Source organism: Caretta caretta, chromosome 2 (genome assembly GCF_965140235.1).
Source record: "Caretta caretta isolate rCarCar2 chromosome 2, rCarCar1.hap1, whole genome shotgun sequence".
Classification (NCBI taxonomy): domain Eukaryota; kingdom Metazoa; phylum Chordata; order Testudines; family Cheloniidae; genus Caretta; species Caretta caretta.
This window is the reverse complement of record NC_134207.1, coordinates 141,474,004-141,533,494: the sequence shown is the minus strand read 5'-3', so window position 1 is coordinate 141,533,494 and position 59,491 is coordinate 141,474,004. Positions and strand designations below refer to the sequence as shown.

The 59,491-nt window shown below is 45.9% G+C and overlaps 2 protein-coding genes and 2 long non-coding RNA genes across 10 annotated transcripts in view; 1 reads left to right on the top strand and 3 right to left on the bottom strand.

Moving 5' to 3' along the window:
- Positions 1-14,596: 14,596 nt before the first annotated feature.
- On the bottom strand, positions 14,597-19,535 carry LOC142071114 (uncharacterized). Of its 3 annotated transcripts, none has more exons than XR_012667094.1 (3): positions 19,321-19,535; positions 17,364-17,572; positions 14,597-16,600 (listed from the first exon to the last, which is right to left on the bottom strand). It is a non-coding gene; the product is annotated as an uncharacterized LOC142071114 (long non-coding RNA). The 3 variants fall into 3 exon arrangements; XR_012667093.1 differs by lacking the exon at positions 19,321-19,535 and adding an exon at positions 19,090-19,314; XR_012667092.1 differs by lacking the exon at positions 19,321-19,535 and having other exon boundaries at positions 17,364-19,083.
- On the top strand, positions 16,536-40,322 carry ROPN1L (rhophilin associated tail protein 1 like). 5 transcript variants are annotated; one of them, XM_075125458.1, is made up of 6 exons: positions 16,536-16,615; positions 23,093-23,251; positions 24,519-24,642; positions 24,911-25,072; positions 28,338-28,513; positions 33,007-33,166. In XM_075125458.1, exons 2-6 carry the CDS (start codon positions 23,121-23,123, stop codon positions 33,065-33,067), a joined length of 654 nt encoding a protein of 217 aa, XP_074981559.1. In that variant the 5' UTR covers positions 16,536-16,615; positions 23,093-23,120; the 3' UTR covers positions 33,068-33,166. The 5 variants fall into 5 exon arrangements, with proteins under 5 accessions (XP_074981559.1, XP_074981558.1, XP_048695547.1 ...); XM_075125457.1 differs by lacking the exon at positions 16,536-16,615 and adding an exon at positions 19,657-19,804; XM_048839590.2 differs by lacking the exons at positions 16,536-16,615; positions 33,007-33,166 and adding exons at positions 22,895-22,980; positions 33,368-35,062.
- Positions 40,323-49,651: 9,329 nt separating this feature from the next.
- Positions 49,652-58,962, bottom strand: LOC142070772 (maestro heat-like repeat-containing protein family member 7). Its single transcript, XM_075124741.1, has 5 exons — positions 58,837-58,962; positions 57,983-58,087; positions 57,277-57,411; positions 56,463-56,557; positions 49,652-53,860 (listed from the first exon to the last, which is right to left on the bottom strand). The coding sequence occupies exons 1-4, from the start codon at positions 58,960-58,962 to the stop codon at positions 56,552-56,554; spliced, it is 372 nt and encodes a 123-aa protein (XP_074980842.1). The 3' UTR covers positions 49,652-53,860; positions 56,463-56,551.
- A 481-nt stretch (positions 58,963-59,443) lies between these two features.
- Positions 59,444-59,491, bottom strand: part of LOC142070832 (uncharacterized) — a 1,736-nt gene continuing 1,688 nt past the window's right edge. The window contains exon 3 of the long non-coding RNA XR_012666755.1: positions 59,444-59,491. This exon is cut by the window's right edge and continues 52 nt beyond it. This is a non-coding gene — a long non-coding RNA (uncharacterized LOC142070832).

Here is a 59,491-nt window from a genome sequence, read left to right as displayed (position 1 = left end):
GGTCCCTGATGCCAACTGGAATGTTTGAGGGGGGCGGCAGGGGAGGGGTGAGGAGCTGCTAAAATGAAATACTCCAGTGCCTGCAAAGGGAGGCAAGCCCATGAATGTTGGCCCTGTAGGCAGGGAGGATGCCATGAGGTAGCATATGCCCCACAGAAACATTTCCACTACCCCACCTGACTGGAGTGGTAGAATAGCGGCAGAGGTGGTTTGTTCCCTGACTATGATGTGTGAGCTGTGACTGTGGAAGTGATTAGTGAAATACATGCAGGTAGTTCCTTACCTCAGAGAGCCGGGAGATTGCTGCTGAAATGCACAGCCTACAGGACACATACCAGCAGAAGTGAGTGTCAAACAGATGACCATCCTGTGTCCCTGCTTGTTTTGGGAATATTGCTTTGGATTGCAATTCAGACAGACAGATGCATGCACACTCATTGTCTCCCTCTCCCCCCTCACTCTCTTTCTCCCTCTTCCCTTCCCCCACAAGCAGGAGCCAGAGAAAGTACCTTGGAGTGAGGCTGCTCCCAGGCAAGCCAGAACCCCTAGCTGCCTGGCCAGGGACAGGGTCAAGCGAGTCCATGTGCCAGGGGAAGCGGTGCATGAATCCTTTTCTTTTCCAGGCGATCTCTCCCTGAAGGCTTGGTCTGTGGGCTGGAACTTCCCCTTCCTCGTCTCAACTCTTTCCTACTGCATGGACTAAGCCAGGAAGAGGAGGCTAACCTGGGAGGTCTGGCCAATGCAAAACAGTAGGGTGCCAACTGTGAGGCCCCCGTTCCTGAATACAAGTAGCTTAAAATAAAATTAATGCAAAAGATCTTTGACAATTTCAGAACTTTTCAGCAAACAAAATACCTCAAAGGAAAGCAAGTACTCATATATTCAACAAGACTAACCTCATCTTCATAAAAAGACATAATTTTGGAAAAATCAATAGGAGACTTGTCTACCAGTATGACCTATTCTGTACCTTAGATCAGTGTTTCCCAAACTTACAACAGTTGTGTACCCCTTTTGAGACATTTGTCTTACCGGCGTACCCCTTCTCCGGTGAAGATAATTTGGGGGTGGGGCGGTGGTAGCCACATTTTTATAACACACTCCTAATTCGTTTCATTCTGGATTAAATGTTTATCAGAAATAAATGCAAAATTATATTACATACAGTTGAAACAAAAATTGTAATAGAAATAATAGTTACATATAGAAATAGTACTAGAAATAATTAAAATAATAGAAGTGAATCAACAGTCTGGCAGAACAGCATGTGTGTATATATATATATAATATATAATATGGTGAATTGGTATCATTCTGAAATTAAAATACGCTGGTTTGGTTAGGTTGGTGAAGAAAGCACTAGTTTTAATACTTACTATTTTGGTATTGAAAAATTTTCAGTACAAACCAAACTACTCAGTGTGAGGGATGGAACTACTTTTGACCAGACACTATCGCGGGGAAATCTGGCTCTATGTTTGTGATCTTAGGACAAAGATGGGGCTCCACGTCAATAAGACTATTTCGTCTTTTTGTTTTGATGCCAACCAGCACAGAGAATCCGATCTTACACAAATACAAGGTGGGAAAAGGCAGAAGATACTTGACAGCTTTGTCCGATAGAGCTGGATATTCAGAGCTAGCCCCCAACCAAAATGACGTCAGTGTATTTTGCTCAAATTTTGTTTTCAGGAAGCTATCTGAAGCCAGCTCCAAGAGCTGTTGTTCTTCTGAAGCAGAGAGGTTATTTGGCAATGTTTGAACATTGATGATAAAAGGGTTCCTTATCCATTCAAAGGTGCCGTCCGGGTCAGGGAAATACTTAGGAAGATCTTTCTGCAAGCTTTTCAAATGCTGCTTCATGGTTTGCACACATCACTATCAAGTTCGTTAGTCAAGTTTATTACTAAGTCATGAAGAGCTGGAAAGGAATCCAGTTCACGACATCTAAGACATTTATGCCATAGTTTCAATTTTGCGACCATGGCTCTCACTTTTTCTTGAACATGGAATATGGATATGAGTTTCCCTTGCAAGGATAGATTGAGGTTGTTTAAATGAGCAAAGACAGCTGCAATATATGCTAGTTTGCATAGCCATTTCCAGTTGTGTATACGGTCTCTCAAGTTAAAGGTTTCATCTAAAAAAACTTGCAGTTCTTCTCACAGCTCAAACAGGCGATTCAGAACTTTTCAATGTGAAAGCCAACACATTTCAGTGTGAAATAGGAGTTGTGTGTAATCACTGCCCATCTCATCACAAAGCTGAGAAAACAGCTGGGCATTCAGAGGGCGGCCTTTCACAAAATTGTTTATTTTCACAGCTTCATCCAGTACTTGCTTTAGATCTGCCTGCATGTTCTGGGTGGCGAGTGCTTCCTTGTGAATGCAACAATGAGTCGATTTTGCTTCTGGCGCAACAGCTTGAATATGTGCAACAACCCCCTTCTTCGAAGCAATCATGGCTCTGGCGCCATCCATGCTTATTCCAACACAACGACTCCAATCCAAGTGATTGTTTTTGATAAAGTCATCAATAACTTTAAAAATAGCTTCTCCAGTTGTATGTGTTGGCATAGGTTGGCAGAACAAAATATCATCGTGGACTTCATTATTCAGCTCGTCTCTGACAAACAACAAAAGATTAGCTAAATTCACAATATCAGTGGATTCATCCGCTTGCAGTGCATAAAGAAAAGGAGTACTGGTGGCACCTTAGAGACTAACCAATTTATTTGAGCATGAGCTTTCGTGAGCTACAGCTCACTTCATCGGATGCATCCGATGAAGTGAGCTGTAGCTCACGAAAGCTCATGCTCAAATAAATTGGTTAGTCTCTAAGGTGCCACCAGTACTCCTTTTCTTTTTGCGAATACAGACTAACACGGCTGTTACTCTGAAACCTTGCAGTGCATAGTAGCAACTCTTTTGTACTCTTGACAATAATTGCTGCTTTACGTTTTCGGCCATATCTGTGATTCTATGATGAACAGTGTTATTTGAGATGGGGACATAATCTATAGCTTTGCTAGCCTTGTCTCCAATCATCATTTGGCTGCAGGTTTTACTAATTTCTCGCCAATCACCTCAGCAGCTCCAGACTTTGCAATTAAGTACGCCACACTATATGAAGCTTCCAAACTTTCATATTTTCACCTCCTGTCACATTACAAATTGTTTTCTGGGACTTTTGGAGATCTTTGCGCCTATTTTCGAAGAATTCTACAGGTTTTCCCTTGTATTCTTTGTTTGCTATCGAAATGGCGTTTTAGGTTGGATGGTTTCATACTTTCATTTGTGAGAGTCTCATAACAAATCACACATAGTGGAACAGGCTCCACCTCATCGCCAGTCCACGAAAATCCCAGTTTAAGATATTCTTCAACATATTTGCGGGCTTCTTTCATTTTCTTTGCAGCTGAGATGGTTCACATGGTTCACTAATTTTGTCATCACAATTGTCTGATGTAGCCATATCACTGCATTTTTTGGCATAATTATCACATTACTAACTAACTAATATCACTAACATTCATATTTCTTTCATAATTTTCTTTTGTATGTTTCAAACTTCCCGTTTTTAACCAGCGATCCATTGTAAATGGGTTTAACAAAAACAGAGAGAAATTTTGTATATTAATACACACCAAGTATGTACTTGCTAAGATCTTTAGATTACTAAGAGTAGTTATTCACTTTTATCTTTTATCCGTCAATATGACGTCTGCACATGCCACAAAGGCAAGTGTATTGCCCGAGCTGCAGTAACATGCACGCGTGGTTTGCGTCAGCTCTGCTGTGCTATTAGATGTTACTGAACGCATTATCATTAGTTACAATGTAAACCTGTGTGTATTTCTACTGTACAAGTGTACACCATTCTTATATATTAAATTTTAGTGAATTGTTTTCTGCTGTTAAAAAATAAAAACTATGATAAAGTAAAATAAAAAAATTCTGCCGCGTACCCCTTGAAACCCTTTCACATACCACCAGGGGTACGCGTACCACACTTTGGGAAACACTGCCTTAGATAATGACAGAAGAAGATTGTATCATAGAAGAATCAAAGTGGAACATTCAGCATCACATTCTTCACCAGAAGCGGAAGAAGGAAATGACTGGGTGATACAGTACTGTGAATGGAAACTGGAAAACCCACCTTCCAATAAGGTAAGTTCAGGGAATAGGGTTCCACCTGGACAGAGGCACCCACTTTCTCATTTCCCTGGGGGTGCTCGATTGCTGCTCTGCCCCAGGCCCCACTCCACCCCTTCCCCCAAGGCCCCACCCCCACCCACCTCTTCCGGCCCCACCCTACCCCACCCCATTTTACCCCTCCCCTGAGCTTGCCCTGACCTTGCTCCACCTCTCCTGGCCCCGCTCCTCCCCCTCCCCCCAGCACCTCCTGCACGCCACTGAACAGCTGATCACTGGTGGGTGGAAGGTGCTGGGAGGGGCAGGGAGGAGCTGATCATTGGGGCCGCCAGTGGATGCTGAGCACCTGCTATTCTTTTTCCGCGGGTGCTCCAGCCCCAGAGCACCCACGGAGTCAGTGTCTGTGCACGAGGATCAAGTGATATTGAGCAAACTGTATCTGATGACCTACATTAAGGACAGCTCAGATCTTATCTTCAAACAAAATACAAGAACAAGTTGGGATGTTTCAAAAGAGACTGGGAGCGAAGTTCAGTTTATATCTATGGGTTGAATATAGAGAAATAATGAAATCAGCTTCCTGCTTCCCATGCAGATTTTTTTCCAATACCCACTGCTGGCGAAATCTCGGTGTTTATGGGTAACGGCTTCAGAGACGAGAAAAAAGCTATGGCAAAGGATGCAGGGTTCCAACAGCACGAAAATAGTCTGAATCATAAGAGCCATCAAGTGCTATAGGCTTCATTCAAAGATGTTCAGTCAAAAGAAGATGGTCTTTCAGTTCAGATGCAAATTACTGATGCAGATTTTGCTCTAGAACATAAGAACGGCCATACTGGGTCAGAACAATGGTAAATCTAGCCCCATATCCTGTCTCCTGGCAGTGCCCAATGCCAGATGCTATAAAGAGAATGAACAGAACAAGGCAATTATCAAGTGATCCATCCCATGTAATCCAGTTGCACATCCAACAGTCATCAGAGTAACAGCCGTGTTAGTCTGTATTCGCAAAAAGAAAAGGAGTACTTGTGGCACCTTAGAGACTAACCAATTTATTTGAGCATGAGCTTTTGTGAGCTACAGCTCACGGCTTAAGGACTCCCAGAGCATAGGATTGCATCCCTGACCGTCTTGGTTAATAGCCATTGTCCTCCATTAACTTATCTAATTGTTTTTTGAACCCACTTATACTTTTGGCCTTCACTGCATCCCGTGACAACAGGTTCCACAGGTTGACTGTGCACAGTGTGAAGAACTACTTCCTTTTGCTTGTTTTAAACCTGCTGCCTATTAATTTCCTTGGCTGACCCCTGGTTCTTGTGTTATGTGAAGGGGTAAATAACACTTCCTTCCTCACTTTTTCTACACCATTCATGATTTTATAGATCTCTATCATATCCCCCCTTAGTCATCTCTTTTCCATCTGAACAGTCAGTCTTTTTAATTTGTCCTTAGACGGAAGCTCTTCCATGACCTTATTCATTTTTGTTGCCCTTCTGTCATAAATATAAAGGGAAGGGTAAACCCCTTTGAAATCCCTCCTGGCCAGGGGAAAGCTCCTCTCACCTGTAAAGGGTTAAGAAGCTAAAGGTAACCTCGCTGGCACCTGACCAAAATGACCAATGAGGAGACAAGATACTTTCAAAAGCTGGGAGGAGGGAGAGAAACAAAGGGTCTGTGTGTCTGTCTATATGCGGGGTTTCTGCCGGGGATAGACCAGGAATGGAGTCTTAGAACTTTTAGTAAGTAATCTAGCTAGGTATGTGTTAGATTATGATTTCTTTAAATGGCTGAGAAAAGAATTGTGCTGAATAGAATAACTATTTCTGTCTGTGTATCTTTTTTGTAACTTAAGGTTTTGCCTAGAGGGGTTCTCTATGTTTTTGAATCTAATTACCCTGTAAGATATCTACCATCCTGATTTTACAGGGGGGATTTCTTTATTTCTATTTACTTCTATTTTTATTAAAAGTCTTCTTGTAAGAAAACTGAACGCTTTTTCATTGTTCTCAGATCCAAGGGTTTGGGTCTGTGGTCACCTATGCAAATTGGTGAGGCTTTTTATCCAACATTTCCCAGGAAAGGGGGGGTGCAAGTGTTGGGAGGATTGTTCATTGTTCTTAAGATCCAAGGGTCTGGGTCTGTAGTCACCTAGGCAAATTGGTGAGGCTTTTTACCAAACCTTGTCCAGGAAGTGGGGTGCAAGGTTTTGGGAAATATTTTGGGGGGAAAGACGCATCCAAACAGCTCTTCCCCAGTAACCAATATTAGTTTGGTGGTGGTAGCGGCCAATCCAAGGACAACGGGTGGAATATTTTGTACCTTGGGGAAGTTTTGACCTAAGCTGGTAAAGATAAGCTTAGGAGGTTTTTCATGCAGGTCCCCACATCTGTACCCGAGAGTTCAGAGTGGGGGAGGAACCTTGACAAGGTGGCATAGTGGTGGGATTAACCTGAAATCATTTTGAGATCCAGTTGAGATTTTTTGAACTAGAAATACAGATTTTAAAAAGGAAATTTTTTTTCCTTTGGAAAGGAAGTCCAGAAAGCAGTTGAAACTGAAAGCAGCTTGTTTTTTCTCTGCTTTGTGGCCAAGCAGAGACAAAAGGGGATGATCTTTGTGAATTGCAGGTTTTCTTTGCCTGGAGGCAGGGTACTTAACTCCTGCAGGGAAATTCACAGTGTTCCAACCCAGAGTTTTTTTTTTCCTAAAAGTAAATAGGGGGTGTGTGTTCTACCCATTTGCTTTTTCTTTGGGCTGGGTAAGCAGGTTTCCAAGTAGTTGGAGGTTTTTTGCTTTAATTTGGGCCCAGAGCAGAGACAAGGGAATTGTCTTTTTCTGTAGGCTGACAATCACTATCAGAGAATAGGCATTCTATTCCAGCACAGCAAAATTTTACAGCCAAGTTTTGTTTGTTTATTTCTAAACCTCGGGTGTAAAGTTAGTTAAAAACAGAGAGGTTAGAATGACAAAATCCGCAGCTCGACTACAGCTGGAATTAGCCAAATTTCAGGCTGAGAAAAAACAAAGGGAACATGAAAGACAGATAGAATTCATGCGGCTGGAGAAGGAGGTACAGGAGGCTGCCCACAAGAGGGAAATGGAGGCAAGGAAGCATGTGGAGGAGGAGAAGGAAAAAGAGAGGAAGCATGTGGAGGAGGTGGAGAGGATAAAGGCCCAGCAGAATATACCAACAAACCTTAGCAATCCTTCTCCAGGTACCACTTCCCATCCCAGAAAGTTCCCCACCTACAAGGCAGGTGATGATACTGAGGCCTTCTTAGAAAACTTCAAAAGGGCCTGCCTTGGGTACAACATCTCTACTGACCAATACATGGTAGAGCTGAGGCCACAGCTCAGTGGACCCTTAGCTGAGGTGGAAGCTGAAATGCCTAAAGAACACATGAACAAGTATGAACTGTTTAAATCTAAGGCGAGAGTCAGAATGGGGATAACACCTGAGCAGTCTCATCGGAGGTTCAGAGCCCTAAGGTGGAAACCAGACGTGTCATTTACCCGACATGCCTACCACATTGTGAAACATTGGGATGCCTGGATATCAGGAGCAAGTGTTGAATCTCCAGTAAATTTGCCCTTCCTAATGCAAATGGAACAATTCTTAGAGGGTGTTCCTGAGGAAATAGAAAGATACATCCTAGACGGGAAGCCCAAAACTGTAATCGAGGCAGGAGAGATTGGAGCCAGATGGGTGGAGGTGGCAGAGAAGAAGAAAACTGGTCTCAGTTGGAGCAGAGACCAGAAGGGACAACCCCAGACCCCACCCTATTACCGGGAGCCGCCCAAAGCCCCACCTACCTCTCAAAGAACCCTCCAGACCCCTTATCGTCCCACCACCCCGTTCTCCAGCAACCCTCCTTGCCCCAGTGACCCGTCAGCTGGACGATGTTTTAAATGTAACGAGCTGGGGCATGTAAAGGCCAACTGCCCCAAGAACCCCAACAGATTACAGTTCATTGCACCGGAATCCCACCAGAGGTCCACAGGCCCAGATACATCCCAGATACCCTTGGAGCGGAGGGAAACTGTGAGTGTGGGCGGGAAGAAGGTCACCGCGTGGAGGGACACCGGAGCACAAGTGTCAGCTATCCATGCTTCCTTAGTGGACCCCAATTTAATCAACCCAGAGATCCAAGTGACGATTCAACCCTTCAAGTCCAACTCTTTCAATTTGCCTACAGCCAAGTTGCCTGTCCAGTACAAGGGCTGGTCAGGAATGTGGACTTTTGCAGTCTATGATGATTATCCCATCCCCATGCTGTTGGGGGAAGACTTGGCCAATCATGTGAAGCAGGCCAAGAGGGTGGGAACGGTCACCCGCACCAGGCTAAACAAGCCGTGAGGCCTAGCTCTGTTCCGGAAACTTCTATCAGGACCCGGTCAGAGGTGATGGACCCGGACCCCAGGCCAATGTCTGCAACAGCAGTAGTGGATCCAGTCCCAGAGACCCAGACGGAACCAGTCCCAGAACCGGAACCAGCCAAACAACCAACACCAGACCCAGTGTCAGCACTGAATCCAGTACTTGCAACCTCAACACCAGAGGGCCCCACCGACCCTGAACTGGCAGCAGCCGATAACCTGACACAAGAGGCTCAGCCGGAGCCTGAATCCCAACATAGTGCACCAGCGGAGAGCGGTTCACAGTCAACAGAAACAGCTCCATCCCCTATATCGCTTCCAGAGGGACCAAGCCTAGGTCCACAATCCAATGAGGGACTGATGTCTCCAGCATCAAGGGAACAGTTCCAGACCAAACAGGAAGCAGATGAAAGCCTCCAGAGAGCTTGGACGGCGGCACGGAGCAACCCACCACCTCTCAGCTCTTCTAATCGATCCAGGTTTGTTGTAGAAAGAGGACTTTTATACAAGGAAACTCTTTCTGGTGGACACCAGGAAGACTGGCATCCTCAGAGACAGTTGGTAGTTCCAACTAAATACCGGGCCAAGCTCTTGAGCTTAGCCCACGATCACCCTAGTGGCCATGCTGGGGTGAACAGGACCAAAGACCGTTTGGGGAGGTCATTCCACTGGGAGGGAATGGGCAAGGATGTTTCTACCTATGTCCAGTCTTGTGAGGTGTGCCAAAGAGTGGGAAAACCCCAAGACCAGGTCAAAGCCCCTCTCCAGCCACTCCCCATCATTGAAGTTCCATTTCAGCGAGTAGCTGTGGATATTCTGGGTCCTTTTCCGAAAAAGACAGCCAGAGGAAAGCAGTACATACTGACTTTCATGGATTTTGCCACCCGATGGCCGGAAGCAGTAGCTCTAAGCAACACCAGGGCTAAAAGTGTGTGCCAGGCACTAGCAGACATTTTTGCCAGGGTAGGTTGGCCCTCCGACATCCTCACAGATGCAGGGACTAATTTCCTGGCAGGAACTATGAAAAACCTTTGGGAAGCTCATGGGGTAAATCACTTGGTTGCCACTCCTTACCACCATCAAACAAATGGCATGGTGGAGAAGTTTAATGGAACTTTGGGGGCCATGATATGTAAATTCGTAAATGAGCACTCCAATGATTGGGACCTAGTGTTGCAGCAGTTGCTCTTTGCCTACAGAGCTGTACCACATCCCAGTTTAGGGTTTTCCCCATTTGAACTTGTATATGGCCGTGAGGTTAAGGGGCCATTGCAGTTGGTGAAGCAGCAATGGGAGGGATTTACACCTTCTCCAGGAACTAACATTCTGGACTTTGTAGCCAACCTACAAAACACCCTCCGAACCTCTTTAGCCCTTGCTAGAGAAAACTTACAGGATGCTCAAAAAGAGCAAAAATCCTGGTATGATAAACATGCCAGAGAGCGTTCCTTCAAAGTAGGAGACCAGGTCATGGTCTTAAAGGCGCTCCAGGCCCATAAAATGGAAGCATCGTGGGAAGGGCCATTCACGTCCAGTAGCGCCTGGGAGCTGTTAATTATCTCATAGCATTCCCCACCTCCAACCGAAAGCCTAAGGTGTACCATATTAATTCTCTAAAGCCCTTTTATTCCAGAGAATTAAAGGTTTGTCAGTTTACAGCCCACGGAGGAGACGACGCTGAGTGGCCCGAAGGTGTCTACTACGAAGGGAAATGTGGTGGTGGTGTGGAAGAGGTGAACCTCTCCATGACCCTTGGGCGTATGCAGCGACAGCAGATCCAGGAGCTGTGCACTAGCTACGCGCCAACGTTCTCAGCCACCCCAGGACTGACTGAACGGGCATACCACTCCATTGACACAGGTAATGCTCACCCAATTAGGGTCCAACCTTACCGGGTGTCTCCTCAAGCTAAAACTGCTATAGAACGGGAGATCCAGGATATGTTACAGATGGGTGTAATCCACCCCTCTGAAAGTGCATGGGCATCTCCAGTGGTTCTAGTTCCCAAACCAGATGGGGAAATACGTTTTTGCGTGGACTACCGTAAGCTAAATGCTGTAACTCGCCCAGACAACTATCCAATGCCACGCACAGATGAACTATTAGAGAAACTGGGACGGGCCCAGTTCATCTCTACCTTGGACTTAACCAAGGGGTACTGGCAGGTACCGCTAGATGAATCTGCCAAGGAAAGTTCAGCCTTCATCACACATCTCGGGCTGTATGAATTTAATGTACTCCCTTTCGGGCTGCGAAATGCACCCGCCACTTTCCAAAGACTTGTAGATGGTCTCCTAGCGGGATTAGGAGAATATGCAGTCACCTACCTTGACGATGTGGCCATATTTTCGGATTCCTGGGCAGACCACCTGGAACATCTACAAAAAGTCCTTGAGCGCATAAGGGAGGCAGGACTAACTGTTAAGGCTAAGAAGTGTCAAATAGGCCTAAACAGAGTGACTTACCTTGGACACCAGGTGGGTCAAGGAACTATCAGCCCCCTACAGGCCAAAGTGGATGCCATCCAAAAGTGGCCTGTCCCAAAGTCAAAGAAACAGGTTCAATCCTTCTTAGGCTTGGCCAATTATTACAGACGATTTGTACCGCACTACAGCCAAATCGCTGCCCCACTGACAGACCTAACCAAAAAGAAACAGCCAAATGCTGTTCAGTGGACCGAAAAGTGTCAGAAGGCCTTTAACAAGCTTAAAGCGACACTCATGTCTGACCCTGTACTAAGGGTACAAACCGTTGACAAACCGTTCCTAGTAACCACAGATGCGTCCGAGCGTGGTGTGGGAGCAGTTTTAATGCAGAAAGGACCTGATCAAGAATTCCACCCTGTAGTGTTTCTCAGCAAAAAACTGTCTGAGAGGGAAAGCAACTGGTCAGTCACTGAAAAAGAATGTTACGCCATTGTCTACGCTCTGGAAAAGCTACACCCATATGTTTGGGGACCGCGTTTCCACCTGCAAACCGACCATGCTGCACTGAAGTGGCTTCACACCGTCAAGGAAACTAACAAAAAACTTCTTTGGTGGAGTTTAGGTCTCCAAGATTTTGATTTCGACATCCAACACATCTCAGGAGCTTCTAACAAAGTGGCTGATGCACTCTCCCGTGAAAGTTTCCCAGAATCAACTGGTTAAAATCGTCCTTGAGATGCGGAAAATATTGTTAGTCTTTATGTACTTGGTAGTATATTTAGAGATGCATGTGTCTTATTAACTCTGGTTTTCCTAGAGCTCCAGGAAGAAATCCCAGCCAGTGTTTCACCCTAGCTGAGATTTGGGGTGTGTGTCATAAATATAAAGGGAAGGGTAAACCCCTTTGAAATCCCTCCTGGCCAGGGGAAAGCTCCTCTCACCTGTAAAGGGTTAAGAAGCTAAAGGTAACCTCGCTGGCACCTGACCAAAATGACCAATGAGGAGACAAGATACTTTCAAAAGCTGGGAGGAGGGAGAGAAACAAAGGGTCTGTGTGTCTGTCTATATGCGGGGTTTCTGCCGGGGATAGACCAGGAATGGAGTCTTAGAACTTTTAGTAAGTAATCTAGCTAGGTATGTGTTAGATTATGATTTCTTTAAATGGCTGAGAAAAGAATTGTGCTGAATAGAATAACTATTTCTGTCTGTGTATCTTTTTTGTAACTTAAGGTTTTGCCTAGAGGGGTTCTCTATGTTTTTGAATCTAATTACCCTGTAAGATATCTACCATCCTGATTTTACAGGGGGGATTTCTTTATTTCTATTTACTTCTATTTTTATTAAAAGTCTTCTTGTAAGAAAACTGAACGCTTTTTCATTGTTCTCAGATCCAAGGGTTTGGGTCTGTGGTCACCTATGCAAATTGGTGAGGCTTTTTATCCAACATTTCCCAGGAAAGGGGGGGTGCAAGTGTTGGGAGGATTGTTCATTGTTCTTAAGATCCAAGGGTCTGGGTCTGTAGTCACCTAGGCAAATTGGTGAGGCTTTTTACCAAACCTTGTCCAGGAAGTGGGGTGCAAGGTTTTGGGAAATATTTTGGGGGGAAAGACGCATCCAAACAGCTCTTCCCCAGTAACCAATATTAGTTTGGTGGTGGTAGCGGCCAATCCAAGGACAACGGGTGGAATATTTTGTACCTTGGGGAAGTTTTGACCTAAGCTGGTAAAGATAAGCTTAGGAGGTTTTTCATGCAGGTCCCCACATCTGTACCCGAGAGTTCAGAGTGGGGGAGGAACCTTGACACCTTCTCTGTACCTTTTCCATTTCTAATATATCTTTTTTGAGACAGGATAGCCAGAACTGCACGCACTATTCAAGGTCTGGGCATACCATGGATTTGTATAGTCGCATTATGATATTTACTCTTATCATCATAGAATATCAGGGTTGGAAGGGACCTCAGGAGGTCATCTAGTCCAACCCCCTGCTCAAAGCAGGATCAATCCCCAATTTTTGCCCCAGATTCCTAAATGGCCCCCTCAAGGATTGAACTCACTACCCTGGGCTTAGCAGGCTAATGCTCAAACCACTGAGCTGTCCCTCCCCCTAATGATTATCTATCCCTTTCCTAATGGTTCCTAACACTGTTAGCTTTTTTGACTGCTGCTGCACATTGAGTAGATGTTTTCCTAGAACTATCCACAATGACTCCAAGATCTCTGTTCTTGAACGGTCATAGCAAATGTAGACCCCATCATTTTGTGTATGTATAGTTGAGACTGTTTTCCAATATGGATTAGTTCACATTTATCAACACTGAATTTCATCTGCCACTCTATTGCCCAGTCATCCAATTTTGTGAGATCCCTTTGTAATGCTTTGCAATCAGCTTTGGACTTAACTATCTTGAATAATTTCATATCATCTGAAAACTTTCCCACCTCATTGTTACCCCTTTTTCCAGATAATTTATGAATATGCTGAACAGCACTGGTCCCAGTACAGATCCCTGGGGGTCACTGCTATTTCCCTCTCTCCATTCTGAAAATATACCATTTATTTCTTGTCTTTTAACCAGTTCCTGATCCGTGAGAGGACCTTCCCCCTCCTATCCCATGGCTGCTTAGTTTGCTTAAGAGCCTTTGATGCAAGAGTCCCGCATATACATCAGATGGCAGATGTCCTGAAACTCACTGAAGTCCTGGGCAGGGGCCAGGAGTTGTATGGGCCCATGGTGCCCAGGCTCCAGCAATATTTAGGGCCCTGGGGCCCAGCTCCACCAATGTTTGGGGCCGAGTCTCTCCCCCGGGCCCCACCTGCTCCCCCCAGCTCTCTGCCTCTCCCCTGCAGTTCCACGCTGCCTCTGCTCCCGGCATCAACTACCACCACAGGGTCCTAGTGCCCCCCCCCCATGCACTAGTGGCAGGGCAGGCTGACCTTCCCCTGCCCTTCCCCCTCAGACCCTTTCATTTTCTGGCAGGACCCTCCACCAGCACAGGGGGCCCTCCCACCCACAGTCACCGCTCCTGCCCCCGCCCTCACCCCCAGTGAGGGGCAGCAACAGGGGAGGAGGTACACATGTGATGGCACCCCTCCAGCACCCACCACAGCGGAGGTGAGGGGGTTTCCTGGACCTAAGAGGGGCCCTAGGAGCATATGCAGTGACAGTGGTGCGGGGTGAGTGTGCTTCCAGGGGGTAGGGGGGCCCCTTCCCCAGAGCTCACTGCTGCCAGCGGGGAGAGGGCCAGCAGGGAGCCCTCCTCTCTAGCCCCAACCCCAGGTCAGCCTGCCTGCACCCAAACTCATCCCCACCCTGCCCTACCCAAGAGCTCGCACCCCAACCCTCTGTCCTAGCCCTGAGCCCCTCCCACAGCCCTCATCCCTTCACCTCCTCCCAACCCCAACTCCCTCCCAGGGCCTGCACCCCTCTTGCACCCCAATCCCCTGCCCCAGCCCAGGGCCTACACCCCAGACCTCCTCCCCCCACCCAAACTCCTTCCCAGAGGCTTAGGCAGGTGGGGGGGCAGAGTTGGGGGGGGGCAGGTTCTGGGCACCACCAAAATTTCTACAAACCTGCCACCTCTGGTCCTGGGGATTGCTCAGAAGAGGAAAAGACGACAATGAAAACAGCAGTGATCAGGAAAATTTCCTGGCATTCGTGACTCTAATAGCCAAATACAACAATGTGGTAAGGAAAAAAAATTGAAAGGACCACGCATTGCATCATAAACCCATTCATCAATACAAACTGAAATCATTCACATGTCAGACATAGTACTTGAAAGCAAAAGCCAAGAAGGGAAAGAGCTGAACGTTTTCTCCATAATGGTCGACGAAACTAAAGACATTTGCAAAGTAGAACAAGTACTATTTGCATGGCACTGTATATAAAAGATTTCTTGGCTTCTATCCTGCCTAGTCAATTGATGCAAAGTCTCACTTTCAGTACATGAACACATTGCCATGGTGTTGAATTCATATACAGAACTGTAGTGCCCAGACTTATTATGGTGCCAATTTTTTATGAGTGGAAATCCTAATTGTGTGCAAGTGCTCTTACGGGAAGAAGTACCTCAGGCAGCATGCATTCACTATATCAACCACAGGCTCAAATTAGTTATTGTTTATATATGTAAAGGAAACATGTGCTGAATTGTTTCACTATCCTGGAGAAATTGTACACTTTTCTCTCTGGATCAGCTATACATGCTAAATTCATAGCCATTCCAAAGAAAATACAACCCAAACATCAAGTCTTTGAATTGAAGAAGCTCTGTGACACTTGATGGGCGTGCCAAGTTTCTGTCAAATGCTGTCAAAAAGACAATTTCATCCATTCTTGTGAACCTTACTGTACTATCTTGAGATACGTCAAGAGGGGCCAGGGCAATGAGTGCTTGAGGTCTTAATTCAGTATCAGACTGAGTTTACTGTCCTCCTTTGCAGGTTCACAAAAATATTTCAACTGCTTAAAGTTATCTCTGACTATTTGCAAGCAGGACTATGACTTGTCTCAGGCATGCTTTTCTGTGGACACCCTAATCAGTAAATTTCTGAACATGAGAGATTTGGAAGAGGCATTTGATGAAATATGGAGTGAAGCTGTTAACATAGTATCAGAAAATGCTCTGAAGCTGCCTGAAGTTTGGGGACTACACAGTCATATACGAAAGTTGCCTAAAAGCCATCAGGACTACATGTGGACTGAAGAAGTGTGACGTAGAGAACATTTTTAGATAGAGACTTCAGGAAACATGCCTTTTTGCCATTGCTTGAAAAAGAACTGCAAAGCTTTTCTGAAAATAAATCTGTTCTTGTTGGTATCAATTACCTTAATCCAAAGTCCGATAACTTTCTTGACTGTCCTAAAATTAAAACCACTTGCAGAATACTATGGATGCAATATAGACCAAACTAAAACTCTTGTCAAAAGTAATTGAATTCTATGAAGAAATCAAAGATTGACGGTTTGTTGCAGCTGCTAATTGTTTTGATAAAAACAAACTTGTCTTTCACGGACTGAGTAAATTATTTGTGACTCATGTGAGTATTCCTCCATCAAGTGCTACACGTGAAAGAACATTCTCATGCCTTTCACGGGTGAAAGATTACCCAAGGAACCGAATGATAAGTGACTGATTAAGGAACTTGGCTGGCATTGGTACTGAAAAAAGTTGTCTCGATCTGAAGACAGTTGTCGACATTTGTTGCTGCTCACAAGCGTATTGAGTTTCAATAAGGTAAACAAATTGTTACCAATATTATTTATCCCTATTCTATGAAGTATGTGTAGCAAAATTCTTGCTCCCCCAATAATTGTATTCACCACCGCTTCACTTCCCCAAACTAGTTATTCTAGTATTGCCTATGCCTGTAGGTCAACAAGAGTCTGCAGCATTTGTGTTTACAGCTTAAAAATCTGCATTGTGTCCCGGTGCATCTCTGTCTCTTTTTCCTGCTGGGTGTTTTCCTGAGTCTTTCACCCTCCTGGCTCTCTTTTCACAGACCGATGCATCACTGGCTTGCAGGATTTTGCTGACAACACGTCCTCCTTAGTCCACTTCTTTCTCTTCCCTCATCAAGGTCAGGCATTTCACAGGTGTGGAGGAGGACCTCTCAAGGCCTCAACAGCAGCAGCTACAGAGAAAACAGGTATGGTTGTCAGTATAGTCACAATGGAAAGCAAAAATTAAGTTTCAGAAATCCCTTCCCCTGTGCTTCTAAATTTTTAAATAAAGACATGCTTACTGACACGTCAGCCTTGCAGTGCCTGTGCATAGCACCCCCTCCTGCCCCAGCCATGGGGAGAATTGCCCAGTAGGGACCCAGGGGGTGGGAGATTGTTTGATTCCTAAAAAGCAATATAATGTTGGCCCCTATTTCCATGAGTACGAATACAGGGCAATGGCACTGCGTGCTGGCACTATTTTCCACCAGTGGTGGTGAGTTTAATTGATATCTCACTGAGTGTCACAAAGGCACAGAGAGCACAGGTGCTGCTGGTGTCCCAAAGCAGCCCAGGTTCCTATGCCGTTAGCCTGCTGACTGCAATGGTGCCTGTAAAAGTCATCACAGAATGGTGTGGGACAGTGTCATAACATGAAGAAAGAAGTAAGGCTGCTATCCCTAGAAACCTCCAGGAGAGGATTACAGAGTACCTCCATGAAAGTTTCATTAAGATCTCTCAAGATTCAAGGGACACCCCTATGTACGTAAACAAACTGTTCTGCTTTCTCCCTGCCCCTGCAGCCTACCCCTATATGGGAAAGAAAAGCAGACCCAAATCTACCCGTTTGTTGTACTACTACCTCTTCTCACCTGTGTCCTGCTAACCTGGGGTTGGGCCAGGCACCAACTTCACATTTAAACATTGTGAGGAAAAAGATACGCACACACTTACCTGACATTCCTTTTCCCTTCTGTAGGCTCATCCATGCTTGGCTGGTGGACGGGCTAGACTGCAGTGGAGTTTTGAAAAGCTCCTGACTTGAGGCATAGCTAGTCCTCCCCCACGTTTCCCTCTCCTTGTCTTCGCTGTTAACAGTAGAGAGCTGCGTCTCAGGCTCCCGAGAGGTATCCATAATGCTGAGGGTGGGGGGGGTCGTATCTCTGCCAAGTATGGCATGCAGCTCATTGTAAAAGCAGCTGGGGGCATACAGCCCCTGCTGCAAGCCACGAGCGCATGATCCCAGTTCCAGCCCCGGCCACACTGCTGGCTCAGCCCAGCTGACAGTTACCTCAGTTCTTAGCAGGGCAGATCATAGAATATCAGGGTTGGAAGAGACCTCAGGAAGTCATCTAGTCTAACCCCCTGCTCAAAGCAGGACCAATCCCCAACGAAATCATCTCAGCCAGAGTTTTGTCAAGCCGGCCCTTAAATCCTCTAAGGATGGAGATTCCACCACCTCTCTAGGTAACCCATTCCAGTGCTTCACCACTCTCCTAGTGAAATAGTTTTTCCTAATATCCAACCTAGATCTCCCGCACTGCAACTTGAGACCATTGCTCCTTTTCTGTCATCTGCCGCCACTGAGAACAGCCAAGCTCCATCCTCTTTGGAACCCCCGATTCAGGTAGTTGAAGGCTGCTATCAAATCCCCCCTCACTCTTCTCTTCTGCAGACTAAACAAGCCCAGTTCCCTCAGCCTCTCCTCATAAGTCATATGCCCCAGTCCCCTAATCATTTTTGTTGCTCTCCGTTGGACTCTCTCCAATTAGAGGGGAATAATCACTTCCCTCAATCTTCTGGCAATGCTCCTACTAACGCAGCCCAATATGCTGTTAGCGATGTGCCCTTTTGCCAAGAAGGCTGGCTCCTATCCAGCCTCTCACCCACTGTAATCCCCAGGTCCTTTTCTGCAGAACTACCGTTTAGCCAGTCAGTCCCCAGCCTGTAGCAGTGCATGGGATTCGTCCTTCCTAAAAGTGCAGAACTCTGCACTTGTCCTTGTTGTACCTCATCAGATTTCTTTTGGCCCAATCCTCCAATTTGTCTAGATCACTATGGACCCTATCCTTCAGCATACCTACCTCTCCCCCCCCGCTTAGTGTCATCCACAAATTTGCAGATGAATGTGGCCAGGGAAGGGGGCGAGGCGTGCGGTAGTGAGTGTCTGATAAGTCTGGGCACGGGGGTGCTGGTGTGGAGGGCGCTGGTCAATGGGGGAGCTTTGTTTGTTTTGGAGAGCTGGGTAGTGGGGGTCTGTGTGGGGCACTGTGTAGTTGTGGTGCAGGGGCTGTGGGGAGGGCCTCTGGGTAGTGGGGGAGGGGGATAGCTGTGTGTTGGGGAACTAGGGATTGGGGGGTTCTGTGTGGGGTGCTGGGCAGTTGTGGTGGGGCTGTGGGCAGAGGGGCATTGGATATAGGTGCTGGTGTGCAGGACACTGTGCGGTTGTGGTGGGGCACTGGGCATAGCAGGTCTGGGGGAGGTTAGGTGGGGCAGCTGTGTAGTGCAAAATGGGCCCACCCCCAACAGAAAGGGGCTCGCTGGCAGCACAGTACCAGGCAGACAATGAGTGTCTGGCCATGCCGTGCCTGCCCCATTGCCCCTGGCCAGCTCCGCGGCTCACCTCCTCACCTAAGAATTGGGGCTGGGGGAGGAGGTGCAGGGGCTGGGCAGCACTTACCTGGGGTGGCTCCCAGGAAGCAGCCAGCAGGTCCCTCTAGCTCCCAGGGCTGGGGCAGCCGGGAGCGGGGGGGAATCTCACGTGCTGTGCCGGCCACAAGCACCAGCTCCACAGCTCCCATTAGCAGGGCACCACAACCAACCAGGGCCGTGCTGAGCCCCCTGGCCGCCCCTGACCCTAGGAGCCAGAGGGACCTGCTGGGTGTAGGGGCAAGGTCCAAGCAGCATTCACCTGGGGCGGCTCCCGGGAAGTGGCCAGTAGGACCCCTCCGCCTCCTAGGGTCAGGGGCGGCCAGGCGGCTCGCGCGCTGCTTGCACCTGCAGGCCCCGCCCCCACAGCTGAGCTTGGTCACGGGGGAGGGGGGGCGGCTAGGTCCTGTTCTCCGACCCCCGGCAGGGCGCGGGGCGCCGCAGCGCACCCCACTGTCCTTGCTCTTGCTCCTGCTCCTGCGCGTGCGCTGTGCGCGAGCAGCAGCTCACTGACATGCTGCGGCCCGCAAGCGGTCTTGAATAGCCCGGCACCTAAAAGCGCATGCGCCAAGGATAGTCGGTCCGCACCCTTTGAACAAGTCCCGCCTTCGCCCAGCGCATGCGCCGCCCGTGCGGTAGCTCGAGCCGGTTGCATGGCGACGGTGAAACACAAACGTTGCCCCGGGAGCTGGAGGGAGGCGAGCGGCGGTTACGCGCTGTCCGGCAGAGCGAGCCGCCGCGCGGAGGTGAGAGACCTGCCCTCCGGGCCAGCTCCCCCGCGCGCGAGGCCGGGCCGCCTGCTGGGGCCAAAGCGCCGGCCCGGGCGGGGCACCAAGGGCCGCGCCTCGCTTTCCCGCGCTCTCGGGGACCCGTGCCGTGCGGATCGCCCCGCGGTGGCCCGCTCTGACTGGGGCGTTCCCGGAGATTTCGTGCCAGGGCCTCCCCTGGAACTGCTGGAGACTCCAGGCCAATCCGGCGCAGGGTTGCCTTGCCGGCCCTTGCGGTTTGGCCTGGAGTTCCCCGGAGTCGGCATCGATCTCCTGGTGACTCCTGAACGCAACCCAGGAGGCTTTCGGTCCTGCGGCCGGTTTTGTTCAATATCTTCATAAATGATCTGGAGGATGGTGTGGATTGCACTCTCAGCAAATTTGCCCATGATACTAAACTGGGAGGAGTGGTAGATACGCTGGAGGGCAGGGATAGGATACAGAGGGACCTAGACAAATTGGAGGATTGGGCCAAAAGAAATCTGATGAGGTTCAATAAGGATAAGTGCAGGGTCCTGCACTTAGGACGGAAGAACCCAATGCACAGCTACAGACTAGGGACCGAATGGCTAGGCAGCAGTTCTGCGGAAAAGGACCTAGGGGTGACAGTGGACGAGAAGCTGGATATGAGTCAGCAGTGTGCCCTTGTTGCCAAGAAGGCCAATGGCATTTTGGGATGTATAAATAGGGGCATAGCGAGCGGATCGAGGGACGTGATCGTCCCCCTCTATTCGACATTGGTGAGGCCTCATCTGGAGTACTGTGTCCAGTTTTGGGCCCCACACTACAAGAAGGATGTGGATAAATTGGAAAGAGTCCAGTGAAGGGCAACAAAAATGATTAGGGGTCTGGAACACATGACTTATGAGGAGAGGCTGAGGGAACTGGGATTGTTTAGTCTGCAGAAGAGAAGAATGAGGGGGGATTTGATAGCTGCTTTCAACTACCTGAGAGGTGGTTCCAGAGAGGATGGTTCTAGACTATTCTCAGTGGTGGAAGAGGACAAGACAAGGAGTAATGGTCTCAAGTTGCAGTGGGGGAGGTTTAGGTTGGATATTAGGAAAAACTTTTTCACTAGGAGGGTGGTGAAACACTGGAATGCGTTGCCTAGGGAGGTCGTGGAATCTCCTTCCTTAGAAGTTTTTAAGGTCAGGCTTGACAAAGCCCTGGCTGGGATGATTTATTTGGGGATTGGTCCTGCTTTTGAGCAGGGGGTTGGACTAGATGACCTCCTGAGGTCCCTTCCAACCCTGATCTTCTATGATTCTGTGATTCTATATTTTAAGAAAATCTCCTCGCATAGCTTCAGTCAGAGTTGGCAACCCTAATACAGAGTGGGACGGGGCAGTAACAGTCCGTGGTCTGGGGAACAGCTAGGTGAGGCTCAGCGAGGGGCCGGCCCATGACTCATCCTCCTGGCTGAGTAGACTGACTAGTAGCAAAGGCAGGTGATGGGCTGGGGCGTGGCTGGTACCCTCCAGGCCTGGGCAAAGGGCGGGAGCAGGGAGCCCCTGGGCAAGCTGTCTGTATAGGCGTGCTCGTGCTGTGGCGATACATGGGGTATCATAGGATCTTCATTTGGCCTGCTTGTTATTTAAGCATAAACAAAATACAGGGAAAGAAACTTCCTGCCAAGCAGCTTTCCCTCTATAATAGACAACCAATCTTTTACAGACATGAGAAAAATTTGATCAGAAAGTGGAGTTTTTTGAAAGTGATATGAAAGAAAAACTTTTAAAAACTAAATATTTCTCTATCCTTTTGCTTTTCACTGTAGGCCTCTTTTGTAAAGGATTGGTGCATAATGGTGTGAGAGAATCACTTTTTAGCACAATCGATTTTTACCTGCACTATCTATTCTTGTGCTGATGTTGGGTAATGCTATAAGAGTTCCAATTTTCTGAATTAGCCTGTTTGGACAAACACATGTTTCTTAACTGCTAGTTCACATTGTCCTATTCCAATTATAAAACAATCCATCCTCCTGTTGGCTGTGAAGCCAAGGAACTTAAGAGCTCTGTGATTTTAAGACGCCTTTAGAGTGTTTTTAAAGTAAATCTCTATGGATTTTTAACTACTCATATATGTTATAGCAAGCCTTACATGTAAAATTGCTTTCTGGTGGTATTGTACAGAGCTAAGAGCAGAGATTAATAAATATTTGCTCTGCTTAAGCATATACACAGATACAGTAGAAACTTTATAATCTTCACACTTAATTGTCTGCACAAAAATGGCAGACTCTCCTCACAGCACAGATTTACAACATAGTTGTTGTGCACTGAAAGTGGAAAGTTTTCCACTAGTTGCAGGACAGTATTAGAGCTAGTAGTCTGGTGATGATGCACTCAACTCATTCTGTGGTTCTGCCTGGCAAGATATACCATTTTTCTTATATTATGAATTCCTTTACTTTCCTCATGGAGTGCTATTCCACCTTTAAGCACCAGTTGAAGAGCTCCCAAAGCCTCCTTGTCACTGTTAGAACCTGGAATGGACCTCTCAGTTCTGAATGGTCTGTGATAGCTCACTGTCGTGAGTCTGTTCCAGTTCAGAAGTGCTTTAGTCTCACTTTTTGCTTTTTCATTAAAGTTACTGATTGAAATTTGGAGTCTGTTTTCCTTCTAATAGGAAATAAAGAAAAACAGTGGGGTATAATCCAACTGTTTCCATCATCTGGTGCATATTACCCCACTGCCTGAGCTAGCCCGTTACAGAACTAGGAGAATCTAAATTAGTTTCAGATTTACCTTTTTATTTTGTATATCATCGTGCACAAAATCTGTATCATAAAATTGTAACAGAGTTAAGTAATACAGTTACAAAGCTAAAATAAAGAGAAGATTAAGAAAGAAATTAAAAAGCATAGGCAAGGGAGCAGCAGAGGGATGTTTTCAGTTAAGAGAAAGGCAATGAGGCAGAAAGATAAAGATGAAATAGGCTGTTCCTGATCACAGGAGTTGCAGACAAAGAGAGTTTTGCACACTTTTGTGGATTTGCCTCATTTATTTTTGCCTAGGCTAAAACTGATGCTGTGACTAAAAATGTGTATTTGCTTCCTTTTATCTTTTAATTTAATTAAATAACATTAAAATAAACTAGTTGCAACGCATGGACATCCGCTTTCTGTTCTGGAACAGGACCTCACAGTTAAAGTAAGTTTGGGGGTTTTGTACAGGTGAGATGAATAATAAAATTAAGAGAACTTGTATAGAACCATACTAATCTCATATGTTTAGAATTCATTTATATTTTTGGTGCTTTCAGGATCCTGTTATTGGACGTTACAAGAATTATGCCTCTTCCAGACACCATGTTTTGTGCTCAGCAAATTAACATACCCCCTGAACTCCCAGATATTTTGAAACAGTTTACCAAAGCTGCCATCAGGACTCAGCCTCCTGATGTACTGCAGTGGTCAGCTGGGTAAGTAGTACTTTATATATAGGCTCACAACAAAATATTGCTGCATCATATATTGACCTAATTAAGTTGTCTGGATATTAAGTAGTGTGTGGCGCATATGCTGATATATTTTTATGTGTTCTGTTAATTTGTTAAAGATAATGTGGTCTTTATTGAATTTATATTTAGTGGTGCAATTTTAGACCTGGAATCTTGACAGAGTGACAGGGACTGCCACCCTGCGAACTGGCTCACATTTTTGGTGCTGTTAATTTTTGATCTGTACTGAATGTCTTAATTAGTTTTTCCCAATAGATTTCATAAATTCTCCTGGTTGAAAAGCAGGTGCAGGGTGTTGCCATCTTTAGATTCTTATATTTGGTAGGATTTTCTGGGGTAATCACTTTTACACATCAGTGAAACACGTGATATTTCATAGGAAGGAACAGAATCTGAAAGTTCTGTGTGTTAGTGAACTCTAGCTTTACCATAAGTACTCTACCATGTTTGTATTGTTGAAATGTGTTACTCTTTTTGAAAATGGCTGTGTGGATAGTTTTTAGGAAAAGTTGTTAAAGTTGAGTGTTTCTTCCTATCTTGTGAGCAAGGCACTGTATATGGTAGTGAATGAAGTGGAATAAATCTCTTGTATATTCGTTTTTGGCCAGTTGTGATGGTGACATTGGCTGTAAGAGGTAAATATCTGTATCAGCATCCTTAAAATTACTAATAGCTGCATCAAACTCAATTTCTGCCGTGTTTAAGTTATGGTCAGCTATAAAATAAATTAGTATAATGACTATTGTAAGTCTTTATATAAATTCTCCAGAATTGTGTTTCGATTTGCCGGTTGGGCTGTCTTGACAATGGCCTATCACCAGATTAGACTAGTAGAGGATTATAGAAATCTGGTTTAAAGTGCATTGTTAGAGATGTGTGTGGAAAACTTAGACATTGCTATTTGCCAGAACACACTAATAATATTTATAAATCATTCTCCACTGCCACCAAGGAACACAGAACATCGAATGCACAATTAAAACACAATAATAATTATTATAGTATCAAATAAACATTGTTAAAACTAAACTCTGTGGCTTCAATTAAAAAGGAAGATGGAAACTGGATACAGAGATGGGAGGAAGTCTCTGTATCAGGAGCTAACTGAAGCCAATTTCCCACTTTCATGAGCACTTAGATTCACTAGCAGATTTGTATAAAGCTTGGTTTTGCTTAACTTTTATTTGCTTATAAGCATTCAAATGTGTTGATATTCCTATTAATCTAGGTATTTCTCAGCTCTGTCGAAAGGAGAGCCCCTTCCTGTAAAGGACAGGATTGAAATGCCAGTAGCAACACAGAAAACAGATACTGGGCTCACACCAGGCCTCCTTAAAGTTTTGCACAAGCAGGTACAAGCCAACCCATATTGAAACACACAGTATTGTTGAGTGATGTCAATGGAAATTTTCATAGACGTGGCTCATGGATGAGATGAGATGTCAGTAGAACTCTTCATAGACAGTTTGGTCCTACAGACTATCTGTCAGAGAAAGGGTACGCCACAATTTCTTTGTCGGGGGGAAAAACATGGTCCTAAAGTTTTGTACTCTTAGTTGTGTGATAATCCCCATGGTGTTGTCCAGTTTTACTTGTGGTGTTGTGTTTTGTCTTTTAAAGCTTTCTCCAAAAGGCCGTGTGAGCGTGATAGAACTAGAGAAAAAATGGAAACATCTATGTTTGCCAGTGGAGCAGCTGAGAGCCCTTCTACAATTGGACAACTTCGGTGAAGAGGTGGAATGGTTGAAAGTTCTTGCACTTGGGTGTAGTATACTTGGTGGGGTATGTAGGCATGTTAAAATCTTTCATAATCAAATGACTGTACCAAGCAGACCATAGAGGAACTGCAGTAAATAGATTGTAGATCTAGATACTATTGTGTCACTTTAAAACACCAATTTTTTGTGCAGCAAAGGCAGGTCACGTATTTGTGTTTGTTTATGTTCATTTGGTGTCACCCTTTGTTCTGAGGGGGTGTGTGATTCAGACAAGCAGAAGAAGGGGGGATAAGAGTGCTACCACTGCTGGTTGTAATGTCGGTACAATAACGAGCGTGTGCACCAGGAGGAGATGTGAAAAGTAAGGTGACACCGGAGTGCCAGTCATTGTCATAGAAGTAGTAGCAAATGAATGAAGAGAGGGAGAGAAGACTGAATATATTCACCGTTAGCCTATTTTGGCAGCTTTTTTTTTTTTTTTGAACTTCAAAAATAAAATGACAGTGACTGTTCCTAGTTCTGTGGTATTTTAATCCCATCAGTAATTTGGCCACGAACGTGCTTTAAAACAGCTGTGTTCTGAATACCGTTCCACATGCAGCTAAATAATGCTTATATGAGATGTTTAATACCTTTTTTAGTTTAGACGACAGGAATAAAATATAGTATTGGTAACATAAAAATATATACAAATATTTAAAAAGCAGCTTTGAGGATATTTTTTTTTTTACAAATAACACCCTAAATGTGGGACATGCCTACCTGAGAAACATCATCTCTCCATGAGGAATTGGTGCTTAGTTGCAGTCAGTGGATGTGCTCCACTTCAGCTGCCCACTTCAGTGTTCCTAACAAGAAACATTGACATCTCATATCTGATTTGTCATTTGCAGTCCAAAAAACAGTGTCACATGACCATCATATCCCTATGAGCTGGACAGTAAAATATATCTCATCTGCCCTTGAAAGTATCTAACAGCTCTAATACTCTCTTATTTGTCTCCTGATTTGACTCTAACTCTGTGTGATAAGAGATTTATATCCATATTTACTTATACCTGACAGTACATAGAGCATAATAGATGAGTTAGCACATTCATCCATCTCCATTAGTCATAACACTGAGTAAATGCTATGCATAGATGATCATGGATCAGGGTCAGAGTTAAGGTAGCTTGCAGTTCCTTACCTTTGAATTTTTTTATATTTTAAGTGCAGCCTTAACTTAGAATTTCCTGGCTTTCTAACTTTTAGAAACAACAATGATTTAATACATTTGTTTTATAAAATATTGCTATGTCTTTGCAGTCTAACCTCTGGTTTAATAATTCTTGGTGTGGAAATTTCCTTATTTTTGAAACAATTTGTATAACCTTGATATGTGAAAACTTGAGGTGAATAAACTTGCTACAACATAAAAGAGAGAGAGAGAGTTGTGGCTAGGCCAAAATGTGAGAGCCAGAAGGCCCTGCAGAGTTTATAAAATTGTGTAGGAGGCCTTTAGAAATTCTGCAGAAGGTCTTCCCAGCTTCCCCAAGGTTGGCAGATTTAGCAAAGCTCTTGTATGAGAGGGCTGACAGGTGTACCAGTTATAAAGTGGCACTATATATCAGTTTGGGTCTCCAGTTTTAGCTACCTTAAATTTGTGAATAATAGGGTTTGGAATATACTCTAGATTTTGAATAGACATTTTTTTAAAAGAATTCACCATTCCATCTCTAAGTAATACTTATCTTTAGAAAATCCATTGTTTACCTGTTACTAAAGCTGTAATTTTTGTCACTGCCGTTACTTTTAGAGTCTTTAGTCATGGTCTTTGTTACCCCAACTAGCCTATTACTGAGCAAAACTCCTCACTGAATTTTTATAAATATTAGTATTTATGGCGTTGATCTAGCACTAGTATCCACTAGTTCAGATTGCAGCATCTGTGAAGAGTCCCACTGAAGTTACAGGGATTTTTTTTTTAAAGTATATCCTTAACTAACACTTGGGGATGCGTTTGTTTTTTAAAATGTAATCTTAACTCTGAATTTTCTGGGTTTTTGGTGTGTTTTTTAACTGCAACATTCTTGTTAAGGTTTTTCTCCCTTACTTAAATTATTGACATCCTTAACTTCAGTTTAAGTTTACTCCATTTAGGATATATTTAGATAGCCTGTGACAGTGAGCCTCCCAGCTTGAGATGACAGCCCTGGGCATGCGGGGCTCACACTAACACACTAAAAATAGTTGTGTGGACAGCTCTTTGAAATTTTGGTTCGGGCTCTGAAGTCCATCCCCACCCCTAAGCTTCAGAGCCCGAGCTCCAGCCTGAACTGCAGCTTCGAAGTGCTGTCTACGCAGTTACTATTAGAACGCTAGTGTGGGCCCTGCAGGCCCGTGTCTCTTGACTCAGGCTGGGAGGCTGGCTGCCACAGAATGTGTAGACCAGCGATTCTCAACCTGTGGCCGGCCCAATCAGCACAGAGCTAAGGCCTATGTGACATCCTCAGGGCCATACAGGTAGTATTGGATATGGCCCACAGTGGTAAATAGGTTGAGAACCACTGCTTTAGATGTATCCAAAAGGACCTTTTCCAGGATTAGGTATCGTTTTGTTGTTGTGAATTGTGACATTCACAGCATCCTGCCAAAATATCAGCTGCCACAACATTGATACAGACAAACTTTTTTTTTTCAGATGTATTGAAATTTAGCTATCTTAGCCAATTTAATGCTGCCCTCACTAGGGCCAGGTTCGGATAAATTGAAACGATAGTTCACAGATGAACTGAGGCCTTTATATGGTAACAAATTAGGGACAGTTCTTTACCTGGTGATGTATTAGTAAATACGGCAGTAGACTGATGTCTGTACAGTCTAACATGATGCAATCAGTTGCTCAATTATATGCTATCTTTCTCTTTTGCATTGATTAAAAGAGTAACAGAATCACACTACGGCCTTTTCTATTCTAACAATATTTTTAGCCATAATTCACCAATAGTGCAGCTTTACCAGTGCTAATGTTGGTGGAGGCAGTAGTGTGAAAAGGGCTCAGGCATTTTTACCTCTCTGTAGTCTTAAACCAAATTAGATGCCACAATAATAAAAATGCCTGAGCCCTGTCTACACTACAGCTTCCACCACCGTTATTACCAGTGGAGCTGTATTGGAGTGTGGGTATCTGCAGGTACAAACTTTGCAAGTGTAAATGAAATCTTGGTTCTATTCACACTGAATTTCAGAAGCTGACAGGCTTTTATGCGATATTACACCATAGTGAACAAAGGATGCTAATGCCTTCTGATATTATGTCTCTCTTTTCTTGGTTGGGATCCTGCTAGTCCTTAATGACTTCTATGAAGTATGCCTGTGAAATTCTAACAACCGATCCAGAGGGTGGACCTGCTCGCATTCCGTTTGATACATTCTCATTTATTTACACATACCTGGCCAGTATAGATGATGAGATGCCAGACTACACAGTTGAAGCTTTCCTCAACACTCTTAAGGGACAAGTGTAAGTATAAATTTGGACCTGGAGCATGTATCAGTTATGCTAGTTCATTCTGGTTTCATAAATCTCTAATTTTAGTTAGATAATCTCTCTTTTCCCTTTATTTTCTCTTTGTACGTGCTAGTAGAAAGCATAATAAACGTTAAGGAGAAGATTTTTCAAAAATGTGTGCCTAAAGTTAGACTCCTGTTGGCTTCAATGACAGAGTTTGAGCCAACAGTTATTCACCCACATGTTTATTTTTTCCAGATGTTCGGATAGGTGAATTATGGTGTTCTCTACTCCAGATAGAAATGATGTTTATAGCTTTGTAACATCAGCATGTTATTATTTGAACCCACAGCATTTTAAAGTTTCCTCTTATGTTTTACCGTTGATGTTGAACAGGAGAAGGGAAGTAAACAAGCCCTGTAGGCGGAAAGTCTGCATTACATATGACCTGATTGTGGAGGAGGACTCTCTGTGAGGAGCAGCTGCCCGTCACAGCCTTCTGAGATTTGTTATTAGAGAAACGGATACAATTATCTGAGGGCAATCCACTGTTGCCTGCTAGGTGGCACTAGTGGAATACACTTGTGACCAACTCTTATTGAAGTCAGCAGATTTTATAAGGAGATCATTCACTAGTGTGACTGTTGTACTGTCTTTGCATTGGCCAGGTCTGAAATCTGGTAGCCAGCATAATGGCAGAAGGTGGATTCTGCTGGAGATTGCTGGATATGATCTACCACTATCATCTCAGTGTCCTTGTTCAGGAAAGGAACATTTGAGACTAGGTCATAACTAGCAAAATTGTTTGGGTCCTTCCATTTTTTTTTTTTTATTTTTTTTTAGTATTAGCCATGATTCCAAAGCACTGGTACATTGCCCTTCCTTAGGCATGATCTCAGGCGTTCATTTACCATTACCAGGGTCTGTTCCATCTGTCTGCTGCTCTTGCTACCTTTGTAGATTTTATGAATCTTTTCAGCAAAGTATTATGGCAATTCCTCGCAGTGGGAGATGTTCAGGTGCAAGGTAAAGGAAAAGACGGTCTGGGCTGGTCAGGAGTTCTGCTATCAAGAACAGTTATGTTGATCAGACATTTTAGATGTTGGTTTCCTTTATTATGTTGGTGTTTATAAACACGGTATGTTCCAAGCTACCAGTTTTTGCCTCTGCTTTATCTGGAGCTGATCGTTGGTAAACAGTAGATATCTCTGGGGGTGGTACAGAGGGAGGGGCTGTTTTGAGGTTGTTGTTAGAGAGTGTCTGACTAGTCCCTTAGCACACTGGTCATGCTTCTGGCTGGTGTAGTGTATTCCAACAGAATGTAAGGGCGGGATTGAACACTATGTGGGAGAATGCTGTGTTTGTCTTAATGGATGTTAGATCCTGGGCCACTGAGACAGAATTGTACTCCATAAGTGTGAAGTCTCACAAGACAAATTTTGATGTCTTGGTTTGAGATTAGCTCTGAGAGGAAACTTGCAGAGCTCTTGAGTGATCTGTATACTGCTAGAATGTCTATATTGGTTCTGTTTCCTGGAGTTCTGTGTCATCTGGTATATCTGAATGACTCGGTCTCTGGGTTAAGATCTCATTTCCATCTGGGTTTGGTTGGGTTATCTGATAGCCATCCTGCCTCCCTATCAAACTTTGGACGCATGGGGTGGAATCCTGGCCCCACTGAAGTCAAAGGCAAAACTCCCATTGACCTCAGTGGAGTGAGGATTTCACCCATGGTATGTTATATATCCTGCTGGAATAAGTTGTACCAGAATGCATCTGACAAGGTCTTCAACCCAGGTTTCCGTGAGGTAGGCCAGGTCAGTTGCCTCCTCCACAATCAGGTCATATGTAATGCAGACTTTATTTTTAACCAATCTTGTGTTCATGAGCTTATGGTCCTTCATCCTTAGGACATAAGACTGGAAGGGTCCTATTGACTCATCAAGTCCAGTCCCCTGCTATTGCAGGCAACTCTATCGTATAATCCTGTCCTTCTTACCATGACTGCAGAGTGGTGCCTGGTTTGTTTGTATGGATATGCACTAAGTGTCTGTTCCATCCTGAGGGTGCGCCTTTTTGTCTTGGGTTGCTTCAGTCCCATCAGGACTGGGGTTTGGGGTATATGTGAGAGGCATGAATTTTTGTTTTGTTTTATTTGTCATTTCTTTGGTGTCTCAGATCCCCAATCCTTCTAATATTATTTCTCTTGTATGCTATTGTATTCCTGATCCCTGAAAGGGCATATCTCTTGTACCTGAGTATTTTGAGTAATGCATGCCTGCAGGAGGAGGACAAGAATATGGTCTACATGGCTTGCTCACTTCCTGAGCTGTGGGTATATGGAGACTACCTATTTCATTTGTGCCTGTGCTTAGCTTTTGTCCTGAGGTCCTTCCTGCTGAAGGTGCCAGTAGGATTAACATAGTCGCTGCCCTAAATTAACTGAAGCTAAGTATGTGTTACTTTGAGCTTTCTTGTCTCTGGAGCATCCTGGGTGGGAAGATAAATACACTAATGCCATATCTATTTACATTAACAAATTGATAAGCTTTACTTTCACCACTGAAGATGACTGTAGAATTGCAATCATACATACAATTAAGATTATATTATTCTTTTGTTTAATACAATGATTTAGGTTTGACTGGATCCCAGGTAAGGTGTTATACAGTAATTTGTTTAAAACCGTTAACCCTTATTTACCTTTCCTTGTTAATTTTTGAAAAGTTGAGATAATAGCCTCTTGGGAGATTGCTTTCACTTTTAAAGGTACATTACTAGATTGCTGTTTTACCTAGTCTGTAGCAGCTATAAAGAAATGGCCCATATAAGACACTCCAGTGCTATTGGCAGATCTTTTTGAAGTTGTTTGGCTTTCATAGTATTAAATTAGGTTTCACCTCCAAGAACCCTTCCAGAATCCTAGGTTTGACTCTGCCTTTACCCTTTTTTAAATTTGAGCCCATCGAATGGAGCTTTATGGAGCCTCTGTGCACTTGACTTTAGTGGATTTAAGAGATAGGGCAACTTCATCTGGTACAAGTCATAAATTCTATATTTTAAATAAAATAAAATTTGGCTGATAGATTACTTGGTACAAGAAATACGTTTACTCCTGCAGGAATTCTGCGCTACTGCGTGTGTGCATATTTAATGAGCTGCACATATTTTTAAATTTTGTGCAGAAAAAAGTTTCTGCTGAAATGTTACTGCAGTTCTGCCTCTTGCCCACCAGAGGGCACTGTGGCGCAAGAACAGCAGCAGCTCCCAGTGGGAAATAATTTCTGCAGTTCCACCTTTTGCCCACAAGAGGGTGCAGTGGTGATAGAACGCAGAAGCTCCCAGGCAGCTAGGGAAGAAAAAGAGCCTTCTTCACAGCTGGCCAGGTCAGAAGACAGAGCTTATGGGGAGACAGATAGCATGGGGTGCTGGGGGCGGGGGGGTGTCATACAGAGGCTCATAAGGGCTAGTGGGGGAGGCAGACTGGGGCAGGGGCTGAATGGGAGTGGAGGTCCAGGGCCACTGGGGAGAGGGAGATACAGGGCTACATGGTGAGGGGGTGCAGAGCTACATAGGGACAGGGGAATGGATGGGTGGGGGCACAGAGAATACAAGGACACGGGTCGGGGGAGGAGGTACAGGGACACATAGGAATGCGGGGAGTGGGTATCTGAGTGAGGGAGGAGGGACACATGTGGACAGGGGGTGCAAGTACACATGGGGGTTCAGGAACACCTGGGGACTGAGGCAGATGTGCTTGACTGAATGGGAGAGGCTAGGGATCAGCCAGGGTCTGCATGGGGGAAGCTCCCTAACAATTCCTCCACACCCCACAAAAAAACCTGTTCCATACTTTTCCCACCCATACCCAATAACCCTCCAAGTTCACACCCAGGCTCCTTCCGAGCAATTTATTTCCCTCTCCCTCACCTCCTCCATTACCCCTGACTCCTCCAAGACTTTGCACTGCTTCTGAGGGGTGTGGGAAATACGGCTCTGTATTGTAGTTTAAATGAATTATTACTCAGAGTTCTGTATTAATATGCCTAATAAGGAGTCTATTTGTCAAAAAACATTTCCTGAATCCTTTTTGTTGTCTGTATTGTTACAGACATACTTGCTGACAGGTATTTTGAAATGAATGACCAAAATGAATTTAAACTGATGTGATTATATTGTGTTATTTTGACAAATAAAATATGCAGAATTTTACAGAATTTTAAAATATTGTGTGCAGAATTTTTATTTTTTTGCCACAGAATTCCCCCAGGAATAAAAAGTTTGTAAAATGTGTAATGTTCCAGAACCAGATTTTATTGTCTTTACAACTGTTATAATGAAGTAATTCTGAACTATGCTACAAAGAAAAATGTTTAAGAGAAAAATCCTCACTAAGAAAATGTATACTGGAGGGAGATTAAGTGTAGCTTTAAAAAGTTTAGCCACTTGGGTCATTATTAAAATAAATACTTTAATGAAGGGATATTTATCTTCTTGTAATTTAGGGAGCTTAAAGGAGATCTGGTTGGAATTTCAGATTTCTTCATTCCGTCAAAGAAGGTTTAAGAGAAAGATGACAAGGATTTACTGGAAGTAAATGCCACCAATTCAAAGCAGAACTTTAATAAAGTCACCACAAAATATAGACTTTGATTTACCAATGCAGTGTGATTTTGCAGTGTGATTTTTATTTATGAAAGTTGAGTAAGAGTTACGTCTTAGAATTTATTTGTTTTCATAGACGTGTAATTTTAGCTTTAGATTTCTGCAGATAAATAGAAACTTTTAATAGAGTTAGTGATTTAGGACATTTTCTGATATAGGTGAAACTTACTACGTCAGGTAAAAAAAAATTGTTTTTCACAGAAAGAGAGTGGTATCTACTTCCATAAATTGATCAAGATTCTTCTATCTGAAGGCCATATTCAAAGAACCTCAAGGAACTATGCCATTTATTTATATTTTTTGGTCTACCTGAGTGAAGAAATAGATGTCCCATTTTTTTCATATGTCCTAGTGTCCCAAAAACTTTTGGGACACCTGAAATAGCCTGTTCTTCATGCAATTGTCCACACTTATTCCACTTGTGGTTCACATGTGCCTCATGCACAGGAGATCAGATTCTTTTGAATAGCAGTGACTACTGGGGACATGCCTGCACATACCCATCCCATCCCGGAGATAAAGGGTAGCACAGGCCCACCCATCCTTCCATTCCTTCTTACAGCTGTGGCAGCGAGATGGAACCCTAGAAGTGTCCACTTCTCTGCACACACTGTGATTCTGTTGCTCTTTTACTAATTGTTTCCTTATTGTTGTTCGGTTACTATAGTTATTGTAGTGTTGTTAACTCAGGGGCATTGAGGATGGAGAAGATGGGTACCTGGTGGTCAGTCTGTCCTTTGCTTCCTTCCTCTAGATGGTCACCAAAACTGTATGGACCTCATACAAAAATCATATATGGTTTACATCACAATTTCACATGAATGTAGCTTCATACAGATCTGAAACTATCTGCAATAAAAACATGAAATCAGAATGCATATAGTTTGAAATATCAATTTCATGTGAATTTCACAACCCTTAAAGTTGTTGCCACAAAAGGGTCCTAGTGTTTGATTTAGAAAATATGGTCACCTTATACCAAATACGGTCACCTTATTTCTCTAAATTATGCCACACTCAAGCACTCATTGACAATTTGTTTATCTTAATGCCGATTCAGCATTTGTTGTTACTTTGTATGATAGAAGTCCCAGTTTTCTCTGAATAATTTTAACTTTACTGCAGTGAAAATGTTCATTACTAATTACTTGATTAAATAAAATGTATTGTGACTAATAGGAATTGAACACAGCCACCCTATCTGCCTTAAACTGCAATACACTTTACTGAATCCAACTTTGTGCCAAACAGTCTGTCATATGAGAGACTGCAATGGAACATCCTACTAGTTTATCAGGGAGCTAAGGAACCTTTCACGTTTATGAAGCATGTTTATCAGCTGGGCAGGAGTTGGTAGCATGCCAGCTCAGAGACTCTGGGAACACACAGTAACAAAAGTAGAAACATGCAGATGTTCAGGATTCTAAGACAGAGAGGGATGCCAAGGACTTTGCATGATGGTTTAACCATCTAGAACCTTGTGCAGAAAGTTAAAGACAAATGTGCATGGCTCTACATCAAATGTTATATGTACAACTGGCCACCAGTTCTTTCAGATAGCCATTTTAGTCCTTATCGCCTGAACTATCACTTCTGCAACATATTGTGTAATAAATAACATGTAAACAATGGGACATCTAACAAAGAATATGTATTGAATTGTTTCGGGATTGGGAGTGGTTAGATCTGTGGCTAGTAGAACAAGAAGTTGGAATGGTAGTGATGAATCATCTTTGCAGGAGTATTAGTAACTGTTTTATCCCTTGAGTCCTAGCTAGAGTTTTGCAGTCGTCTGGCAATTCAAAGCATGATTTCAAATGAGTATCCACTGATCTGTGGCCACTAGGATTATTGTCCAGCCAACTCCAATAAAGCATTTCTTTTTGAAGCATTTAACACACCTTTTTTAAAAATCAAATACTTTTTAAAGTGTTTTATCTGAAACATTTTTAATGATTAATTACGGGCTGGTTTACGTGTTGTAACCCAATAACTATGATGCTGTTACTGGATGTGCAAACAGAATTAAGCAGCTACATTAATGTAAGCTGTGGCTCCGCTTTAGTAGTAATACTGTGACGATGTCAAAGTTAGTTTCAGAAGTGCATTTGTCTGTCTTTTGAGCTCCTTTTCTCCTCGTCACAGGAGCCATGATCCCACCACTGGAAAGAGAAGAGACTGTCTGGAAAACATTGGGGGGGGGGGAGGTGGAGAGCACCAGTTGAGGAAATAATAGATTGGGGAAAGGGAAGTCAGAGACTGAAGGGGTAGGAGAGAACCAGGGAAGATGAGACGGAGATGGGTGTGAGATGAGGAGTGAGATGGTGTGTGGGAGGTCCTCCTTCATTCACCACCAATATGAAGGGAAATGAAAAAGAAAGCAGCAGTGGAAAGGGGAAAAGAGGAAGAGGGCCAATGATGGGATGTGTGGGGACAGCAGTAAAGAGCAAAGCTTGAATGTGGAAGGAAGAGAGGCTGACTTACATGAAAACTGTATCCTCTGAAAAAAGAGAGGGAAAGACAAGAATAAAATAAAACCTTCAAAAGGAATGGACAGTTATAGAGGACAGATGTGGGAGAAGGGAATGGAAAAGCAAAGGGAAAGAAAACATAGAGCCAGAGTCTTTTTAAAATTTTATTCCCCATTTTGAGCCCATGATTTAATGTTTGTCTGTTTCCAGGGAAGAAAAAGACTGAAACTTTTCTGAGCTGTTTGTTGGGGGTGGGGAAAGGGAGTCTGACACCCCACACCTCACCCAACTGGACTCTACATCGCTCTCATTTTCTTTTTGTGAGGTTGCAGGGTATGTGCTACCCACTGGAGCTCCTCACCTCAGCAACTCCCTCTACCCATCTCAACTCTGAAATTTACCTACCTCCTCCCTCTTGCTGTTACAGAAATATCCAGAGTTCTAAGGGGTGAACTTCCCAGTGCCTACACTGAGCTGCCAGCGCTGTGAACATGCACACACATGTTATTTAACTACTGGGCCTTTGTCCTTCTCCCTCTGCTAGTTAAGCTAATATCAGATACAATAAGGAGGAAGGAGAAACATGAATCTGGGATTTAGATAAGAAAAGTCTAATCTGCAAGTAGTTTGTATCAAGCCACTCTGTGAAACAAAACAGGTAGACCAGGCTCCAGGATTTCATCACTGCTTTGTGGGTATACTTTTAGTTAGTGATAGAACTGTCAGCCTGAAGTGCAAGTTAGGGCTGCCCCATGTTTAGTATTGAAATAAGTACCCAACTCTTTCCTTTGCCTCCACCTTCAGGATATGGAAATACAAATTATCAGATGCTTTACCATTGTCCTGGAGATACCAGTGAAAAACATGCACTTGACTGTGGAAATAACATTTAACTAGCTAGTAACTCTGATCCCAAACTGTCCTGTTTACGAGATATCTATTTGAAATACATTATCTTCAGTTTCTAAATTAGCTGCTTCTTTTATGTCTCTGAATTTAGACCTCCATCCTCTCTGTCTAAATTTAGCCTCTAATGATGTCTCCTGATAAAGGTCAGTGTTTCCATCTATGATCTATACATTGCATTGAGGGGATTGAGCACTGCCCTCTTTGTTTGTGAATACATTGCAGTGATAAGCCTAGTTTAATTTAAACACAAATTATTGCGTAATCCTGGTTAAATGCATACACACCCGCATAAGGCATCACAGGAGGACGTATGTTCCTTTCCTTTGAAAGTGACTTCTTAGTCCAGTGTCCTTCATGAGCATGAACATCCATCCTCTATGCAGGGAACAGGTGCAGTACCAATGTGCAATGTAATGTAAACTAAACCCAGTTCTTCTCAAACACCTGCTTTAACCTTGCCCCAGAGAGATCACATTTTGGTGTGAAAGGTAGTTTGCTCTCCAGGCTCATTTATTTCTCTAACACGTCCCTGAGACTGGCACAGAGCCAAATGGTGAACTCTTTTTTTTGACGCAGGACCTGAACCAAAAAAACCACAGCTCATTTCACAGAGGCCACCATATAATAAACTTTAAAAGCATGTATGTGTATGGTTCAGTAGTGTAGTAATTTAGACCTCACCAATACTGATCAGTGCCAGATGAGTGAAGTAGGCAGAATAGGGGTATGTCTACACTGCAGTTAGACACCTGTGGCTGGCCCATGCCATATGACTCAGACTCCTGGGGCTGCTTAATTGCTATGTAGACATTCTGGCTTGGGCTGCAGTCCAAGCTCTGGGACCCTCCCACCTCACAGAATCCTAGAGCCTGACCTCCAGGCTGAGCCCAAAGGTCTACACCACAGTTCAACAGCCCCGTAGCTCAAGTCAGTTGGCATGGGCCAGCTGTGAGTTTCTAATTGCAGTGTAGTCATGCTCAAGAAGGCATTTTTGTTAAATCAACATCCTCTATCAGCAGTGATGAGAAAGGAAAAAGTTCTTAAATTTAAAAGTAATAAAAGAAGTTCTTAATGCACTGTATAATTAACTTGAGAAACTCACTGCTGCAGGATATTGTTGAGGCAAATTGCTTAGTAAGATGGAGGCAAAGCTGTTAGGAAGGGGAAAATATTTCAAAGGTCTGATAGAAGCTATGACCTTACTGTCTATCAAAAGAGGCCATTCCCCTCCCCCAATTGTTAAGGTGACATGAGTCTTAGGTCTTTATTGATCTCATAACTGCTTCGACACTAGCAATGGGTAAAAATGCTTTCTTTTCATCTAAAGCTTCCTACGAGATGGTGCTTATTTCACTCACATGTAGACCTAGCCATAATGGAATGGTGGAGGAGGGGTGATTATACCTCTGAACCATTCAGCTTTGGTCACTGCTAGAGATACTAGACCCAGTTGACTATTGATCTGTTCCTATTGTGTATTCCAAAACATCACAACTCATACTGTCAGGGTGTTGAGATAATAAAGACCTCTTTTATTTTGAAACTAAGAAACCACATGTACACTCACCCAAAGCCCTCTTGCCTTCTGGGGACACGTCACTATTGGAGGAGGGTGACTTTTCAGTGCAGTGGAGGGACAGCACAGCACAGCTCCCCTCATCTGACTGAGAGTACAATAATGCTTAGCTCTTCTATGGTGCTTTTCTTCTTCAGCCAGTGTTTCATTGTGACGTGTAAAGGTTAAGAAACAGTATTTTAAAATGTTCTGAGTATGATTGTTCTTTTTCAGAGACGAACAGAATGGAATGGTGCAGCCCAGAAACTTTCTGACCCAGGCCTCCTAGATCTGTTCTGACCATGCCCTCACCTGGCCAGCGGGTGAACCACAAGCAGCGTGACCATACTAGAAAGTGCCATTTTTATTTAATAGACCAGAAATCATGGGTTGCAATATAGAAGACGAAATTCTCAAATCTTCACTTAAGAAGACGAGGGAACAGATACTGTGCCCCATGCGGCTGTTGCTCCCTTTTTTTCCCTGTAGCTTAGTACAAGAATTTTCATCTCTTTTTCCGATCCTTCTGTCCATTTTCCATCCATAAAGATCAATAAGGTGTTAACTGATTATATTGTTAACCTGCACTCCAGTACGATGATACTCTGTGTATCGCTCCTCTCCCAAATACTGACATATTAAATGGTTTAAGGATTTTTTTGTACCACATGAAGTTTATTATAGATTTTGTCCAATCTGCACTTTTTGGAAATTGGAAAACTGTTTTATGTTTATAAAAAAATTCTAGCAAAGGCAGTACAGACCCCAAAAACAGATTTTCAAAAGAGACATAAAAAGAAGGGGCGGCAGTAATCTGAGCAATTACAAAGAATCCCATTTCTTGTTACGCTTCTGCACAACACTGCCCTGAACGTATTATTTCCAGGAGTTGCAGAGTCAGAAATACTACCAGCCAATCACTATTACCTTTCTGGAGCTACTGCTCTTAAGAGTTGGTTTTGAGCAAGATCTGCCAATGCAATTTTTGGCACTGCCCACAAAGAGCTTTTGCCATTCACAGTTAGCAAGTAACAAACATTTTTAGTTCAGCCTTTTAGGCAGTCTTAAAATTGGGTACAATCTCAACACTTTGAACAAGATCTGTATGAAATGGTAAGTGGTGATTCAGTACTTCTGCAAATTGGGATATTCATAGGCTGTTTTTTATTAGGTCTACATACAGCACCATGTGTGTGTATGGTACTGTACAAGCACCATGAACAGGACTCTGCCCTGAGGTGCTTTCAGTTTAAGGACACATTGTAGCTGGCTAGTGAACAAATATATGGAGGCTCCAAGGAGCCTTTGTGGCCTCTCTGCCTCGCCCTCCCACACAAAGGGACAGCACAGTTGCAGATCTGGACTTGAGGGCACACAGGGACTGCTTCCTCCTAGGACCCCAGGGCTGGGGAGAAGGCTGTGATTTTTCCTCCCCCGTGGTGCACAGTGGGAACATCGTGTGCCATCCTACAGTCTGATGCAGCAGGACTATGCTTTAACGGCACAATTGAGGCTCACTTTGAACAGGACGGCACTGATGACAGCGGTTGGGAGGAAAGGTGGCTTTGAACAGCTTTTATTTTATTTTTCAACATTTGGACTTTCCCTTTAAAATTGCACAAATTTGCTGGAAGAGCAATGGGCCGTGTACACTAAGAGTGGCTCTGAGGTCAAGTATGTAGCAGGGAAAGAAAGGAGTACAGCATTATGCAAAATAGCTCACTGAAAAATTGGATGTAGAGGGAAGACCTTTTTTATTTAAAAAAAGAAGTGATGCAGTGGGGTTTGATTGTTATTTGAGTGCCACTGAATTCGGTGTTTGTGTCTGATTTATTGTCCAAACCTGTGGCCTTTACATGTGTAGTCCTACCGGCCTCAATAGCACTACTCACGAAGGCAAGGGCTCTGGAATAAGGCTCTGACACAGACAATACGAGACACAGAGTACAGATACAGGATTGAGGATGGAAAGGAAACAGTTGCACAACAATCTTGAGAGGTTGTTCACTGATTTATGCACATGGAAAAATATTCTGTATGATGTGGTATGATTTGATGCACACATTAGTCAACTATCCTGTCTCTGCCATGTGCATGTTTGTCAGATTCTTCCCTGCTTCCAAGAAAAATTGCTAAAATTATTTTAAAGATCAGGTTTTTGTTAAAAAAACAAGCACGTGGATAAATTGTTGATTAAAATTCAACTGAGATATAAAATTAAGTCCTTTGACATGACAAGTTTTTGTGGTTTTCTGTTTCTAAAACCTTTGGAATCTGGGCAGGGAGGGTGGATTTTAATTCAGCTCTTCCAGTGAGAAAGCAGTTTAGCAACAGGGTAGGAAAGATTTGTCTTTGACTTTTGTGACTCAGTGGAGGGGAAACTGTAACTATTTTCAAAAAAAGAAAAGGAGTACTTGTGGCACCTTAGAGACTAACCAATTTATTTGAGCATGAGCTTTCGTGAGCTACAGCTCACTTCATCAGATGTATTTTGCCTTCAGGTGAAGGACTAACTCCCTGAACCTACAAACGCCCAACCACTTGCTTAATGTTATTCATATAAGTAGTCCCACTGAACGCATCAGAACTTCTTGTGACTAAAGCTATGTGTATGCTTTAATGTTTGTGGGATTGAGGCCTATGGGAACAACTCTTAAAAACTCATTTCTGTCATGTTGCCTATGAGAGTAAATGCAAATCTTATTTAGCAGAACCGTCAAGACATGCGCATCCAGTTCAAAGCGCCTTGAAATCAATGGAAGTCCTTCTGTTGGATTTGAAAACACTAATAACCAATAATACTGTGGCTTTCCATCTCATGGCCACAAAGTGGTCACTCCACAGCTGTCTGGGCTGGAATCCCCATTTAAATGGGGTCCCAGGATAGGCCATGTGTAAGTCCATGCCCTTCCCACAGATGGAAGATCAGGAGACTGGATGGGAGAATCTCATGGTTCTCCCTCCCTGCCCCCCTTAATGCCCTTTTACTTGTTTTCCCAGGATGGGTATAGATCTTACCCATACCCATCATGGATCAAATGGATATGTTTGCTTTTAAAGGTGTTTCAGGTGAGTTTTATAATTACAAATTTGCCCAGCAGATGATATGTGTGACCTTGAAATGAACTCTTTACAGCCTGCCATCCCCAGCCTCTCATACCAAGGGGACACCAGGAACAGACATTAAAGAAAGAGAACACAAGGCAGCATTCTTGGGGACCAACTCTGCCTCAGTGACCTCCCTACAACTTCAGTGAAATGGCTGAGGGTGGATTTGGGACTCCCATGTTCAAGCCTGTGAGGTCAGAGGGTCCCAGAGCTGAAGCTGCAACCTGAGCGCAGAAGTCTACACTGCTGTGAAACAGCCCTGTAACCCAAGCCCTGCAAGCCCTAAAGCGGCTGGCATTGGCCAGCCTCAGGTGTCTAATTGCAATGTAGATATACTCTCAAGTGACTGTCAAGGAGCTGGGGTCACACATGGCTCCCCACTTAAAAGCCAGGGGCAAAAGGCATTCCTTACCTCTCTCACAACAGGGCAGTGGGAGAGCCTGTAGTGAGCCAGAGGCAGCTTTGTAGTGGGGGAACCTGTCTCAACAATGGGAAGGCGTGAGGTGGTTGTTGGAGTGAATCTAGAGGGGACACTGTAGCATGGCTGTCTGTTACCCTTTAGCTCTGCTTCTTCCCACACCCACTTTTGTATCACTGTCTCCTTACCCCTCGGTACTTCCTGGGGGCTGGAAACCAGCAAGCGGAGCAAAGAGGTTGCTTGCTCAGCAGGTGCACAGGAAGATTTATTGCAGCACAAGTCCTCCTGCTTCCCAGAGCCCAGAGGAGTGTGTTGCCTTCAGCCTGGACTCTTCAAATACATCAGTGATCCACATGTGAGTGTCACGGGAGATGGCACTTGACATGCCTATAAACAGCTTCTTCTGTGCTGCTCGGGCACAGAGAGAGAGAGAGTCCAGGTGCTGTCTGACTCCTCAGTTGCTCTGAGGAAGCTTTGGGATCTGGGACAGAGCTCTTTGGATCCTCAGGCTGTGCAGGTTTGGAGGCATCTCTCCTGCCCAGTCCACAGTACCCTGATGTGCTCCCCGACAAGGGCAGTGCCAACAGGCAACTCTCAGGCTCCTATATGACCCGATGTACTGAATGCCTCCCTGGAGGCTAGTCCACAGAGAGGACTGCTACCACCCAAGGCATTTGTTCGGTTCAGCTCAAGCTTTAGAATTAGGTGCTTAGAGATTGAACCTAACAGGTCATTTTAGAAGCATGAAGTATTACATTTAGAAATTCCCCACCCCCTGCCTTAAATTATACCGGAACACTGTAAAGGTTGGAGCGATTGTCAAGAGACACATTTTTAACACTTTATTGGGCAGGGAAAGGCCTTCGATATTTAGTTCCTATTTAATTCTAATGAACTAGCTGCACAACTATGTTTTCTCAGTGCTGTGGTCAGCCATCTTAGCGAGCTTCCCATCGTCTCTCTCCTGGCTGCGGATGCTTGAGTGCAGAGCTCCGCCGAGGTCCTAGCCTCGCTCTTTCATGTACATTCGCCACTTGTCTGGATGGAGCTGCATGTACCACTAAGTAGCCTCATGAAAACATCTTAGTTCTCTGTCTAGGGGCACCAGCGACCGAGTCCCCAAGCCGAAGTGCCCTTCGCAATCAAGGGAAACTGAGCCTGGATTGTCCGGAGTGCAGGGTTTGGCCCATGGCTATGGCAGGCACTGCACCTGCTGCACAGCCACATGGTGACTCCTGGGACTCCTCTAGCCCAGCTCCACACGGCTCTTTTGCATTCTGCTACGTGGCTGCTGATCTGGGAGAACAGAAACCCTTTGTTAGAGATGAAAAATCTTCTCACTGGCTGCCGGAGGCCTTCCTTGTGAAGCCCAAGTGTGCAGCCCCCAGGATTCCCACAGGGGAGATCTCTGCTCATGCACTTCTCACCCATGGAAACACTGACAGTGGGAAAGTAGAGGGAGTCTCTACAGATGGTCCTGTCTATAGCTCCCTTAACGGGAGGAGGTTTGGCCTTGTGATGCAAGGCACAGGTCTGAGAGTTGGGGCTCCTGGGTTCTGTGGCTCTGGAAAGGAGCACGGTCTAGTGAGTGGAGCTGGATTGGTAATTCGTACTGGGACTGGCTTCTGCTTCTGTTATTGATGTTGTGTGTGACCTTGCAGCCAGTCACTTAGCATCTAATAGTGATGAACTTCGGAGAGCCTGGGAGGGGTCATGAGTTAGTGTCACCTCACTCTAGCACCTTCCACCCAAGCCTCTCAAAGGTATCAGGTTTTGACTGCCGCTCTCTCCAAAGCTAACTACTTGTGCATCTCCACTGCCAGTGGAATTGCACACACAGGGTACAGTCCAGCCCACAGAGTTCTGCCTGGGTAAGGTTTCAGAGTAACAGCCGTGTTAGTCTGTATTCGCAAAAAGAAAATGAGTACTTGGTGGCACCTTAGAGACTAACCAATTTATTTGAGCATAAACTTTTGTGAGCTACAGTTCACTTCATCGGATGCGTACTGTGGAAAGTGTACAAGATCTTTTTATATACACACAAAGCATGAAAAAATACCTCCTCCCACCCCACTCTCCTGCTGCTAATAGCTTATCTAAAGTGATCACTCTCCTTACAATGTGTATGATAATCAAGTTGGGCCATTTCCAGCACAAATCCAAGGTTTAACAAGAACGTCTGGGGGGGGGGGGGCGGGAGGGGGTAGGAAAAAACAAGGGGAAATAGGCTTGAATAGAGACTGGGAGTGGCTAAGTCATTATGCAAGGTAACCTAAGTTAATTGTATCCAATTTCCAAATGAATTCCAATTCAACAGTTTCTCGCTGGAGTCTGGATTTGAAGGTTTTTTGTTGTAATATCACAACTTTCATGTCTGTAATCGCGTGACCAGAGAGATTGAAGTGTTCTCCGACTGGTTTATGAATGTTATAATTCTTGACATCTGATTTGTGTCCATTTATTCTTTTATGTAGAGACTGTCCAGTTTGACCAATGTACATGGCAGAGGGGCATTGCTGGCACATGATGGCATATATCACATTGGTGGATGTGCAAGTGAATGAGCCTCTGATAGTGTGGCTGATGTTATTAGGCCCTGTGATGGTGTCCGCTGAATAGATATGTGGGCAGAGTTGGCAACGGGCTTTGTTGCAAGGATAGGTTCCTGGGTTAGTAATTTTGTTGTGTGGTATGTGGTTGCTGGTGAGTATTTGCTTCAGGTTGGGGGGCTGTCTGTAGGCAAGGAGTGGCCTGTCTCCCAAGATTTGTGAGAGTGTTGGGTCATCCTTCAGGATAGGTTGTAGGTCCTTAATAATGCATTGGAGGGGTTTTAGTTGGGGGCTGAAGGTGCTGGCTAGTGGCGTTCTGTTATTTTCTTTGTTAGGCCTGTCCTGTAGTAGGAGACATCTGGGAACTCTTCTGGCTCTATTAATCTGTTTCTTCACTTCCGCAGGTGGGTATTGTAGTTGTAAGAATGCTTGATAGAGCTCTTGTAGGTGTTTGTCTCTGTCTGAGGGGTTGGAGCAAATGCGGTTGTATCGCAGAGCTTGGCTGTAGACGATGGATCATGTGGTGTGGTCAGGGTGAAAGCTGGAGGCATGTAGGTAGGAATAGCGGTCAGTAGGTTTCCGGTATAGGGTGGTGTTTATGTGACCATCGTTTATTAGCACTGTAGTGTCCAGGAAGTGGATCTCTTGTGTGGACTGGACCAGGCTGAGGTTGATGGTGGGATGGAAATTGTTGAAATCATGGTGGAATTCCTCAAGGGCTTCTTTTCCATGGGTCCAGATGATGAAGATGTCATCAATATAGCGCAAGTAGAGTAGGGGCGTTAGGTGACGAGAGCTGAGGAAGCGTTGTTCTAAGTCAGCCATAAAAATGTTGGCATACTGTGGGGCCATGCAGGTACCCATAGCAGTGCCGCTGATCTGAAGGTATACATTGTCCCCAAATGTAAAATAGTTATGGGTAAGGACAAAGTTACAAAGTTCAGCCACCAGGTTAGCCGTGACGTTATCGGGGATAGTGTTCTTGACGGCTTGTAGTCCATCTTTGTGTGGAATGTTGGTGTAGAGGGCTTCCACATCCATAGTGGCCAGGATGGTGTTATCAGGAAGATCACCGATGGACTGTAGTTTCCTCAGGAAGTCAGTGGTGTCTCGAAGGTAGCTGGGAGTGCTGGTAGCGTAGGTCCTGAGGAGGGAGTCTACATAGCCAGACAATCCTGCTGTCAGGGTGCCAATGCCTGAGATGATGGGGCGCCCAGGATTTCCAGGTTTATGGATCTTGGGTAGTAGATAGAATATCCCAGGTCGGGGTTCCAGGGGTGTGTCTGTGCAGATTTGATCTTGTGCTTTTTCAGGGAGTTTCTAGAGCAAATGCTGTAGTTTCTTTTGGTAACTCTCAGTGGGATCAGAGGGTAATGGCTTGTAGAAAGTGGTGTTGGAGAGCTGCCGAGCAGCCTCTTGTTCATATTCCGACCTATTCATGATGACAACAGCACCTCCTTTGTCAGCCTTTTTGATTATGATGTCAGTATTGTTTCTGAGGCTGTGGATGGCATTGTGTTCCGCACGGCTGAGGTTATGGGGCAAGTGATGCTGCTTTTCCACAATTTCAGCCCGTGACCGTCGGCGGAAGCACTCTATGTAGAAGTCCAGTCTGCTGTTTCGACCTTCAGACTGGACTTCTACATAGAGTGCTTCCGCCGACGGTCACGGGCTGAAATTGTGGAAAAGCAGCATCACTTGCCCCATAACCTCAGCCGTGCGGAACACAATGCCATCCACAGCCTCAGAAACAATACTGACATCATAATCAAAAAGGCTGACAAAGGAGGTGCTGTTGTCATCATGAATAGGTCGGAATATGAACAAGAGGCTGCTCGGCAGCTCTCCAACACCACTTTCTACAAGCCATTACCCTCTGATCCCACTGAGAGTTACCAAAAGAAACTACAGCATTTGCTCTAGAAACTCCCTGAAAAAGCACAAGATCAAATCTGCACAGACACACCCCTGGAACCCCGACCTGGGATATTCTATCTACTACCCAAGATCCATAAACCTGGAAATCCTGGGCGCCCCATCATCTCAGGCATTGGCACCCTGACAGCAGGATTGTCTGGCTATGTAGACTCCCTCCTCAGGACCTACGCTACCAGCACTCCCAGCTACCTTCGAGACACCACTGACTTCCTGAGGAAACTACAATCCATCGGTGATCTTCCTGATAACACCATCCTGGCCACTATGGATGTGGAAGCCCTCTACACCAACATTCCACACAAAGATGGACTACAAGCCGTCAAGAACACTATCCCCGATAACGTCACGGCTAACCTGGTGGCTGAACTTTGTAACTTTGTCCTTACCCATAACTATTTTACATTTGGGGACAATGTATACCTTCAGATCAGCGGCACTGCTATGGGTACCTGCATGGCCCCACAGTATGCCAACATTTTTATGGCTGACTTAGAACAACGCTTCCTCAGCTCTCGTCACCTAACGCCCCTACTCTACTTGCGCTATATTGATGACATCTTCATCATCTGGACCCATGGAAAAGAAGCCCTTGAGGAATTCCACCATGATTTCAACAATTTCCATCCCACCATCAACCTCAGCCTGGTCCAGTCCACACAAGAGATCCACTTCCTGGACACTACAGTGCTAATAAACGATGGTCACATAAACACCACCCTATACCGGAAACCTACTGACCCCTATTCCTACCTACATGCCTCCAGCTTTCCCCCTGACCACACCACACGATCCATCGTCTACAGCCAAGCTCTGCGATACAACCGCATTTGCTCCAACCCCTCAGACAGAGACAAACACCTACAAGAGCTCTATCAAGCATTCTTACAACTACAATACCCACCTGCGGAAGTGAAGAAACAGATTAATAGAGCCAGAAGAGTTCCCAGATGTCTCCTACTACAGGACAGGCCTAACAAAGAAAATAACAGAACGCCACTAGCCAGCACCTTCAGCCCCCAACTAAAACCCCTCCAATGCATTATTAAGGACCTACAACCTATCCTGAAGGATGACCCAACACTCTCACAAATCTTGGGAGACAGGCCACTCCTTGCCTACAGACAGCCCCCCAACCTGAAGCAAATACTCACCAGCAACCACATACCACACAACAAAATTACTAACCCAGGAACCTATCCTTGCAACAAAGCCCGTTGCCAACTCTGCCCACATATCTATTCAGCGGACACCATCACAGGGCCTAATAACATCAGCCACACTATCAGAGGCTCATTCACCTGCACATCCACCAATGTGATATATGCCATCATGTGCCAGCAATGCCCCTCTGCCATGTACATTGGTCAAACTGGACAGTCTTTACGTAAAAGAATAAATGGACACAAATCAGATGTCAAGAATTATAACATTCATAAACCAGTCAGAGAACACTTCAATCTCTCTGGTCACGCGATTACAGACATGAAAGTTGTGATATTACAACAAAAAAACTTCAAATCCAGACTCCAGCGAGAAACTGTTGAATTGGAATTCATTTGCAAATTGGATACAATTAACTTAGGCGCGGGAGTGGCTAAGTCATTATGCAAGGTAACCTATTTCCCCTTGTTTTTTCCTACCCCCTCCCGCCCCCCCCCCCCCCAGACGTTCTTGTTAAACCCTGGATTTGTGCTGGAAATGGCCCAACTTGATTATCATACACATTGTAAGGAGAGTGATCACTTTAGATAAGCTATTAGCAGCAGGAGAGTGGGGTGGGAGGAGGTATTTTTTCATGCTTTGTGTGTATATAAAAAGATCTTCTACACTTTCCACAGTATGCATCCGATGAAGTGAGCTGTAGCTCACGAAAGGTTATACTCAAATAAATTGGTTAGTCTCTAAGGTGCCACAAGTACTCCTTTTCTGTCTGGGTAAGAGATCACCTATTCAGATGAGGCCCATTCCTGCAGACCTCACTCACACAGAACTGCCACTGAACACTGTCACAACAGTGAATAAGGTCAGCAGTATCTAGCCCTGTTATCACAAATTCAGACAGATAGCTACACCTTCTCCAGGGTACAGCAACAGCAGGGGCTGCAAACGATTTCAGATCCCATCAGTCTGCAGAGAATGGTCCGGACTGGTTGCAGAGCACCTCAGTGCAGAGCACCATGGCCCAGCCCCAGGGGCAACCGTCTGGTCTCTGCCATCAGGACTCTAGTGACAGAACACAAGCCTTGTGTGATGGGTTCAGTCACAGAAACTCCCTCAAGACTGTCACTAGATGTGTTGGGATACCACTGAGAACAAACTTCCTTGTCAGAGAAGGCTTCCCTCCATTCCTGTCTTGCTGAGTAAGATACTCCAATTAACTACAGCACAGATCAAGAAGTTGGGCCATGTCCCCCTGCAGTTCACTGAAACTGAGATCCACTCAGCTCAGGAGCTTCTTAGTTAACAGAGACTTTCCCAGCACCCAGGAATCAGTCTTTCTGGGAGCCAAAACCCCAAATAAATCTGTTTTACTCTGTATAAAGCTTATACAGGGTAAACTCATAAATTGTCCACCCTCTTTAACACTGATAGAGAGATATGCACAGCTGTTTGTTTGCTCCCCTAGGTATTAATTTCTTACTCTGGGTTAATTAATAATTAAAAGTGATTTTATTAAGTATAAAAAGTAGGATTTAAGGGTTCCAAGTAATAACAGACAGAACAAAGTTACCAAGCAAAATAAAACAAAACACGCAAGTCTAAGTCTAATACAGTATGAAACTGAATACAGGTAAATCTCACCCTCAGAGATGTCCCAATAAGCTTCTTTCACAGACTAGAATCCTTCCTAATCTGGGCCCAATCCTTTTCAGATCAACATTGTGGTTTATAGTTTGGGTCCAGCAATCACTCACACCCCTGTAGGTACAGATCTTTGTTGCAGTTTCTTTCAGGTATCTCTTTGGGGTGTGTCATAAATATAAAGGGAAGGGTAAACCCCTTTGAAATCCCTCCTGGCCAGGGGAAAGCTCCTCTCACCTGTAAAGGGTTAAGAAGCTAAAGGTAACCTCGCTGGCACCTGACCAAAATGACCAATGAGGAGACAAGATACTTTCAAAAGCTGGGAGGAGGGAGAGAAACAAAGGGTCTGTGTGTCTGTCTATATTCTGTCTTTGCCGGGGATAGACCAGGAATGGAGTCTTAGAACTTTTAGTAAGTAATCTAGCTAGGTACGTGTTAGATTATGATTTCTTTAAATGGCTGAGAAAAGAACTGTGCTGAATAGAATAACTATTTCTGTCTGTGTATCTTTTTTGTAACGTAAGGTTTTGCCTAGAGGGGTTCTCTATGTTTTGAATCTAATTACCCTGTAAGATATCTACCATCCTGATTTTACAGGGGGGATTTCTTTATTTCTATTTACTTCTATTTTTATTAAAAGTCTTCTTGTAAGAAAACTGAATGCTTTTTCATTGTTCTCAGATCCAAGGGTTTGGGTCTGTGGTCACCTATGCAAATTGATGAGGCTTTTTATCCAACATCTCCCAGGAAAGGGGGGGTGCAAGTGTTGGGAGGATTGTTCATTGTTCTTAAGATCCAAGGGTCTGGGTCTGTAGTCACCTAGGCAAATTGGTGAGGCTTTTTACCAAACCTTGTCCAGGAAGTGGAGTGCAAGGTTTTGGGAAGTAGTTTGGGGGGAAAGACGTGTCCAAACCACTCTTCCCCAGTAACCAGTATTAGTTTGGTGGTGGTAGCGGCCAATCCAAGGACAACGGGTGGAATATTTTGTACCTTGGGGAAGTTTTGACCTAAGCTGGTAAAGATAAACTTAGGAGGTTTTTCATGCAGGTCCCCACATCTGTACCCTAGAGTTCAGAGTGGGGGAGGAACTTTGACAGGGTGGAGAGGCCATCTCTTCAGCCAGCTGAATACAAAATGGAGGAGCTTCCAGGGCCTTTTATAAGGGCCTTCCAGGGCACTTACTCAGAATAGTCCTTTCTCAAGAAGCTGACCAAATGCTTCACTGAGGCTACTTAGAATCAAATACATTGAGATACAAGTACATAACAAATATTCATAACTTCAAATACAAAAATGATACACACATACAGATAGCATAATCATAACCAGCAAATTACAACCTTTCTATAGACACCTTACTTGACCTCCTTTGTACAAGATTTGGTGCAACTGTAGGACCTTGGTTGCAACAATGATCTGTATGGTCACAGTTCATGTCAATAATGTCATACCTTGATAGTCAGAGCTCTGTGCATTGGAGGGTTTTTGCAACCCCCATGCCCTTACGTGGAGCAGCCATTTCTAAGAGGTTGCTTCCCCAATGCGTCAGACAGACTCTTGGTTGACACTGACCTGAGGAAGCTCCTGCAAGATTCTCAGTTTTCTGCTCCAGGACAGACAGCGGCAGTGCTGGATGTTGTTCAGGTGGGACATTAATTTACAGATGGTTGCACTGGAGTGTGGTCCAAGCACAGGACTTAGAATCAGAACAGAGTTGCAATCAGCCTCCTTTTTAGGTCTTGGGAAACTCTTCACCGCTCCATCTCTGTTCCTCACTCTGTTAAAATGGGGCTGATCTCTTTGACAGTGTATCCAGGCTCTTCCTACTGAGAAGACCCCGGATCATGTTCTGGTGACTTTACCTCCCCTTGCCAGCCACCCAAACTGCAGCTGCTGAGATGATCTTCCTCTCCTGGTGCTGTCTTCCCCACTTCCCCAAGTCTGGCTCTGGCTGACTTTTTCCATGTCCAGCTCAGACTTCTCCTTCTCACATGCAAAGCTCCCTATGCAAACATCTCCCTTGCAAACATCTCCACCTCAGTCATCCCCTCCTCTCCTCCTCTCCCACTCCCATCTTACTGACACACCTTCCCGCAGCATCTCCCTGCTACTGCGAAGGGCTCATCAACTTCAGCTCTGGCTCCCCTTTCTATTCATTTCATCAGACTCACCCGGTAGCTCTCCTAGGCTCCTAGAGTGACCCCTTTAGCTTGAGTGAGAAGGGCTTATTCTGAAGGACCCTGGTTCAATCCCTATCAATGACCGTCGTGTCTATATGTGGCCAGGGTTTCACTTGCTTATCAATGTAGGTTGTTCAGCCCATTCCTGGCCATTTCTGTGATGTAGGTCCCTCATCCACACAAGGACATGGCATATCAAGGCCAATCCAGCAGCTCCCATCCAGTCTTCACCGCCACAATGGACGGTGAACCCTAGCCTGACCTCAGAAAGACAGGGTGGTGTTCTTCAGGGGAATTTGCTGGAGCTTCAGTCTGTTTCTGACTAGCTTTCTCTCTTCTTGGTTATATTCTGCATTAGGGGATGGGGCGTCGGCCTGGCCATTCTTAGTTCCGGGTGGGAAGTTAAGTAATCTTGAAATTGAAGCAGGAGAAGAATAAGGTCTAGCTGAATTGTCCATGATTCAGTACTTTGCCTTTGTGCAGATACTGGAGCCTTTTGTGATCAGTACAAAACTTGTGCTGGGTATCAAGTCCCCTTCAGCTACTGACACCAGTCTTCAAATGAGAATTTAATCAGAAGCAACTAATTATCAATGATCTCCTAGTTTTGGTCTGTGGGGTGAGCCTCCAGGAGCGGAATGCACAGAGGTGCAGGTTTCAGAGGGGTAGCCGTGTTACTCTGTATTAGCAAAAACAATGAGGAGTCCTTGTGGCACCTTAGAGACTAACAAATTTATTTGGGCATAAGCGCTCATGGGCTAGAACCCACTTCATCAGATGAATGGAATGAAAAAAAAAACAGTAGGCAGGTATAAATATACAGCACATGAAAAGATGGGAGTTGCCCAGTAGGTGCTGAGCGAGCATGGCCCTGATTGTTATTTTAGATGTGTCAACTTCCATGATGAATGCGCCAATTGGATTGGGGCGTGCCAGAATAGGTGCAAGCGGTGAAGGCAATTTTGAGCTGTTTGAGGGCTTGTTGGGCCTTGAGAGACCAAACAAATGTGGCAGTCTTGTGGAGGAGAGCTATCATGTCGGTTATTCACTCTGAGAAGCCTGGGCCAAAGCAGCAGTAAAACTGGGGAAGCCTAGAAAGCACTGCTCTTCTTGAGTACTTCAAGCTTCCTCCCAGTTGGGAATGACTTCCACCTTATCTGGATCAATCTTAACTCCTTCTGGGGAGAAGACATACCCCAAAAACTCTGTGGAGAGTTGGCTGAAGGTTCGCTTTTCCAATTTTGTATAGAGACCATGCTGCCACAACCTCTCTGGGGTCTGTTGTGGGGCACATGCTGCTCTGGGCTCTCCAAAAAGAGAAGTATGTCATCTAAATAGATGACAATGTATTGATCCAGAATGTCCCCACATACATCACTGATGATGTGTTGCAAGGTCATGGGACCATTAGTCAGTCCCAATGGCATTACCAGACAGTTAAAGTGTCCATAACGTGTTTTGAAATTTGTCTTCCATTTGTCCCGCACCCAAATGAGGGTTAGACTGTGAGTCCTTGGAGGTCTAGTTTGATGAATACCTGTGCAGGTTTCATGTGATCCAACAATTCTGGGATTAAGAGCAGGGGGTAATGGTTCCAAACTGTCACTTTGTTCAGGCGCTGGTAATCTACACAGAGGGGTAGAGTCAGCTGGGGCACCTGTAGGAAATGCTTACTAGTGAATAAACCTTTTGGACCGGTTTTCATGGCTGTACACAGGAGAGCCACTAGTTCTGGTTCGGACATTGCGTAAATACGGCCAAAGGCAACTTTCGGCCAAGGTTCTAGGTCTATAGGGCAGTCATAGTCTCAGTGCAGAGGCAATATGTCCACCTTTCTTTCAAAGATGTCCACATAATCCTGGTATTTATCAGGAATGTCGGCCGTCAGAGCCAAGAATGGTGGAGTAGGTCCAGGGGTGGAGGCTGGTTAAGGAAACCCCTACATTTTCAGTCATCTCCATTGAACCACTCTGGTAGGGGCACCACAGGCTCAGATAGCGAGGCCATGGTTCACACTTGGTGTGACGTGTCCCCTTTTGTGTACGGGCTACTTACTTCCGGGAAGCCTGCTTTTCTGCAAACAGTTGCACCACCAGGTATCACATGCTGCCTCCGATAATTACGTCTAGTGCTTGGAGCTTTGGTCGTAGCTAGGCATAGGATTGTGCCTAGGCTAAGAATGGTGCTAGAATCACAATCCAGGGACACAACTGGGTCAAAACTGAGATCAGAGTCTGTAGACAAACCAGAATCAGAACCGGAGCCAGAGTCCAGGTGCAGGCCAGAGATTGAAGCTGGGTGGTCAGAGTCCAAAGATAAGCCAAGTCGATACCAAGCCAGAGTCCAGATACAGGAAGAAGGTCGAAGTCAGGTAGTCAGAGTCCGAGGGCTTGGGGAGGATCAGGAGGAGGAGGCAAGGCTGGAGCAGGTCAGTGGTGGGGCTGGAGTGAGGCTAGAGTAGGGGACTGACAATGCTGAGCCAGAGTTGGTAGCCCACATCGAGAGCCAAGGGTCACGCCAAGATCAGCAGTGAGAGACCAGAGCCGAGGGTGAAGAGAGAGTCAATAGCCAGGAACTGGAGGGGAGGCAGGGCAGGGCGGTGTACGCAGGCAGGAACCAGGAACAAGATGGGCACTGTCTTAGCATCAGAGCAGGGGTCTGCCTTGTTGCCCAGATGACTTGTGGGTACTCCCAGGCACTGCCCACCTGGAGCCCTAGAGACCTGGGTTCAAGTCCCATGCATCCTCATCTGGGGACTCTCTTCCTAGGAATAAAAGAAGGACAGCAGGATGACAAAGATGTCTCTGTCCCTGGGCTGTGATCCAGGCCAAGGGGAGCTCCCACCCTGGCTAGGTGCCAGGAGCTCCTCACCATCCCTAGCTCCTGTTCATTTCACACTCAAGAGACCCCCTAGCAGGAGGGGAGAATAAAGGGCAGAAAGTGAAGCTGCCCCTGGCAGGAAGGCACTAGCCTGGGACCCAGTCCAGTTCCCAGATCTACACCCAGGATTGTGAGGCCCAGGACCACAGCCCTTGCTCTGTGTCTGAGGCCCCACCTGTCAGATGGGGAGGACCCTTCCCTGCCCCAGAGTGCTTGTGGGGAGTTTCATTCCTGGCTGGGAAGGGTTTAGATACCATGTGGGTGGATTGGACCCTGGGTGGGGGATGGGTCAGACATTCACTAACTCATGGGTGACACGGGCCATGGGAACATCTGAGCAGTGACCACATCATGCCACCACCCCCAGACTGCAGTGGTTATTGATGATAAACCCTGTTTCTACGGACGTTCTCATTTGTTGTTGTCCCTGGGCTGGGCCATCCCCACAGCCCTGTCAGCCTGATGCTTCCTAAACTGGCCTCTGGGCATGGGGCAGGGACAGTATCTGGCCCGGCCCTAGCCCCAGGAAGGTTGGGATGAGCGTGGTGGTGAGAGGGAGGTGGCATTCTAGCTCTGGCTCCCTGAGGGTAGATTCCTCCTGTGTCCCCTTGGCATGGGGGAGGGACAGAGGGGCCCTGCCACAGCAGCCCCAGGTCTGGGAGTGCTGCAGATGCGGAGCTTGGCCATTCCCCCTGCTCCAATGTGAAGCTTTCTGTGCTCCACTGGGGAACATGGGCCCTGGCCCTGACATGCAGGCCCTTCTGCATCAGGCTGGGCAGGGAGAGCTTGGCATGGGAGAAGGGGCGATGGCAGAGAGGCCAAGGACAAGAAAACGGAGGGTGAGGAGAACCTCATGCCCCAGACAAAGGGGATTCAGGAGCAGAGGGAAGGGCCCTCCACACCCAGAAGGGAGAGGGTTTCACTCAGCCATGTACAGTGAGACACAGCGGTACCTGCAGCAGGGAAAGTGAGCTGCTGGACGTGTGAGCCAACAAAATTTCCACCCAGCCCCTCCCCACGTCTGAGGGACAGATTCTCCCACCCAACCCCTGAGATGAAGTCTTGCCTTCTCTCTAGTGACCTCCAACCCCACTCCCACCATTGCAGAGTGAACTCCTCCCCTATGCCTCTCAGTCCCCCCGTGACAGGTGTTCTACTTCCAAACCCACCCGGGGAAGCAGCTCAGCTCCCTAGAATCCTCTCAGCCACACCCTCCCTCTCCAGATGAGGGGCTGGGAGGCTTTTGGCAGCAGGGAAGTTGGGTGAGAGGAAGTTGACACCTTTCCCCAAGTGACCCCCCAGTCCTTATGGTGAAGCCATGGACGGTAGCTCTGGTGAATGGGCCACATGGGCAGCCTCTGCTGACTGAATCCTCCAGTTCTCCCAGAGCAGGCCCAGCCCAGCCAGCAGCAGGGCGAGCTTTCCCTGGCCCACGTGCCTGAGCCCAGCCTGGTTAGTCTTCATGGCCCTTTCAATCCTTGGCCTCCAAGGCTGCCTGTGATGGGGCAGCTCTGGATGGTGGTTTGGATGACATGGACACTAGACCACTAGGAACCGGCCTGAGGCCCTGAGGGGCAAGAAAGGCTCGCAGAGATCACTAGGGGAGTTCCAGCCCCTAGCATGAGCAATGGCAGCTTGTCCTGTTGATGTGATGCCTATTATGAAAAAGCCTTGCTAGAGAGCTGGGTCTGAACTGCTTTGAGCTGCTCAGGGAACAAGCTGGCACCTAACAATAGCACCTGCCATGATTCATTCGTCTCCTTTCTCCCAGGTCAGCAAATGGGGATGGGATAGCAGTGACTTTCCATGGCCTGGAGCTGAAAGGCCCTGGGTCCCATCCCAAAGCTAGATCAATCCTTCCCTGGTTATCTCATCCCCTATCAGCTGGCCGGCTTCCCCCATGATGGAGAAGGCTCGGACCAGCCCAGCCTGGCTGACACGTAGCCGGGGGTTGTGGATGGCCAGCAGAGCCACCTGCAGGAAGGATCTTCTCCGGCCTTCTGAGAAGATCTCTCCAAAGACCTAAAACCAACAGCACGAGACCCCTTGGCAGTTGCCCAGAACCAGGCTCCAAATCCCTCTAATGGCTCACAGGAGCGTCAGAGTCCTGCTGCAGCCAAGAATGCTAATTCCCCACGAGGACCTTTGCGGACCCACGGCCCAGGGAACCCCCTTCAGTAAGAGGTCACAGGCACTAGGGCCTCTCATAGCTCTTTCTGGAGCAGGATTCACTGCAGTGAGCAGAGCCAGATCCCTTGAGATACAATCCTCCATTAACTCAACCCCCTCAGGGGATTCCTTTTATATGCCACTTAGCAATGGATCCATGTAACACACACAAACCCAGGATCCTCAGCCTTTCGCAGCTGAACAGTCAGCTGGAAATAAGTAGCAGGCTCTTGTCCTGCATCCATGACACAGCTACTGCAGGGGGAGACACAGCTCTGCACCTGAGCTGCTGCAATGCACCAGCTGAGAGTCCTTACCTCCCCCACCCTGGCCATATTCCTGTGGCCAAGGCGCTTTATGTCCTGGAGCCCGTCCCGGCACCACAGCTCCTTGGCATCTCTGATGTTCAGCCCTGGGAGAGAAAGACACACACATCTGTGAGGTTTGGCATCCTGGTTTCAGTGCCTGTCTCCTGTTCCCACTGCTGGGTGCACACTGGCTGGGGCCTTCGCTGTATCCATGCCCCAATGGAATCGCAGGGTCCCCACCAGGTGGTTTAGTAGGGGGGTTTGTTCCATTCATCACAGTGACCCTTACTGTCTGTGTGTTCTGGGAACCCCCACTTCCACTGAAGTCAGGATCTGGTCCTAGGTACCCAACTGGTGACATCCTACAAGCTTTGTGTCCTTCCCCTGTGGTCCCTGCTCCTGCCCCTGACTTCACTTCTCTCCATGTGTCTCAGTAGCTCCATTCCTGTCCCCTCACCAGCTGGCAGCTCCATGGATTGGCTGATTTCCCTGGGGTGGGGGACAGAGCTGGGCTCTGAGATAAAACAGCCAATTTCCCTGGCACTTTCACACTCATCTCCCTAATTCAGGGAGCGGGGAAGAGAAAGAATCAGCATCTAAGCTGGGGTCACTCTCAGAGGAGGGGGCTTCTTTCTCTAGGTTCCCATTACCCAGCAGAGAGAGTCTCAAAGGAGGGGCCTTGTTTCTATTGGGGTCCCTCTGCCCAGCTCCAGTTGGTCTAAAACAAGAAGCCTTAGTTCTATAGGAGTTCCAATGTCCAGCTGGAGTTAGTCTCCGAGGGGCTTGTTTCTGTAGGGTCCCATTGCCCAGCTGTGTTTCTTACCCCTCTTCCGCAGCAGTAGCTGGCAGAGTAAGTAAATTCCCCCCTGGCTTGCCGGCTGATGTCCTCTGCTGGGTCAGTGATATACAGACCCAGCTGTGCCACAAGGTAGGCCACCTTGGGGAAGTCAGATGAGCTCTGATGGAAGGAGGAGGAGAGGGGAATCCATCAACATTCTACCTTCAGCTCTCCATCTGCCCTGGGCCAGGAGTCTCTCTCCTCCCACTCCACCTGTAGGAGGGGCTGGGGGAGAGGAGCTACAGCTAGAGATCTCATTCTCTCTGCCCCCAGGGGAGCTTGGAGCAAAGGGACCAGGGCAACCACCCTCTATGAGGACTTGCTCCCCAGCTGCTCCAGAATAACAAGAGGCCAGACACGAATCTGCCAGCCAGTGGGCTCTGGAGCACAGTCCCCTATGGACCCAGGGGGAACCACTTAGCCAGGAGAAGAGGAACTTAGAATCATAGAATCATAGAATATAAGGGTTGGAAGGGACCCCAGAAGGTCATCTAGTCCAACCCCCTGCTCGAAGCAGGACCAATTCCCAGTTAAATAAAACTTTACTCAAGCCTAGTTGATTCCCAGTTCTGACTCTGCCTCTGCCTCCCCACAGGGGCCCTCTCAATCTAGAACCCTTGCAGCTGCTCATCCAACAACCTGTCAGAGCCAGCCCTGGCTGTGCGGGATGCTGGGGTCAAAGGTCACTTACATCAAATCCCAGGAGGCAGGTAGCGAATCGGAGCAGGGCAGTGCTGCTCTGTATGGCCCTGGCTTTCTTCTGCTTCTCTCTGGAGTGCATCTGGAAATTGACGTTCTGTGGGAGAAGGAGGCAGGTGAGGGTCAGTAGGCAGGTGCACATGCTCTACAAATGAGCCTCTCCCCCTCCCAATGGGGCTGAGACATTGTGCTCAGGGTGGAATAGCTGACTGGCTGATCGCAGAACTTTAAAAGGGGTTCTTGCACCCAGGGCGCTGCCCAGGTCCTGCTGGGCAAAAGCTGTCATTGTCTCTCCAGACTGGGACGATGTTCGGTTTTGGGGCTGGTCCATCCTTTCTGAACCCCTGATCCATGAACAGCACATCAGGATCAAGGCACATGTCCTGGCCCCTCCCCAGATGCAAAGGCTTTGGTGGGATGGAGGGAGTGGCTGTGAGGACAATCCCTCTGGGCACTGCAGTGTCTGTAGGACAGAAGAGCGGATTCCCTGAGGATCCTCCTGTACTCAGGGTCTCCCTAGAAAGGAGCCAGTGACTTTTCTCAGAGGCCCATGTCCTGGATCTCACAGGACTTTCAGTCTCTCAGTCCCCAGCCAGGCCTGGTGCCCACTGTTAGTGCTTAACAGAACTATGCAGAGCTCTGGCTTTCAGTCCCAGCTCTTTCCCTCTTTCCCCCCAAAGGCGGAAGGGCCCCAACATTGCACTTCACTGACAGCTCTGGCAAAGTCTGGCCCGCTGGGTCCCAGCTGGGAGGACGCAATGGAAATGTGACTCTTCCAGTCTCTCCTTTGCAACCCTCCTATGGGGTTAAGGGGAAACTCCCCCCGGACCCCGCCATTGTGCTCACCTCCAAGAGGTGCTCCAGCTTGTCCGTGGTGGGCATTTCCGTCAGCAGGCTCCTCAGCATGATGTCCAGGCTATCTGCATAGGCCTTGGGCAGAGACTGCAAGAGGAGGGAGCACCCATCAGTCATGGGATCTGGGGCTACACCGGACAGGGGATGATTAGGAGGATTCTCTGGGGAGCCCTGACAAGACCCCAAAGACACATCCTGGCCTCTCCCATTCACATCTCCCCAGGGACACTTAGCAAGAGTTCAGGGCCGGATGTCAGCTGGCTCTTCAATCCTTGCCCTTAGCAGTTCTTTGTACAGGGCCTGGTACCCAGCAGGGAATTGAACATCCAAATTGCAATGGATGGGAGTGAGGCGCCCGGACAGAGTCCAGGCAGCAAAGCACAGAATGAGGAGGGAAGGAGAGGATCTGCCAAAGACGGGTAACACTATCTCTTCTGGGGGGAAGGGGTCTTCCCTGCCATTTTGTTAACCTCTGGGCCTGTTCCCAGCTCTGCTCACTCCTCCCCTATTCTCAGCAGCTCCATCAAACCAAGGGAGCAGGGACCACAGGCTGCTCCTGCTGCTGGGACAGAGAAGGAGGATGATGACCTATCCGGAAGTGAGCGGTGTCCTTCCCTGGACACATGGTAAAAACGCTGTACAGGAC

Excerpts from the sequence above, each read along its gene's own strand:
- LOC142070772 (XM_075124741.1), bottom strand. The coding sequence starts at position 58,962 with ATGACTGATGGGTGCTCCCTCCTCTTGCAGTCTCTGCCCAAGGCCTAT. Across the intron at positions 58,088-58,836 it reads AGCTGGAGCACCTCTTGGAG|AACGTCAATTTCCAGATGCA; the intron begins GTGAGCACAATG and ends CTTCTCCCACAG. Across the intron at positions 57,412-57,982 it reads CCTGCCTCCTGGGATTTGAT|AGCTCATCTGACTTCCCCAA; the intron begins GTAAGTGACCTT and ends TCCTTCCATCAG.
- ROPN1L (XM_048839588.2), top strand. The coding sequence starts at position 22,937 with ATGGACATCCGCTTTCTGTTCTGGAACAGGACCTCACAGTTAAA. Across the intron at positions 23,252-24,518 it reads GTACTGCAGTGGTCAGCTGG|GTATTTCTCAGCTCTGTCGA; the intron begins GTAAGTAGTACT and ends CTATTAATCTAG. Across the intron at positions 25,073-28,337 it reads GGTGTAGTATACTTGGTGGG|TCCTTAATGACTTCTATGAA; the intron begins GTATGTAGGCAT and ends GGATCCTGCTAG.